General features: G+C 41.9%; 5 protein-coding genes across 6 annotated transcripts; 2 read left to right on the top strand and 3 right to left on the bottom strand.

Moving 5' to 3' along the window:
- Positions 1-13,544: 13,544 nt before the first annotated feature.
- LOC121297768 (endothelin-3-like) lies at positions 13,545-25,977 on the bottom strand. Its single transcript, XM_041224263.1, has 5 exons — positions 25,545-25,977; positions 24,196-24,457; positions 16,528-16,686; positions 15,115-15,219; positions 13,545-14,685 (listed from the first exon to the last, which is right to left on the bottom strand). The coding sequence occupies exons 1-5, from the start codon at positions 25,606-25,608 to the stop codon at positions 14,646-14,648; spliced, it is 630 nt and encodes a 209-aa protein (XP_041080197.1). The 5' UTR covers positions 25,609-25,977; the 3' UTR covers positions 13,545-14,645.
- A 12,030-nt stretch (positions 25,978-38,007) lies between these two features.
- Positions 38,008-40,280, bottom strand: LOC121297936. Its single transcript, XM_041224572.1, has 2 exons — positions 40,080-40,280; positions 38,008-39,082 (listed from the first exon to the last, which is right to left on the bottom strand). The coding sequence occupies exons 1-2, from the start codon at positions 40,278-40,280 to the stop codon at positions 38,342-38,344; spliced, it is 942 nt and encodes a 313-aa protein (XP_041080506.1). The 3' UTR covers positions 38,008-38,341.
- znf831 (zinc finger protein 831) lies at positions 40,272-54,907 on the bottom strand. Its single transcript, XM_041224094.1, has 2 exons — positions 49,403-54,907; positions 40,272-41,520 (listed from the first exon to the last, which is right to left on the bottom strand). Exons 1-2 carry the CDS (start codon positions 54,876-54,878, stop codon positions 41,429-41,431), a joined length of 5,568 nt encoding a protein of 1,855 aa, XP_041080028.1. The 5' UTR covers positions 54,879-54,907; the 3' UTR covers positions 40,272-41,428.
- Positions 54,908-59,728: 4,821 nt separating this feature from the next.
- Positions 59,729-62,901, top strand: adtrp1 (androgen dependent TFPI regulating protein 1). The gene is made up of 6 exons (XM_041225005.1): positions 59,729-59,979; positions 60,575-60,721; positions 60,849-60,950; positions 61,195-61,310; positions 61,512-61,663; positions 62,050-62,901. The coding sequence occupies exons 1-6, from the start codon at positions 59,812-59,814 to the stop codon at positions 62,076-62,078; spliced, it is 714 nt and encodes a 237-aa protein (XP_041080939.1). The 5' UTR covers positions 59,729-59,811; the 3' UTR covers positions 62,079-62,901.
- Positions 62,902-63,203: 302 nt separating this feature from the next.
- On the top strand, positions 63,204-67,406 carry LOC121298136 (cleavage stimulation factor subunit 1). 2 transcript variants are annotated; one of them, XM_041225004.1, is made up of 6 exons: positions 63,204-63,316; positions 64,645-64,837; positions 65,153-65,430; positions 65,833-66,030; positions 66,323-66,713; positions 66,824-67,406. In XM_041225004.1, exons 2-6 carry the CDS (start codon positions 64,669-64,671, stop codon positions 67,081-67,083), a joined length of 1,296 nt encoding a protein of 431 aa, XP_041080938.1. In that variant the 5' UTR covers positions 63,204-63,316; positions 64,645-64,668; the 3' UTR covers positions 67,084-67,406. The 2 variants fall into 2 exon arrangements, with proteins under 2 accessions (XP_041080938.1, XP_041080937.1); XM_041225003.1 differs by lacking the exon at positions 63,204-63,316 and adding an exon at positions 63,608-63,685.
- The last annotated feature ends 3,492 nt before the right edge of the window (positions 67,407-70,898 follow it).

The following is a 70,898-nucleotide window of genomic DNA, read 5'->3' as shown; positions in this document are numbered from 1 at the left end:
CATGATACAGATCACTGTAGCCAGGCACCACACTCCCTATGCGGCAGGTACAGCCTAGCGTTAGGATAGCACCTGAAACCCTGTTTAATTGCATGTACTGTGGTTCTTAAGTGTCAGGTGAGTTTTTATTCTAGAGGTAAGGAAGCCTACAGTAGGTCATGCCTCTTTAAGTTCTTGCTGCTCTCACAGCCAATGCCCTGCTTGTGCTCTCTGTTCCAGGGGTTCCTGCTCCACTGCAGGCCCCAGGACCTGTCCTACAAGCAGTGTCTGAAGGCCTGGTTTACAGTGCACTTGACATGGAGCGGAGAGGCTTGCGAGAGGTACCAACAGGCACTGATGGTGGAGCTCTTCTGGGATGTCACACCATTGACGGTGAGTCGATGCACATTTAGAGGGTCTTCATTTTAAATATTTGAAAGTGTGAAATCTAGAGTTTATCAGATTCTAGTCAAATGCAAAGCATCTATCACAAGCTAGACCACGTAGAGTGTGTCAAACAGGTGGAGAGACGAACACGAATTGCACATGAAGGCCTCCTGGGCGCTAAAATGCCTCGTTAAGGCTCAGCCAGGGTGGTATAGTGGTTACAAATGAGGGCTAATAAAAGCGATAATAAAAAAGGACTTCTTGGAAAAAAGAAGAGTGAATCATTTCCATAAATATTCCCTGAGGTTTTTTTTTTGTTTTGTTTTGAAGAAACCCCAAAGTTCCCTGTGTTTTTGATTAAATCTTCCCATAAAGAGTAACTATTTCTGTCTGTGCACTTGGATAAAGTATTCCTGTCATTATCCCAGCAGGACGGAGAACAGAGCAGTGCATCCAGGTCTGCGGTTGCCGGCCATCTTGTCTCTGTTAGCAGAAGATAAACAGGCTGCTGTCACGACATGGCCACAGGACTCGCACTCAGCGCTGCTGAGGCTTCTGGGTCTCCACGACACAGACCAGGCCAGCTCCCAGCTAAACGGAGCAGTGGACTGTGGGCTGGCTGTGCCCATGACCGTGCATTGCTGTCTTACAGATAAGGAGCCCCATTCACTAAATGTTAAGGATTTTTTTTGTTATGGGCCTCCTTTTTGTCCTTGTGTTTTTCAATGCCCCTTTTAACTTTGTAAAAGATAGTTTGTTATTTCTTTTTTCAAAGCACCGTTAAGGATAAGAGAATGGTTAATAAGCACTGTTCAAAAAGCAGTCCTTTAACAGTCCTGAAAGCTTTGTGACCAGTGTGCCGGATAACCTCTGTTCTCCACTCTCCCTCACTGTCACCACTGCCCCTACTCCCTATTCCAGCTTGTTATTACCCTGCACAGAACTGATAGTTCCTTAAAACTTTATGAGCTCGCCAGCATTTCTTAATGAGTGATTTTTTTGGCTCTTTGTACCTCAGAGTTTTGACAGCCTATAAAAATCCCTGAGGCTAGTGTGAGTAACCTCTGTTGTCTCTCTCTGGTTACTAATTTCTGGGAAGTGGAGGTGTGAATTTGAGTCTGTTTTGTGGTCCCCTTTTTGAGAAAGTGTTAAAACTGAGAAAAAAAGCCTCAGAGCGGCTGCAGGTTGCAGACTGAGCCTTTGAAATACCGGCATGCTTTCAGGTTTTATCCTGCCAGATTGGCAGCGAGAGACAGGGGCACACTCTTTATATCTGTCAGGGATTACAGATATTTACAGGTATTTGGCTTGAAGAGCAAATATCTTAATCAAAGCCACAAACTTCAACTTGAGTGAGGAAGAGGTTTCAGCCTGTTTAACACACATTTTTTGCTTAATTATTTGATTACCATACTTTTTATTTTATTAACTCAAATTATTATTATTGATCTAATTTCACCAGTTGATCAGGAATTTGCTTTTACAGATGTCTCATACTGAAACAGACAAGTGTGAAATTCTAAAAGGACACGGATGTGCTTATTTAGAGAGACCCATGTTCACATATACAAGGGATCATGATAAACATGCTAAAACTGGATATTTTAGTAACACTTTAAAATAACAGTTGCAAATTCATAATGAGAAGGGTTAATTCATGCAGGAAAGCATGAATTATACACATGATCAACATAATTTTTTACAAAGGAATGTGGAATGAATGTGGGTAATTAACTCCACATGAACTGAAAGGTTTTATCCAAAATAAAAACCTCCGGGGCACAGGATATTCGGGTGTTGTTACTGTGGTATTTAGCTGGAATTTTTTTTATGAAATATAGCTAGCAGCCTCCCTCGCTCTCCCTCTGTAGACTGAACGTGTCGATGGCAGCGTTGTCAGAAATCCACCTCGAAGTGTCTCATTAATCATAAAGTGTGTTAGGACAGGGAGGGCCGGGGGCAGGTGAGCAACAGCCCAGGACAGACCACAGATACAACAAAACAGAACTAGTCAGGGCAGATAGACCCGGTTTAATTCTGAACGAGCAAGTAAACTGAAAGCAAATGGGGTAAAGAATGTTGGATTCTTGGTTTAGACTATATGATGCAATGTCTTTATTCTGTTGATAGTGGTGGGTGAGGTGGTTAGATGTCTTTGTTCTGTGGATAGTGGTGGGTGAGATGGTTAGATGTCATTGTTCTGTGGATAGTGGTGGGTGAGGTGGTTAGATGTCATTGTTCTGTGGATAGTGGTGGGTGAGGTGGTTAGATGTCTTTGTTCTGTGGATAGTGGTGGGTGAGGTGGTTAGATGTCATTGTTCTGTGGATAGTGGTGGGTGAGATGGTTAGATGTCTTTGTTCTGTGGATAGTGGTGGGTGAGATGGTTAGATGTCATTGTTCTGTGGATAGTGGTGGGTGAGATGGTTAGATGTCTTTGTTCTGTGGATAGTGGTGGGTGAGATGGTTAGATGTCATTGTTCTGTGGATAGTGGTGGGTGAGATGGTTAGATGTCTTTGTTCTGTGGATAGTGGTGGGTGAGATGGTTAGATGTCATTGTTCTGTGGATAGTGGTGGGTGAGATGGTTAGATGTCATTGTTCTGTGGATAGTGGTGGGTGAGATGGTTAGATGTCTTTGTTCTGTGGATAGTGGTGGGTGAGATGGTTAGATGTCATTGTTCTGTGGATAGTGGTGGGTGAGATGGTTAGATGTAATTGCTTGGTCAGAGCAGGAAGAGTTCTGTGAGACTGGGTTCCTGACTGCCTGCCTGCCTCTGACTTCCTGAGCTGTGTCTTTGGGCTTCTCTGGACGTCTTGCCTTTTGAACGGAGCACTAAATATGCATACGGATAATCCCTGCGGTGATTTGCAGTTTTTAAAATGCCTGTCTTACATGTTGTTGTCTTAAAGGTCGGGGTTAGTAAAATTGTTTAAATCATCTTTGGTTACAATATTTAGTGAGTAATCAATCCAAGAAGTGCAGCGGTACCCCAGATGATCAGAATAATACATTGAAGTCTAAAACAAAATGAGATACTTGGTGTTTTTCCCAGTGGTGTTTGAGTTTGTATTTTTTGTGGATCTGTGGCCGTTTTTAAAAAGCAATCAGTTTAACTAAAAAATGACAAACAAGACTACAACTAATAATAATAATAATAATAATAATAATAATAATAATAATAATAATAATAATAATAATAATTATAATAATAAAAAGGCCATTTTCAGCATGAGAGAAAGGCTGAGATGTTTGTGGCAACCCAGCTAACTCCTGCTGTGGTGGAGTTTGATGAATGCGGTTGCATGCAAGAGCTTCAAACCCCAGGGTCCTCTCAACTTCCACCACAAACACTTTGACTTTCACTGTGGCTGCAGCTCCCCATGGTGGTGAGTTCCTCTCCCTGGCAAAAAAATCCAAAACACTCCCCTCAACTGGTGCCAAACCATTTGTTACTGTGCAGTCTTCATCCTTAACACATCCGTCGCATCCTCGAGTGTCAAATTCCAAAAATGTGGATTATTGTTCTTACATACCGACAAAGAAATCAAATATGGATTTGTTTATCGTTTGTTGTGATGAAGTTTCACGCCCCCAGCGAAAGGCCCGTATCTATAGGAGTGTTGAAGAATCAGATTAACCCCGTCCTCCCCTCTCTTACACTTGCAATGATTTGGTGGCTTGCTGTCTCCCTGCTCTCCTTCAGGACAGGTGGTTTGGCAGTTTCCTGCTGGAGTGGCTGGTTTGGTGATGTTCAGTGCCGGGTGAATTTCTCTGCTGGAGTCCCCTGAAAACCAGCTGGAAAGCCACAGACAGATGCTTCTGTTTAGGATCCATAAAGCAGCAGAGACCCTTTAAAAAGGGCTCTTCTCAGCATGTCTTTAAACCTGACCTCTGTAAAACGTTCCTCCATGCTGCCACAAGGTGACGCACTGGATCCCCTATAAGGGAGGTCCTTAAATGTTGTGCCTGTGAGCCTCATAATCTTGGAACATCACAATACTGGTGTAGTACTAGAGAGATTAATGCTGTGTGCCATTGGATACTGCACGTTTGTAGTTAACATCATTTCATTGTGTATTTACCATGCCCTCAAGCTTGCACAAACTGCATGTGCATGTGGCCAAACACTTTAAGGTCCACTACTCTCTACTGTAGGTTAACCATAGTAAGGGATATTTACAGTATGTACACAATATCAGTTCAGAAAGTGAACTGAAGGTTAGAGATGAGCTGCATATTTCCTCCAACAATATGTAGCGTACAGAAAGCCACCAGAGCAGAGCAAGTAGTTGCAGTGCTACAAATGTCATGGGGGAGGGGGAAGCTAGTTCACTTGTACATACAGCTTATTAAAGTGCTGAATGTTTTTGAATTTCCTTCTTTCAGGATCTTGATTGCTTTGTGTTTTAATTAGATGATGGAGCGTGTTTCTGAAGTCCCTCCCGCAGCTGGAAACCTTGCTCACTTCTTGATACCCTCGAACCCAGATCTGGGCAGCCCTGTCGACAGTGCTTGTTTGACAGCATTGTCGAACATCCAGAGACAATCCAGCAAAAGTCGTCCGTCCTGCCTGAGAGTCCAGGAAGCTCTGACAAATGGATAAGGACTGATTGAGGATTTCCTGGGGAAGTGTGAGTGGCTGGGATGCCTGCTAATACAGCTGGTCGCAGTCCATTCGCAGTGCATTCCCTGGGATTGTCGGGAATCGGCTGTGCCAGCAGTGGCTGATGGATGAGAGTAATATAGAACAGCAACACGAAGCAGTTCAGATCTGGGCGATCTTGGAGGACGGGGTCAAAGGTTGACATGATGCTGCCAATCGCTTTGCATCTGAATCCAGGAAGACAGGTCAGAAGCCATGCTGGAGTCAAACTGGGATGAAAGGCCAGGCTTTTGAAACTAAATGAGCTGTGTCTGGGATAGGTTCAGATGGTGGAGTATTTCATTGCCGTTGCAACCATCAGAGCCACTGTTTGTATCCAAGTACATCGCCCTGCTAAAATGTAGCGGTTTGCATGTGTCTGCTTTGCCTTTGTTTTAGGAGGGAACTTTTATTTGGACCAGCACTCACCAAAAAGGCTTCAAGGGATGATCTGATGGCAAATGAAACTACAGGCTGCAATCTGCTGGGCTTTATTTCCCAGCTGACTTTATGATCCTGGAACCAATACTGCTGTGATTATGTTGAAAAGGATATTGCAGTAATACGGGCAACATAGGAGGCTGCAGCTGTAAGTACAGTAGTGTTTGTGAAATGCAACACAAGCCTTTGGTACAGACATGGTTAAACCCCCTGTCTCCCAACAATTAGGACAGCCCCACGTCAATTATACAGTTTGTAGTTTTGTCACATTCTGTTACTGTTTTTATAACTGCTAAAGCATCTCATCAAAGTTCAGATTTAGCAAATGTAAGAAAATCATTGCTTCAAAGGTCGACTCAGGTTAAGAAAAAAGTCAATTGTTTTTGCTATTTCAGCAAAGCTATGTGAGATACACCTGATTCTGGAAGTCTGTAGCCAGTTGTGGATTATGGCGAAGCAGTACAATATGATGTCATAAAACAGTACAAAATCCATTGATATGTACTCGAGTTATGGCGAGCAACACATACATGTGCATGAGCAAGCATGTCTGTAGAAGTGTTTATTTTGTTTATATGCATGAATGAGCAGTTGCCTGTTTATTTGCCTGTAGACCAGGTCGGTGCTAGTGAAAGACTGATACTTTGTGTCTGGTTAAAGGGAGAACGATGCACTGTTATTGTAGCCTAGCCTTTGCCTTCAAGACCCCTTAGACTGTGTGTATGGGAATGGATATCTCCTGGAGTATAACAACCAAACAAAGGCATATCTAGCTAAAGGGATCATGACTATCAAGTAACACTAAGTATGAAGGGTCAGAATTTAAGGCTCTCGTTGGCTCTGTTCTGCATGCACTTGATGATCAACTTAATGCAGCGATTTTTAAAAAAACTTCTTAACTGAACCATGCAAACAATTTTTAAATTTCTGTTAAAAAAAAGTTATCATGAACATACGTTCTTCTGCACCTCCCTGGTGTGAAATCTTGCACTAGTACAGTTCTGTTTTGACATGTATTCAATTCATACAAAAAAATGACATTTCATTCTGGAATGTGCTGGAAGATAACAGATATCATTCACAGCACTAGCCACCTGTTCCCGATCAGTTAGCGCAATGGAGAGTACTTATGTCAGTATTTCTGGGCCATGGTTAGTGTGTTGGTTGTTAAAAATAAAAAGTTTCCATTATGGATCCAGTGTGATAATTTAAGGGTGGTAAGGTAAATAAATCTGTCATCACGACTCCAAATAAAGTCCAGGCTGATGGATGTGACAGCGGACTGATAAACTGCAGTCCTGCCTCTCTTCTCTTCCTGGTAAATTAGAAACAAACAATGCCAGTTCTGTCAGCAGTCCGCACAGGAAGTGACCCCAAACTATTGTATAATTAACCAGCTGAACTATAGGCAGAGACTGGAATGAGACCAGAGACTGTCCCAGGCTTTCTGCAGTGCCGCACTGAGATACACTGCTTATGTATAATGTGTCAGGGGGGAGGCGGGCTGTTTGTTTATGTGTTTATGTAATTAACTCTTGAGTAAACTGAAAGAAGCCATTTGGAATGTAAAAAGACACATGGCAAAACGGAACCTTTGGAACTAATTGTTAAAGCATCATTGATTCATACCAGCTATCGTTGGCATTTATTCATCAGTCAAAAACCATATAGTGGACTGCAACCAGCTGCAGTATATAGTGCTTTTCATTATCACTATGCACGCCTCTATCATGATACGATATAACCGTGTAAATGGAATCTCACAATATTTAGAAAAGCCCAATATATGGTTACAAATAAAATATGATCATTTGGTTTGGTTCTTGAAATATAGAACTCAGCCTGCTAAGGGACCATATGCTGCTCACACAGGAGTCCTGTCAGTGTCAGCGCTCTTGTATAATGCTACGTCCTCCAGCTCAACCCCACACCGTGCGAGGTAGGAAACTGTCCCTGTTGTTTAAAGTGAGCAGCGGCTTTCTCCTCAAGATCGATCTCCTGGAATCTGTTCCCTCAGAGCTAGCGCTTGGACGGCTGTGAGATACAAGGACATTTCTACATTGCACTGGGCAGGAAAACTACAGAACAGCAAGAAAAAGGAACTCTTATAAAAAAACACAAAGCACACACCTTCTTCACATGCGTCACACCTTTTTTGTTTGCTTTGCAATAAATTTGGGGAGCTCTAATTACCGTTGGCTGTATTATCACTGAAAACAATTCCAAGCCCCACAAGGTTTAAGAATAGGCCAGGGGGTAATGGACTTCAAGATTAGATTTAAACATCTGCCCCCTAATTATCAGACCTATATCTTTGAGGAGAGGGTGGCGGGGTACTGTTAGAAAGCAGCTAAACCACAGGTCAAGTGACTCACTGGGCTGTGTTCAGCTTAAGGCACAGAGCAGTTAGCTGTTAGTGAAATGGTTATTTAACAATTAAACTTGGCATGATTCCTTCCTCACCTTGAAACCAGTCTGAAACTCATACAAGGGGGACCTCCTTTATCAAACTGCTCTTGAAAAAATAATGTGACTTGATCTGAAGAAAACTGACTCAGCAGGCATTGCCAACTTGATGTCTGTTTACAGCAGCAGGAAATTCTTATAAAAGCACAGATTTGTTACCTTGATGGTGATAACCGTGGTGTTATTAGTCAGCAAATCGCTCCCAATCACGCATAGGATCTATTACCAAGTATCTATGGTTCAGCTTTGAGTTGCCTTCAATTCAGTCTCTTTCATACAGTCCAGTGGCTCGGAGGCAAAGGGTGTGAAGATTGTACTGTAGTTACACAACATCACACCCTTTTTTAATGCGCAGCCTACTGTACCGGAGTACAAGGGCAGGGGCACCTACTAAAGAGTGTGATCCTGAGTACAGCCCCATGCCATTGCCAAGATCCCATCATGTGGGATTAAGATGGAAAAGTTTTTTTTTTTTTTTTTTTTTTTACTTGATCGCCCACGCATTCCCCAAACTGTCACTGTTAAAACATATCAAACTGGTGTTCAAAATCCAGACTCCAGCGCATTATAAAGCAGCATGTCTTGAGATTACTTGAAGAATGCAGTAAAAGCTGATGATAGATGCCACTGTGCTGTGCAAATGATTGATGTCAAGCTGCCCCTGTTATTGAGCTGGAATGTTTATAACGAAGTTCTTCACACAGAGAAAGCGAGTAATGGCTTTCTGAAACCCGACCTTAGGGCCTGGGGCTGCAGTGATAAAGGAATGAAGAATGCATCTTGTTGAGTGATTAAAGAACGATGTGGCAATGGAACCTACTCTAGCCTCTGAATATGTATGCATGTTCCCATTGAGGCTTTGTACTGCCAGCCATGGGGAAAATACATTTCCTTGAGCCTTTTATGATTGAAAGATGTAGAGTTTTGACCAGTAAGGAAAAGGAGATTGAAATCACTTTTACAATGGAAATTCGCCTGGTTGAAGCGAGATGCTGCGCCTCTAATTGTGTGCGTCATTTCTAAATAATTCCAGCATGTTGATTTTCGTGCGTTTGCCATACTGCTTAATTCTGAAGCGTTCCAGGTCCTGGCTAGTTAATATCATGTACACATTGGGTTCTGTTTAGGTAAACTGGTCTAATGGCTCTCAGTACTCCAGATGTGAGACTTCTGTCTGGAATGTAAGAAGTGTATTTTATAACTCTGCAGTCTTTAGTTCTGTCTGATGGCTGACAGCAAACCTGGCATTTATTTCTAGTTTGTGTGGTCTGGTGTTCCTAAAGCAAATAATTTTGGCTGCCCCTTCCAGAAATGTCAACTCTGATGAGCACTGTAGACCACATTATTTTTCTTTCTTTCTTTTACCAAATGTGTAGCTGTAGGACATTTTCCCTGACCCCTTTAATTGGTTGCAGATCATAAGATCATAGCTATCTGTATGCGTTCGAGGTATACAAAGTTAGTTGAATTCTCTCTTAAATGTAATTGTTTAGTGTATTCCTTATTTTGCTCTTATTTCTATTTGATCTTACTGTCTACTGATTTTACTGTACTTAACCAGGAACCTGGCAATGCAGACTACATCACCCAAGATGAGGCTTCAATCTTCCCACTCTCCACACAACAGGCAGCTTTCTACTCGATTGCTACCTCCGGAGACTGAGGAAGCCTTTACTGTACCTACCCTTTTCTAAGCTTCAGTAGCACTTTCACTGCCCCCCTTATCATTGTGCTTTCCTGTTCAGCTACAAGTCTCCTTAACCTATTCTCTGCCAAGCTACATACATTAGAATGCTACCATGCCTGCTGTGCCATTTTAAAAACGGAGATTTTACATCGCTCTAACAAAATATTTTTTTTGTTTTTTTTTAAGCATTGATTCATACCTTTTATAATCGAAATGCAAAAAAAAAATATAGAAAAAATAGAAAAAAAAACCTGGGACATTAACCATTGCCAGGAGGTAAAGGTAATTTAATTTACCAAGTGCGTGTGATTCCCAATACTTGCGTGATTGCTGGGCTCATCAGGTGCAACGGTCTGTCCCACCTTGTGTGTTGGTACGGCCCAGTGTTCCCAACTTTTCAGCAGTGCCTGACCCACAGACTGGCTGTTCATTATCAGGGAAATCATATGAGGGACTTGGTGGAAATTTTAGTTCTAATTTTGGAACCACTCATCTAATTAGACTGTGGTTGACATTCCATGGAACTCAATTTTGGTGGTGTTGGAATCCATTTATACATTGTGCTGCTTACATGGACAGTCTAATCTCCCTGTTTGAGGAATGATTCTAAAATCATCTGTACCTCTCGCGTGTAAAAACCTCTCAAGCTGGAATCGGATTGGGGATTTTAACCTGTTTTGAAGAGGGGCAAGGGTCTATTAATAATGGCTTTGTTTTAGATGGAAAATCTCCACAGTCGTAGCTGCTAAGGTGTGCTGCACGTGAGTAACAATGTGCTGACTGTGCTTGACTGCAGGCAGTGACGTCGACAGTGAGCCGTGTCATGGTCCAGCCTCTGGAGCTGGTGGCCCAGGGGTTTGGGCACAGTCTTCGCATGATCATGCAGGAGATCCCTTCACTCTGGCAGCCCTTCCCCATCCCAATCCCAATCCTCTGCTTCCTCTGTGGGCTGCTCAGTAATATCTTCCTCCAGGGAGGAGGAGGCACGCAGACACCCGGAAAGCCCTCCGCTGGAGGTGATGCATGCAAACACTACCCCTTTTTGAAATGGACAAAATAGATGCTTTTTGTATACATCTGTTTTTTAATTCTAGCTTTTGGAAATAGCAGAGTGTACCGTTTGCTGTTTGATTGATGGTTTGTTTTTGTTTTTGCTACTGTAGATTCCTGTTAATAAATCAGTCCATTTGCCTTACAGCTATGTATTTTCTTAAAAGACGAAAATGGCAGTTTTGAACTTGTTACCAACGAATGAGGTGTCGCCATAGGAAGAATCAGGATATAACTTAATAGAGTCTGTCAACACAAGTCTTAAATCAAGTATATTGCTTTTTTAAAGATAAAAGTACTACTATTTTGAAGCAATAAACATCCGTTTTCCAGGGCAGTTACTAACAAAACAATTCCTGTAAATATATATATATATATATATATATATATATATATATATATATATATATATATATATGCTGTAATTTGTTGGTCTTGGGTCTTCCTAGATCCTGTAAAAAACGCACATTACGGTAACGGAAAATATATATATATTTTTTTAATGGTAATTTATTTGAAGCTGTTGGAGAAGGATATTGTAACCAGAGAGCCCTGCTCTCTATATACTGCACTGTGGAAATAACGAGTTGTGTATCTTTCTCTAATTCTGTGTTGATGCCTGCTTGTTGCGTAATGCAGGGGAGGCTGGATAGCTGTAGTGCTGCCGGGAGGAGCGTCTCTACAAAAAGTGCGTTTGTTTTGTCTGACACAAGTAGTCTGGTTTTAATACAAATAAAAAATCTATTAAAAAAAAAAAAAAAAAAAAAAAACCTTAAAACTGGAAACAGGAACAAATTACAAACAGCAAAATGTGTTTTGCCGTGTGTGCTGGGTGCAGTGAGCTGGATTTCTTCTCATTTTTGTCACGTTGCAGCTAAAGTTTTTTTTTTTTTTTAAACTCCATACGCTATTATAGAAGCCTCTCGCCCTTGACAAAGATCTCTCTCTGAAGCATTGCTCAAATTTTAATATCGCCTTTCTCAGTTACACTTTAAAGACAGCGGTGGCCAAAGCTGCGGCTTCCACTCCTGGTCTTTGTTCCAGCCTATTCGAAATGTTTTAATTAACCCTATTAAACCTCCCTACAGACCCTGAAGCAGTTCATTATATCGGTGTACCTGTTAAACCTGGGGTGGAATCGCCCTCTAGGACCGTGATTTGACAGCCCTTTAAAGCAGTGGCTGCAAATTCAGATGCAGTGCAATGAATTCCTACAGTGTTCCACTTGAATTTATTATGAATCAGTGGCTGTCTGAAGAACTGGAGATTCATTAGACAAGAATTAGAAAATGTATTATTTATACTGTATCCATTCCAATGGCATTCTGTTTGAAAGTGTTTTAATTTGCAGTCATTATTTTAAAGGGTTACTGCCTAACTTTCTATTAGTATCGCTGAACCACATGAGATGTAGTTCAGTGTGCCGGCATTTGTTGATAAAATGTTGATAACCCTGTTCTTGCTTTCTTTAACTGGAAGGAAAGTTCAGTGCGTTGATTCCATCCAAACCAAGCCTTTACAAATGTGATTTCTTCCAACAGAGATTTGGCTTTTCAGGGATGTTTTACCTACAGTATTTATAGTGTGTGTGGTTGTATAGATTTTAATGAAATAATCTGGTCCTGCTTCTATCATTCACTGTGTGCATCACCGGAATTTTACCTTGCAGCTTTTTCTATGTTTCTGCTCCGTCATTGACTGCTTACTTACAGTAACAACCGGCTATTCTGCGTGAAGGCAGCCTGCAAATAGCAAACAGCCAAATGGAAACCAGGCATACGTTAACCCACATCAACCCACATCAACCTGTCCTCACACATTATTACTGCAGGCCACTGATGAGAAACAATGCATCTACAATTAACAACAATTAATTACATTTTAAAAAGAAACACAATTACAAGTGCCTTTTTTATATACAAAACATTTATTATAATTATATTAGTAATAGGATAATAGGATACAGAAAGGGCAGGCGTCTGCAGGCTTGTTTACCAGCAAGGTAAACCAGTCTTGGGCACAAGTTGGGAGTGAGTAAGGGAATCCCAAAGAAGTGTAGAGAAGTGTGTGGCACATTTATTCAGAACAAAGTTTACACAGAAGCAAGATTCGGAAGATTCTTGAGCAATTTGACACGATTAGCGTGTTCAGCTGTTTTATTTGTGCTTTTAGAATCCCTGCACAGGTTGTAAATCACACTAATCTGGCCCCTGGCTGGACATTCTTCAGTGGCTCGTCACTTTGCAATCTTGGTCTTTATCTCTGTTAATCTGCCTACTCTGTCAGATCTCTTTACAGTACTTTGAGCAAAGCTTAACTTGCGAGTTACTTAAAGAATGTCTTTTTTTTGTTGTTGTTGTTTTATAAATAAAATATCTGTATGAGGAATATATTCCTGAATATCAAACAATATTTCATAATTCACAAGCTTGAATAGGGAGAGTTCCGCCTTTCGACAAGTTTTAAAACAGAAACGCATTCTGTTTCCTCAGGATCTCCTAGATCGAGACATTACATCCAACCATGGCAGGTTAGTTTGCCTCCAGTCATAGCTGTTCTTTACAACACCCCCAAGCATTGCATCTACAGTAGCCTTTGGTGGTGCGCTGGACTGCGACACAGAAGAAAGTGTGGTCTAGAGCTCCGAGGTGAAGGTGCAGGGTTACAGAATAGAAGGCAGCGTGTAAGAGTCCATTAACTTATCTGCAATTACCTAGTCTTTGAATTTCGGGTAGATAATGGACGCTATAGTCACAAAACTTATGGACTGCATTTTTGTAGGTCTATAAAACAGGTGCTGTTATAAAGGAAAATAAACTCTCTATAAAACAGGTGTGAAAAATATTTCACAAACTTCAAACTTGATTTAATTGATAGCAAATTGGCTTGGGTAAAAAACTAAAAAAAAAAAAAAACCAATAATTTGTAATTAACAAAACTTTTCTTACAGTAGTCCATTTTGTGAATCAAGACCCAAAATGAAACAATGTTTTACAGAGCTGTCTTTTTTGTCTTAACTGTTTGTCAGAGCAGGAAACTACCAATATAAATGTTGTTGGCGTTTGTGTGTTAAGGAAGGTGAATAATAATAATAATAATAATAATCATAATAACTAATAATAATAGTTTCATAGATTGCACATATACTGTATTGCAGACTAATCTGAGAAACAGCACAATAGGAAAGAACACTGCCCATTTTGCATCTTGTTGTTTTCAGTACATACATAAAACACCAGGAACAACAAATAAGGAAATAAAAAGGCGCTGTATTCCAGACGTAATCTGGATCCCACAGGTTATATGCTGTGTCCATGCCCATATACTTGTTAATATGAACATCTGTAAGATATATTTCTAGTTATATATTTCATGTTGATATACTCTTATAAGGCAGGCAGCACTCAAAGGCTCAATATATTGAGCTGAAACACCCTGACAGTGAAGAGGAGGTGATGCACACTCCATCACACCGATGATCATGAACAGTAACAGTGCGTGTGAATGCATGTGTTGTGATGCTAGTGTTCTGCAGCACACACAGCTAGCATTCTGGTCAGGTAGGTCAAAGGCTTCAAAAGCCGGGGATCTGTTGCGGTTCACGAGTTATAAACTGCGCCCCATTATACAATCCCTGCAGTGAATAACTAGTGCTCATTTTGAGTCCTGAGTAATCCTGCTCCCAGAGGTTGCTTGCCATACCTCAAAGTGACGTCAGTGTGACCACAATGCAGCCCTATCCAGAGAGGGTGCTGGGAAAGATTATCAGCGAGTTCCTTTGTCTCCATCAGCCTGGTGCCTTTTGAAACCATTTTTGGTTGATGCCCGTTTGAGCCGTTCCGGTGCATTCAGAAATATACAGTCTCTTACGTTCCAAACTTTCGTCCTTTTTCTGGCCAGTTAGCTGAGCTCAGAGGAAGAGACGGAGTGACGCTTTGAAGAGCGCGTGTGTGTGGAGTGCTGGGCTGGCTGGACTCTGGGGAGGGCGTGCCCTACTGAACGAAGGGAGCCCTCTGCCCCCACTTCAGATGCCTGTTGCAAAGAAAAATGTATACAATAAGAATAGCGTCAATCTTCAAAACGCAGACGCTTCTTACGTTCCTGAAGATGGGAATAGTACAGGAATCCCAGCTTTGCTTCTCCGGTATGCTGTATTTAGTTTTCCATCAAGAAGTCTCAGAGATAATCAATACTGAACCTTGATTGACCTTGCAATGGCAACCTTCCCAGCATACAGTTTGTAAGTCACAACCACGGCTTGTTTTAGCTGCACAAGTCATCTTTGTCAGAGTCAACATTATAATGTGAGTTACTATATAAACTGAAATGGTATGGCTCGAATAACATGTGGTCCAAGTTGGAAAGCATTCCAATCCAGTCACCATCATCTACCATGAGCAATTTCCTCACAAATATTTTAGATGCGTGGGTTAAGTTCTGTTTCACAGCCTGTGTAATTACCTGTGTGGCGCAGTGAAGAGGCCTGTCCGGCTGTCTGTGGGCAGAAAGCTCTCCCCTCCGAGTCTCTTCTGCGGCAGCTGCTTCTGTGCTGAGTCTCCTTTATACCTGAAAAAAAGAAATGTACAAATTTGTGTTAATCTGCATTACCGTATAAAGTGGAAGTGAAGCGGGAATACAATAGAACTGTAAAGAAGTTTGCTAAATGTTTAACCAAAAATGTACTTTTATTAATATTTTACACTGTAACATATATGATCTTACATTGAAAACCACTGTATTGTTATAAAATCAAGTAAAACAGACTACTGCCTTCATCAACGTAATTATTTAGTCATGACCGCTATACAGAGCTTAAACGCTGTATCGGAAAATGAATTTAACATAAACTGAAGGCCAAGAATAAATCATCAAATCTTATATTGACACACAGAGCTTCAGCCTTGGTAGTGATGTCTCATTGCTATGGTTACGCTACATCGCACTTAAGCAGCAACTACTACTGAAAACAGTTTACTGCAGCCCTTCACTGCCATCACAGGATCAAGTGTACCCCCTACCCGTGTGAACTGGGGTGCTGAGAGAGATGAAGTTGATTGCCTACTAAAGAACAAACAGATTGAGAAGGCACTGTTGACAGCAGCACTGGGCAGTCTAAGGGTGCTGATGAATGAGGTCCCAGGTGAAAGGCCTAACTCTTCTCCTGTGTAACGGGTCGCTTATCAGGAGATCTGAGCTGTGTGTCCAAGCTGTTTACCTTCAGGGGGAAAAAAATGCACCAGAACCAGGAATGACTGATAATTGTATAGGCTGCAAATTGTCAGCCTCCGTGTGTAGAAAGAGTTTGCCATGGTAAATTTGGTAATGGCAGTTACTAGTGTCCCATGGTTTCCCCATGGTTTGAATATGCTTTATCACAGTGGTGGGACCATGCATGATGTAAATGCATTTCAGAAGCAACAGACAGAGTACAGTACTTTTAATCCTTTATAGAATCTGTTGTTTCCATCCCAGGCCACATGCACAGGGACAAACACCCTGTGTTTTTGGACTGCAATGCGCTTTATAATGCAGGACACAGTAACATCTCTTCCAAGTTCGGTGTCTCGTTTTGCAGCTGTGTCTTTTCTTTTCAAGGTGTTGGTTTGCTTCTGAATTCCAGTGCAATTTAAGCCCTGATCTTATGCATCATATTTACTTTTTCAATATATAGGTTTTGTTTTTTAGACATAACCCCATAACCCTGCACCCTTTCTGTTTGGTATTCTGTAGAAGCTATTCAAACCCTCTTTATCAAATATACTGATATGTATATTTAGTTTAGTTTATCAGTAACACACAAAGAGATCAGTGGAGTGGAAGACCACAGCAGGTGGCTGTTAGACAGTGATTGATGAGAAGAGGGGGGTCCCTTACCTTTCCCTGCAGAAGCTTTCACACTGGGGGTCCCCCCCCTCCACACAGGAACACCGGGGGGAGCCTGCCCCAGCTCGCCCCTCACTCCGCACATGCTCCACGGAGCGTTTCATCCTCTGCGAGCCCCGGTAACTGGAGAGGCCGTAGGGGACCGTGCGTCTGGAGAGAAAGGTAAGAGCAGAAGGAGGCCCTTTCTTATACTGTACACACTCTGATACTTTTTACTGTTAACTTTTGTTTACTAATCCCTTCTGTTAGGCTTCTGTTCTTAACCCTATGTGGAAAACTTTCAGCATTTCAGCATTTCGGCATGTCAGCCTGTCCATTGCAGTTAGTGATTCAATGATCAGAGACCGAGGCCAAAGGAAAATAAATAACAGATCGATTACAGACTGCTGATAGGTTAGATGGGGACTGAGATAACACTGAACTGTGACTGACACTTCCACCAACTGCTTTCCTTCAAACCTTCAGTTCAGCCATTAGGAAAGCGAAACCCAACTTAATCCACTGGGAATCCCACAATCTGGCAACAGTAAAAGCGCACTGAATGAGTTCACGAGTTCTAGGATAGTTTACCTTGCATTGTGGACACACACACACACACACACACACACACACACACACACACACACACACACACACACACACACACACACACACACACACACACACACACACACACACACACACACACACACACACACACACACACACACACACACACACACACACACACACGAGTTCTAGAGCTGTCTGCAGCAGGGCTGGGGGTCAATTCCTTGTTTTCAATTCCAATTCTATTTCCAATTCCTTTCAAAAATTAATTTCCAATTTCCAAGTTCCGGTTCCAGTTCCAGTTCCGGTTCTGGTTCCGGTTCCAGTTCCTGGTCTGCTGTTTTGCCTGCAGTTATCTTTCCTACAGTAAAGTACTGGAACAATCTGCAGTGGCAGCATTTTCTACATTTCCTGATAGGCTCACAAGTTTCATTAGCGAGTTCCCAGCACCCAGCACTCACAAACCACACTGAACATACTGTAGCAGCGCATTGTAACTTGAACTTAGCAAGACATTTCTAAGATCCTAACTGTACATAATTTCTGTTCTTTTGGTAAATGTATCCAGCGATGAGAGCACAGTCTATTTAACTAGTTATTTATTTTACAAATTAAAAAAATTAAAAAATAAAATAAAATGGTGCACAACTCGATAGTTCCGACTATGGAAGCCTAATGAATGTAATATAATATCCCTACACTCAGATCTGCAGAGCTGATTCAAATGCACACACTTGATTGTTTAAACCCTGGATAGGGTCACCCTCAGCACTCATGATCAGCACAGGAACCTGCTCCACTCAAACCTCTAAGCAGCTATAGAGCAAAGCCATGGAGTTAGCAAACTAGCTCTGGTGTTACGGTATGCATTATTACAGCTAAATAAACCTCCTCTTTACTTGTTTGGTCCACTAATCCTAAAGGTTAAGCTTGCTGCATGCCAAGTCTGCAGTATGGGCTGTTTCAGTGCTTGTGGATGTCAAGAGTCAGAAATACGAGAGCATCTGTGTGCCTTCATGCATGGACAGCAGCTTTAAATCTCACAGCGACCCGTCTCAATCTGTGGAGGTCTAGTGCTCTGGCAGTCCGTTCTGCTCACTTCCTGAGGCCAGGGAGAGTGATAAGCATATGGGCTACCTTGTACTTCATCTCTCATATTTCTGGCTCTTCAGACCCTCCACTGAGAAAGCATGAACCTGAGGGATCTGCTGACAGTCTCTACGAGAGAGAGAGAAGTGGCTGCTTCAAGGCTCTTGTACCAGAACAAAATGAGATGCAGTGCAGACAGACAGAGTGGTCCTGTCAGAGTGAAACAGGGCTGGGCAGGGGCAGGGAGTACAGGTGGCTGAGACGGAGCGAGGACAGAGAGTGAACAGACTGCTGGGCTCGTCACGTCCTCCTGAAATTATTTCAAACTGAGCCCCGAGTCTCGTTAAACCATCATCCCCAAGAACTGTGCGTTGAAAGATTTAACACCTCATGCAAAGTCCAGCTCAGATAACATGCAAATTGCCCTATATGAGCCACAGAATATTCTCAACGTTCAACCGATTTTTGATCAGGTACTTACTAGGGGTGGGTTGATACTTGTGCTTCATTCATGGGTTGATTTCAAAACAGTAAAAGCTGTCCTTTCCTCACCTTTACAACCAAGTACCAATCAATGGCAATTAACATCACATTGAGTGTTTTAAAAGCCGATTGAAGAGAGATTCCCTCTCTCCTGTTGCTGACGTTTTTACTGCCTCACTGCCACACCGAGGCCAAAAACTGACATGAAAAGCCCCAAATATTTACACAAAATATGAATGGTTTTGGAAATAGGCCCAATGTTAGTTATTATAAATAAGGTCCAAGCTTAAGCTTAAAAAAAAAACAAAAAAAAAAAACATCTTTTTAAACCCAAAGCTCCGCCAACAACTATTTTATTAAAACACTTCAACATACAATAAGTCTACATCTCAGGACTGTCAACAAGGATGCTAACGTCCCAAGAAACTCTTCACCCCAGAGATGGCAGTTCCTTCTTTATTTTCTTTGCTCTGTAATCTTGTTACTCAGCACCTACAGTGACCCTTATTTTCCTTGTTTGTGTGCACATTTACACTGTCAACCAGACCCCAAAGTGGGTAATGGCTTTACAGTTTTATGTAGTAACTGGAATTATAAGGCATGTAACATATGTGCAATTTCAGAGAGAATAGTAGGGTGTAATTTAAGTCTCCAATCAATTTGAACCACCACATTTTTTTTTTTTAAAACTATTTTAACAAGTGCCTGTAAAACATACAATGATGTGCCTAGTTAGGAACATATGTGTAACTAGGTGACCACTAAAAGCTGAGCTTGCTCAATTCTTAATTTAGTAGTCATTACAATTGCTGCAGTTGCCAGGAATTTGAAATGCCATTAAGAAGAACATGCTGCAAGAGAGAGAAGTCAATTAACTCAAACACTGGTTATTAGGAGAAGCATTGTTGGCTGTGATCCACTGAATATCAGGTTACCTATGCACAGGGACAAAGCCTCTTAAGATTCCAGCCTGCACCAAAGAGACACACCCTGTAACATAACCAGGGGACAAGCATCGCCTTCCATTCAACATCTGTACTCTGCTTACTGGGTCCAGGAATACTTGAGACATTGCGCGTGGATAGTAGAAAATGCAGGCTACACTTCTAAGAGTCCACTCACAGACTGCTGCCAAACAGTTATGGCCTTCAACTGAATTTCTGTTGTTTCTTGGCTTGACACTTGCTCTTGGATGTCAGAAAAAAAACAAAGAGAAAAAGAAAAAGTCAGCTGTGCCAGATCAGCTGTAAAGCCTTTCAAAAACAGATGTAGAAGTAAGACTTAATAAAAAATCACCACTCCATCACACATGCACCAACTTCAGAGACTGCTGCAGAAGAATAGACTCTTCAATAAAAACTAGTCACAGTTTGCATTAAATCAACATCTCCAAAAGCCACCAGTATCCTTCTCAGCCCCTTTATTATTGAAAAGGTCTATTGAAAATGAATACCACACTGTGCAGACATAGTATCAGAAATGAAGGGCGCACACACACTGACACACACACACACACACACACACACACACACACACACACACACACACACACACACACACACACACACACACACACACACACACACACACACACACACACACACACACACACACACTGACACACACACACTGACACACACACACACACACACACACACACACACACTGACACACACACACCAGGTATGGAAATAAGACCCCCGATCGATATGGGTTTGAGTTGGTTTAGATGGGCGGAGAATCAGGTTTAAATTAAAACCACACTGATAAGAAATGATAAGATCTGTTTACATTCTTGCATGGTGATACTAAATGTTGGATTTAATGTGAAAAGATAATGTAATCCATTCCATGCCAGAGATGATATTCATTGCAGCTGGATACTCTAGAAACTACACTTCCAAAGTGCATATTTATTTGGCCAGAGCTCCAACTCCTGCTGTTACCCAGCAACTGAGGTGAAAGTACTTCTTTGTTTGTTTTGTTTTGCATTAAGTGCACTATAGGGTTAAACTGTGCTGCAGCTAGGTACTAAACCTTTATGAAGAACTGCTAACTGCTCGAAAGATAATTGAAATCTCTCTCCCATCACCAAAATGCCATTGACTTCCATCAATAAATGACATTACGTGCATTTATACAAGAAAACAAAGTGACAACTTGAGCTCCCCACAGCTCTTTGGTTAGCTACTGTGGGTGTGATAAAAATAACAGAGCTCTACAGAATGGCATTCCATTTCCCTTAATAGAGACTCATTCTGTCTGGACTGCAGCAGTACAGCAGATAGCACACACCAGCCTTCACTGGATCTGTGCCCCCCCTAATGGCAGGCATGGGTAATTCCCAGAAGCCACAGAGCGATTCTCTTGGCACACACCGGGCTGGCTATACATTGTTTAATTGAGACACCCCGTCACCAGAGCTCAGATTCTCCATGAACACACATTACAAAAGTAATCAGCATTATACTTTTGAGATCCCCTTTGCTATTTGTGTATGGCCAGTGTATATTCTAATATTGTATGTGTTTTAGACGTTGACAAGGGCATTGTCTGAAATTTAGCAGCCTCACAAAAAAATATAAAAACTGTACGGTGATTTGCTTAAAATGTAAAATCCAATGGCCAGAAGCTTACTGCTTCGCAGATACACTGCTAGTAAATGTGTGGGTATACAAGGAGGTTTTTTTCTGTAACACAAACACAATTTAAAAGCAGCGTTTTGCACAGTTTCTTTAAGTGGGATGAATGGTTTACATGTTGAGAGCTGCAGCTGAGAACAGCAGCTTCAGTAATCTTTATTGCAGTGAATAAAGTGGGGGGGGGGGGGGTTAATAAATAAATAAAGTTATTTATTTGTCTTTCTGCTCAGTCAAAACTGTTATTAACCCAAAAACTCATTTTTTTATAATATTAGGACATGGCTGTAATCCAAGTTCAACCAATTGGAAAATGCAAATGGAAGAGCTATGATAGTTATTGGTGGTTAGGTACCGTACCCATCAAGAACAAATTCAACGTGTTCCTCCAGAACACACTGGAGACTTGACTGCCCATGGACAAATAGGTCATCTCCGTTCATTGCTTGCAGCAGTGGGAGGTTACGTGGCATGTGAAAAAACATTTTTTTAAATAGGGTGACTACGCCTTTAGAACAGGGCATTTCAATGGCATGTGTTTCTGCTTTGTTATGCTGTAAACTGACACCAGTAACAGCAGGTGTAGACTTTACAACAAAACAGTGCTATTCTGGAGCACTGCTTGACTGTTCACACAAGAAAGGCGGCACGACTTATGTGGCTAAAACATTCCCGAAGCCGACGCCACAGCTGAAGAGTAAAAGACCTCAGCGGTGCATATGAGACATGAAATACAACAGAGAAACACTGAGGGACCTCTATGGGTTCTAGTATACAAAACCACGACTACTCCGAGAAGCAGATAATACTAACACTGACTGCAGGAAGCTGCACTGTCACTGTGTCCTGTGTCTGCAGTTACAGTGCAATGCATGTTACTACTAGGCTGGCAAATGAACCAGAGAAACCCAGGTACCCAATTGCACTGGTTTACCCTTCAAGGCTATCAGAAGGCAGCTTATCCCCGTGGGTATCTCAGTGGGTACCCCAATACCCAGGTATGTGTCCTAACTGGTACTCCCCTTCTACCAGTTACCAACAGTTGTAGTGCAGATAAGCTTCATTCCCACTAGCTGGATAGCAACAACAGCTCTGCAGTTTATTTCCCAGCCTCTAAAACCTTGCAGTGCAGCGAGCGATTCTCAGGGAAATGAAAGCAGGTGTTGGCTACAGTCCCAGGAACTACACCAATTCGAACTTGGATATTTTACAGCTTTGGGTATCTTTGTTCTCATATTAAGTATGGGAATGGTTCTTAAGGGACTTGATATAGGTAGTTACTGGACTGTATTTGATTAACATATTTACTGCTTTCACCTTCATATTAGTTATTTGTGTCTGAAGCCAACAAACAATGTGTTTTTTTTCATCTCATTCTGAACTGTCTATTTCCAGCAACTATCTTACCTGGAAAGTGCAGCAACAGTAAGAAACTTCTGCCTGTAAAACTACAGTTTAGCCACAGATAAGCAGCTAGCACTGTAAAACACACTTTGGGTGACAAAACTGCTCAGCTGACTAATTTGCAGACCTCTAGCCAAACTGTGCAAGAAACGACACGATTATACCACACCACAGTCAGCTGTACTCACTAACTTACACAATGATGGGTAACTGCACTGGAAATGTTAATTGCAGCGTGGGGTGGGGTGGAAATTTTTTGCAGCGTTGGTTAATATAATTCTCGAAGCAATCCAGTTCAAATGTTACCTTTTCTTATTTGACTAACTGTAACACACATAGCTTCAGACTGTAGCTTTCAAGATCTCTTTCGTCTCTTCTTCACAAGAGATCTTACTTATTAAATCATTGCAATTTAAACATCAGCAGCTGTTTCTTTTAACTTTCACCTGAAGAATCCTGCCATGAAGTTAGTCTGTTAATAGCACCAGCTTCTGAGGTCATGTTTAGTTACAGAGAAGTCAAGTTGCAGTTGCACTGTAAAACAGAAGCTTGTATGGCAATTGATAAAGAATCACATCACAGGTGTGATTTTTTAAATTTATGAATTGGTGTTCAGTGAGTCAATACAACACGAAAAGGATGTATTTCAGGCACTTTTAACTGCAACTTAACCCAGCTGCATCAATATTGTGCAACTATGGGGTTGCACAAGAGGCAATACAGTGTAAGTAACGAAGACATTGTTACAGGCTATTCCCCAAACTGAATTCTTTCAACATTACAATTCAGGTACAATGGCGAAATCATTTACAGGAAACAAACTGAGTGGTGTTGGATTAATAGTAATAAAACCAGGAATGGATCAAACTGCAATGCAATGGGAGTCTTATTTTGTAGCTCACAGCTCACAGCTCACAGCTATACTGTAGCTCACAGCTAAAATGCAACTGAACAACAGTAGTCCCTGTCAATCCACAGTTTTCCCCACACATACCCTGATTAGCACTAATCTTGAACTAGCTAATGTTATTTTAGGTTATTGCTGATCAGGGTTTGTGAAACCAGTCGATAGACTTTCTTTTGGGGAACGTTGAAAACGACATGTGTAATTTCAAGATTAAAAAGACTGGCACAACACTCGTAAACATGTCACTTCAGGGCATGTCAGTAAAGATTCGGACAAGCAAACTCATTATTGCAGAACACCCAGCAATCACAACCCGGTGCTATGTCCTTTAGTTACACAGCACCCATAAAGCTGCTGTGTAAATGTCAAATATAAAGAAATAAGAAGGCAATAAACAGGAACTAATAGCCAACGTATTATGCTTACTAAAATTCCAATTATTATTATGTTTTCCTTTAAACTGTTAAAAACCCCGGTTACAGTTTGGCGAGGCAAGCAACCTTGCACACCTGAATATAAAGGGATGCTCTCCTCTATGATTTTCAGTGAAACAAACAAACACACCCGTGAAATGAATTTTTAACTCACTCTGGTGTGTTGATCCAGATTATGTCTAGGTGACAGTAATAAACGCATTCTTTGTCTTTGTAAGTGTAACAGGTACAGCGTTTGGATCTCCTGCGAGGTGCTGTGAACTCTCTGCCCGTGCTCGGAATCATCTCGCCCGGATTACTCCCCGGCGATGACCCGCTGTCCACACAGCGACCCAGAGCCGAGCTGCCGTCCACTGCTTTCACTGCCTGCTGTGTGAAGCTGGGTTCGAGGGATCCGGAACTCGGAGCTGGAGAACCTGTAACAAGATACATGTGAGATGAGAAATAAACAAGCACACCGAAATAATGTCTTTGCGTGCAGGGGAGGTGTACATGTTATAATTTCAGAGAAGTTGAAATCAGTTAGAATCTTTTAACATTATTAAAATACCTACTGTAGACTGTAACACATTGATATTCACCATCGGGACTGATCAACATACAGAATTACCGGGCAGTTCAATCGCTTGCGTGTTTATTTTAGACCTGTCTGCAGGATACAAGGCGCTCAGTTTTGTACCGCCTAACAAGACTGTCACTCACAACTATCTGCATTACACGGTGTTTAAATATCGTTTTACTTTCTATTCAAATATCTGCACACGATTAATTCGTGAAGAATAAAACACGTATTTAATAAATCAATGACATGTTGATTATCCACCAAACCGCTCATTCCACACATTAGTATCAACGTTTATTAAATATGACACATGATTACAACTGATAATATTGTTATAATAACACCTTGGCTCATTGGTGTCTGTGATGGATACAACAAAATAATAATAATAATAATAATAAAATAATAATAATAATAATAATAATAATAATAATAATAATAATAATTTGAAAACATTTGTTCCAAAGTCCAGCACACAATATTAGTGAACAATATGATAAAGAAATAAAGGGATTCACCTTGTTTTCTGCCTGTGGCATGCTGCTGTAATTCCAAACAGCAGCGGTTGTAATCGCTCTTAAACTTAGCCTATGTTATTTACACAGTTCGAAATAGTCCTACTTATAATAAAACGAACGAACAGAGTTCCTAATTGTATAACAATTTTCTTTTTTAAGTATATTATACTGTTCATACCATTTATTTGCCTTAAATTAGTAAAGCAATCACAATAAGAAGAAGAAGAAGAATATTAATACAATTAAACACAACGTTTCACACCCAAAGCCCTGTTTTAGTATTGAAGACTACACACATTGTAAGGTGATTATAAATCTCTTTGTCAGTACAGTGCAGTTTGAAGTGTATGATTTAGCACGGAAAGTATGGGACCTGAACTTTAGGCGCAAGTTAATGCACTAGAATTATAATAGCAGTCTTACCTTTTGCAAACATAGCTGTTAGTCCTATTAGCACCATCAGATCCATTAAGAACACACTAGCCATGCCACAATCGCTCCAGGAGAGAAAATCAATTATGAAAACGAAATTACAACTACCCAACAGAAACGAAATATATAAGTGCCATGCAAAAGACAAAGGAAAAAACGAAAAGAAAAAAAAAATGGAGAAAACAAATCCGTATTGGTGTTTTCTTTTTCTTTTTCTTTCTCTCTTGGTAAGCAACAGCTTACATTAAACTCCAAATAGCAGATAGGTTCCAATTCAGTTAAGGTCTAATGCAAAAAAAAAAAAAAAAAAACCCGCACATTTTGCGTCTGTGCTGTGAGATCTCAGGTGTCCAGCATGCTTGCAGATCCAAGGGTCCCTTTGCCCGTCTCTTTTCGAAGCATTGAGAGTCGCCCCTAGCAGACATGCTCACAGTGACCTGTGGAGATGAAACCTCGGGACGCTTTTTATAGTAACGCTTAGGCGAGACACCACCCGCAGGATGGGAAAGTGATTGCAGCGCGGGTACCGCGCACAGAGCATGCGAGGCTGGTGCACTTGTTTCTGGATTTCAATGAACAGGAAGGGATACCGCACAGTGTACACAGGACCAAACGCGGGGGATTAAAATGTGATTGCTCTCCTGTAAACACCGTAACACCCGCCAGAGTAATGTACGGCAGACCGAGGGCAGTTGTAACACCTTGAATTTCTCCAATCAGAAGCAAGCTGGCGTGCCATCACCCACTGGCACACGATGCTCAGTTTAGATCTTGGTCTGCCCGTGTCTCTGCCAACGCCATGAGATTTTATCACCTAGGAGAGAAAATCCTTTCCCCAATTTTCTTTTTGTGTTATATACCTGTGTTGCCTAATTTAAGACTCTGCCACACCCTTTCAAACTGAAGCGATTCTTGTTTGTGTACCTTCTATAACTATTGCATTGCAGATATAAAGAGCACACCTTTAACACCTGAGCCAATAATTAAATATATTAATATTATGTCATAGAAATAGGAATCGCTTTGACTATTTAATAACTACAGTATGTAATAGTTAAATCCTGAATATAACGGCAAAATAATTCTGCATATGGACCCAACACAAGTATAGACAGCCCAATAAGAGTGCATTCTTTTCCAGTTTTTTTTTCTTCAATGATTCCATGCATGTATTTGCTTCAGGCCTGACACTTCTACACGCTTAAGCCGAGGGAACACACTTTTTCAGGAACAGCTGCTTGGAACCTGGTTCCAGGAGACCTGCAGACCTGGTTTGAGGCAACTTTGCTGTATCAAACATCAAGTCTCCCCTGGTGTGCCACACAGTGGCCTGAAACCTAGTTTCCTGAAACCAAGTTCCAAGCCGCACAATGCTCCATGTTCCCTCAGCTTAAGAAAATAAGTTTTCCGGGCATTCTAGAACCGCATGGTTCCATCAGTTCTTATACACATTATTGAAAAACAGAGGGTTCTATCAAGAATGGTGCAATATGAAACTGAATGGTTCTAAATAGGGGTTCCATAACCCAATGCAGTGAGTTAGGAATCCACTAATGACATCGCTATTGGTTTCAATTCAACATCAGTATAAATCATAGCATACTCAAGAGACAACACACAACCTTCAAAACTTCTATGCTTTTTTGCAGTGTCAAGCCAGGTCAGTCTAATAAACAAGCTACAGGTGTGTAGGGGCAGCGAGGCAGCCCCCTTGTGGACCTCAAGCAGAATTGCAGGAGAGAGAGGTTTTACCTAGAGCATACACTCTCTTTCTGCTGAGCGGGTGTCTTTCCAAGAGGCACAGAGAGAATGAAAAAGATTAAGATACTAATAAGGCATCAATACTAGGTTCGTTTTGAATAATGCAGATGGGTTTTCTCAGTCAATAATTACTTTATCTTGCACTCTTTGTGTGACAGACTGACAAAGCAAAGACTGCGTGAGAAATAGACTCTCAGCTTGATTAGAGCTAGCCACCAAACACTTGGAAACATACAGTGTGGTCTTTGAAACACCTGCATATACCACATACAAGCAAACAATCAAAAGATGTTGAACAGAGGAAAAGAGGGGTCGTTGAAAATATAGCTACAGCCATGGATTTGAATTGCTTGCTTAGCACTCCTGTAAGTGTGGTGCATGTGTTGTGGGGCTCAAGAAAGCACAGTTATTGAAGTCCAGACTGGAGGTGCACATCAGAATGGAAGCTTTGAAACCAGAGCAAGGAAACGGGACTCATTTCTAAAGTTTACAACATGGTTAGCACCTGGAGCTCAGACAACTGTCTCCTTTTTAAATACAGTCAAAGAGTGTGTGAGTAATGACTAGCATAAACATACAACACTGGCAGTGGAGCTCAGAGACAGCACACCTAGTGCTCAACACTGGCAGTGGAGCTCAGAGACAGCACACCTAGTGCTCAACACTGGCAGTGGAGCTCAGAGACAGCACACCTAGTGCTCAACACTGGCAGTGGAGCTCAGAGACAGCACACCTAGTGCTCAACACTGGGAGTGGAGCTCAGAGACAGCACACCTAGTGCTCAACACTGGGAGTGGAGCTCAGAGACAGCACACCTGGTGCTCAACACTGGTAGTGGAGCTCAGAGACAGCACATATGTGCTCAACACTGGCAGTGGAGCTCAGAGACAGCACACCTAGTGCTCAACACTGGGAGTGGAGCTCAGAGACAGCACACATAGTGCTCAACACTGGGAGTGGAGCTCAGAGACAGCACACCTAGTGCTCAACACTGGGAGTGGAGCTCAGAGACAGCACACCTAGTGCTCAACACTGGCAGTGGAGCTCAGAGACAGCACACCTAGTGCTCAACACTGGCAGTGGAGCTCAGAGACAGCACACCTAGTGCTCAACACTGGGAGTGGAGCTCAGAGACAGCACACCTAGTGCTCAACACTGGGAGTGGAGCTCAGAGACAGCACACCTAGTGCTCAACACTGGGAGTGGAGCTCAGAGACAGCACATATAGTGCTCAACACTGGGAGTGGAGCTCAGAGACAGCACACCTAGTGCTCAACACTGGGAGTGGAGCTCAGAGACAGCACACCTAGTGCTCAACACTGGCAGTGGAGCTCAGAGACAGCACACCTAGTGCTCAACACTGGGAGTGGAGCTCAGAGACAGCACACCTAGTGCTCAACACTGGGAGTGGAGCTCAGAGACAGCACATCTGTGCTCAACACTGGGAGTGGAGCTCAGAGACAGCACACCTAGTGCTCAACACTGGGAGTGGAGCTCAGAGACAGCACACCTAGTGCTCAACACTGGCAGTGGAGCTCAGAGACAGCACACCTAGTGCTCAACACTGGCAGTGGAGCTCAGAGACAGCACACCTAGTGCTCAACACTGGGAGTGGAGCTCAGAGACAGCACACCTAGTGCTCAACACTGGCAGGGGGGACTATATTGATATTACATCAGGAAATACCTGAGGGAAAACAGTGGTCTTCTCTCCCCACTAACATTTCCTGATCAAGACTGCTTGGACGAAACCTTGTTTTAACACCACTCTTTTGTAAAGTGTTATTTTATTACAGTACTTCATATCCTGCATTGAGTGAAACTGGAGAAGCATATTAAAAAAAAAAAAACTATGAAAGCCATGTTGTAACTTTACACAATGCTTTCCATAGATGGTCCCTGAACGGTTTATCTGAGTAAACAGTACAATTCATAAGGTTTTACGATCCCAATTTGGTACTGAATATGTTTTTTATGGAGGGAAATATTTTTAAAAATTGTAAATCTGCTTAATAAAGTTGAGGAGGAGCAATATTTATCTGGTGTCAAAAGCCAGCCTGGAAATAAACTCACAAGCATCCAAACAAGAAAACGTGTAAAACAGTAAGTGAGCGTCGATGAGGCAGATCAAAGTCATCTTCAACATTAGGACACATCAATACACATTCCTGTAAAAAAAACTCAGGACTTGACTGTAGAAATAATTGGATTGTGTTTGTTAAAGAGCAAGACTAAGGATACAGGTTTGCTTTTCTAGAGGGGGTGGGGGTGAAGGAGAGGATATTTCCTTCCTCTTATGTTTATTACACTTTCTCAATACACAAGAAATGCATTTTATCAGACAATTACTAATAACTACTTCTGAGATACATAACTGAACCCTTATGTACCACTAATTGAATCCTTGCACTGTTAACTTTATTCAGCCCTTTGCTAGGGATTTATTTTCTGTGAAGCTCAGAGACTGTTTGAAAATGGGTTTGCTATAATCAAGCCTGTCAGTCCTGGAGGTCCTGCTTTCAATTTCCACAACACAAAATACCAGAAATGGCTGGAGGAATGATCCCAGTAACAGCCTGTAATTTTCTCTGAAGCATCTGTTAAATAAGGGTCACATTGAGCTATAGCATTTTACAACACAGTGGGATTTAAAGAGATGGCGATAGTCAGAGATGACGCAGATTAAGAGCTGTCATTGTTTTTTTTTAATGCTGGTTTTCATTTTAATGCACTTAGGTTGTGAGTTTGTTTTTTTCATTAACCCTTGTATGCATGACATATTATTTTCAGATACCTGGAAAAAAATTGTTCTGGACACAATATTAAGATTTTTTTAAATGTATTGGCATTTTTTCCCCCGTTGCTTTATATGAGGGGAAATTGCACCCTCATATGAGGCTATCATGCATTTGCGTCTTCCATATGGCCCTACATCAAGACTAGAAGAGAGATTCTTTTTTTGAGTTTGAAAAGCCAGTCAATGTTCTCTGGGGTCACTGATGAATTCCATTTGTACCTCCTGTAAAAGCGTGTATGGCGATCGGTAATGTGGGGCTGGATTGCACTTCACCGCAGTCACATTTAGGGATGGTATTTGGCCTGTACTGAATTCTAGGATAAGAGCACAGCATAATATCTATAATGTATGAGCCAGCTGGTGTACTGTTTTGAAAGGAGTTCTCTTTCCTGGGCCTGGTCACTGGTCTGCAGTGTTAACCAGACACACCTGACAGCAGTTAGTCACTTCAAGCATTTATTTTGGAAGGCACAAGGAATTGCTCAAACTGCAGTGCAACTGGTTACTTCCCCGAAGATAGAAGCTCTTTGCATTCCGAGCAGCAGCCTCTATCTACCACCTCACTGACCCTTGCAGTTCTAATAATAGACTTTAATTACGTCTCTTGACAAGCCCTGCTGCAAAATCAAAGCTGTAACCTTGTAAAAAATTGAAATAGCTACTGGGTCTGGTAAGCACTCCAACCTGTCAGCAGAGACCAGTGAAAGAGGGGGTTAGGGATCTCGTGAAGCCCACTCAACGGATGTCAGACCGTCACTCCCACAGGTCTGTGCTGATGAGGAGGCTGCTTTGCAAGGTACATGGGAACACTTGTAATAACAAGGCTCTCTCTCTCCAGGGCTCGTCTCTTTGCAAGGCTATACTTTGAACTAAGTCAAGATGCTATGTGTTTGGGAATGCCCCTGCATCCCTGCCTTTCACTGTTCCAGCATGGACTGCACTTGCAGATCTTGGCAGCAAACACAGATTCTAAAATACAGAAGGAATCCTGCTTTCACCTCATTGTATGCCCATTTCTCCCCCATCTTTGCATAGCTGTTTAAACCTATCCAGTCACTGGCCTTCCATGTGTTTCCTTGTAGAGGGTCGTAGGTCATATCAACCAATACCTGTTCCAGTAGACCGTAGCGGCTGCTATTTTGGTATGATGGATAGTGCTTGGCTTGGGTTACCACCCTGCTTTCATTTCAAGGGATGCTTCACATTTTCACATGTCCCTTCGGCTTGTGTATAGTATCCATCCTGATTTGATCAATCTCATGCAAAACCCATCTGGTTTAAATCCAAACAAACAGAAATATATTCTACAGATTTATTTATTTTTTTTAATGTTAAGGAGATCATTTAAAAAACAACATGATGTAACAGTAGCTGGATGGGAAAACAGGAATGGAAAAACAAGCGATTGGCTGGGAAAAGTAAGAGAAAAATAAAAAAATAAAATAAAAAAAGCCTATCATCGAATTGAGACAAGCCTGGGGCAGGAAATAACCACAGATGAAGCAGATAAGATCAATAAAGACACCTCTCTCTCTCTCTCTCTCTCTCTCTCTCTCTCTCTCTCTCTCTCTCTCTCTCTCTCTCTCTCTCTCTCTCTCTCTCTCTGCAGATATTTCCTGTAAAAGGTTAATGAGAAGTCAGAAATACAGATATTGGAGCTCTTTTTAATTTACACCTCCTATTTCTCTAACCCTATTCTGTCTCGGACAATGGAGTGAAATTTCATTGGTTATTGACTCAGTCTGTGATCTTTCAACCCCTCGCTCTCTCTTCAGTGATAGATGGCTTGGGCACCGCGTTCACACAGAGTATGAAATATTTCTTTATTATTATTATTTCATGTATTTATTGTTATTGTTATTATTACTTCAGAAGCTTTAAGTTTCAGGAATGTTGTGGTCGTTGCTAGGTGTTGATTAGTTGTGCCCTTATTCACAACGATTTAGCCTGTTAATATTTAAGAGGGGGCCCATCCTCACAGCCAGCTCCGTTGTCATGCAGTAGAGCACAAGCTGTGACTGGCGGTCCTTATTAGATAAACAGTAACAATTTATTCTCTGCACATGACATGTAAAAATGATACAGCAATGGATGTGTCTTCAAATAACCATTTAAAGAAATTCCACACAATGGCATGCTATACTGTCTCCACAAACAGCTGGCTGAAGGCTATATACAGCAGTACTGTATATAACAAATGAAGAATGAATACCAAATACATTGCAATCTGCTGAATTTCAAATACAAACCTACCTGAGTAGTCAGGCACCATGAATGTCAAGCATACAGCTGCTCCAGGGCTGGTCCAAGGGCAGGCTGAGTAGAGCTCAGGGGTTCTCACACTGCTGCAGCCTGTGGGTTAGCGAGGGGGAGTGAATGGCAAGTCTCTCAGCTCATGTGGAACAATACCCCAGTGAAATACCCACCTCTACAGTGTCTCCTGTTAGTAGCTAGGGCATTCTCGCTAACACTTTACATTAAGTGTCAGTAATAATGTGTACTTACATAGTAAAATGCCATTATACATAGTTAGAATGTACTTAACATGTAAATCTTTTTGCGTGCTATATGTAAGTACACAATTGTATCAAAAAAGGGTTGGGTTTAGAGTTAGGGTTAGGGTTATATTGTGCAAAAAAATGCAATGCACTCCTTTATATATGTGGAATGCTGGCTCAACTGCCATGTGGTTTTCTTTACCGATTTGCTCATGTTTTTTTGTAGGAGCTGTTGCTGTATGTATTAAGAGGTTGCAACTGTTGTCTAACAGTTTATGCTTGTCTATGAGCTTCTGGTTAGCACATTGTGTGTGGTATGATACTAACCCAGTAGGAGTTGAGGCGCTTGTAATGCAGAGTATCTGCAACAACTTCACACAGTGAGAAGTCAATGGTTTGTACTCCTCACTCCTCGTGGGTCAGAAAGGGTCCAAGGAGCTGCCTCTTTTTACAGGAGAGAGGCCAGAAAGGGCTGAGGAGGGGGTAAGCTTCTGTGCTTGTACTAGTTGAAGTTGAAAGCACGTGAACACCGAATAGTAAACGATTAAAGAAAAGCATACATTTCTTATTTGTGTTAATCAAAGCTTTTCAGATTTATGTTTAAGGTTTTTTTTTTTTTTTTTAAGCTGCAGTAAACAACATGTGCTCGTAATTGTTCTGCGGTCCTGGTTTAAAAATAAAAAAATGCCGTTTTACTAATAAGAGCAGCCACCATGCTCGCCTGGTGAAATCAGTCTCCTGCAGTTCTGTGTAGTGAGAAAGTGGCACAGTAGCTGTGAGTTCCAATGTGAAACACCTTCACTAAAGTTTAAGCGCAGTTGTGAAGACAGAGAGTTGGTTAATGAGAAGTGGCAGGCAGGGTTGGCTCTGTATAGTCAATGTCTTGAGTGCTTAAGTGATCTGAAGGGCCTCCTGTGGATTTGGCAATCAAAGACAGTAAGTGATCCTTGAGTAAATGGCTGGTATAGGCCAGGTTGTGAAATGGACAAACATCCAGAGGTATGCAGGCTTGGCAGCTTCGACTGTGCACTTTACGTATTTCAGAGAATAAACTCTGGAGCGTCTTGGTAGAGACATGTGAACTTGTCAACCTCCCAAGGCAGAAATCAGATTGTGGTTTAGGTTTTGAAGAGGCTTATAAAGAATAATTAATAGCGACATCTAGGGGGTTTAAAATATTTGTGGTGGTGAAAATTGCAACCCACATAAACAAATACCATGAGAATTTTTAGCAGCAGCCAGAATGTTGTATATGATTTATTTACATCTCAAGCATACATCCGTACTGATGGCTTTAGCTGTACAATCATACACAACACTGAGACAGGCCAAGGGATTGACTTCATCAACCCACATCCTGCTGGGAAAAGGCTCAGTGGGATTTGGTTTTAGGGCATTACCAGGGAAACCATCTTGGTTACATCAACCTCTTATTTTTATGGGTAACCTCAGGATAATCACGGATAGGTGAGAGTTTAGCGCAACCAGGATTTGAATCAGTAAGCTCCTGATTGCCTGACTCACCCCACATGTCACACAGCGATGCCTTCATGACTGTGAGTGAGCTGCAGAATTAAACAATGTTGTTTCAGCCCCAGCGCTATCACCCCTGCACTAACTCGGGAGTGGTGAAGATGAACAGACGCTGTCCTCCGAAGCGTGTGCCATCAGCCGACCACTTTATTTCATGCAGCTGACACATCAGCTGATCACTAACTTATACAAAGGGAAGAACACTTCATTATGTCTATTTTTACTGTCATGATGGTCATGTGGTGTTGAGCTGGGGGATACATCTATTATATGATAATATGTATGATCAAGTCCCGCTGAACAGTTTCCAAATGTTGGCAAGTATGATTATATATATATATATATATATATATATATATATATATATATATATATATATATATATATATATATATATATATATATATATATATATATATATGCTAAAAATGTGAAATACTGTAGACCTTTTTAAACTGTGGGAATATTAAAGATATGTGGGTTGGAAATGCAAATAATAATAATTTGAACTTTGTTATCTTTTTATCAAATTCACAAGACTTTTCTAGCCTGTAGCAGAAATTGTTCTTTTTATTCAAGTCAATTTCTAAACAAAACACACTTGAATGGTTTAATTGCAACACAGATCTACAAAAAAAAAAAAAAATACAGTCACAGCAAATGCAAAATGTAAAACAAACCTTGTTATAGCAGGATGCTAGCTTTAAATCTGGGTTTTAATAATGTTGTTAATGGTGAAGAGAGAGAGGGCATGAAAAGCAGATAAAGATATTGGCACGCAGACTGCAAAAAGAACTTGGTTTATTTTACTTTTGAAACAGAGCTTATATCAACTGAACCACTAACAAATATTGATATTTTATTCCACAGAACTTGCCACTTTTCTTTGAAGTTAAGGTGGTGTGTTACCCTGGGCCCATCCTTGTGGGTTTAGGGAACACATCATTAACTGAGATACTTAAGAGACAGTGTTGACAAGGGCAGACAAGTTTAAATTAAGCAGTTAATGTTACAAAATGAGTGGCACTCTGTTCATTTAATGCTAATAACAGGAGCTAGACATGAGGATTTATATTGTCATTGGACAAATTAAAACAATATAGGTGTATTTGACAGGCCTGCTGGTTATTTGTCTCCAAGACGAAGGGTGCAGGATGGAGAGGAACCTGAGAGAGCAAGGTTGAGGCTGGATACATTAACCACAGATACAAACCAATCAAAGAGATGTGTAATCAAATCCGTTGGAATGATGAGAACAGATTTTAGATCTGTTTAGATCTGGATACTTGGCATGCAGCAAAAACCTCGAATGAGATTATACAAATAATTAATAATGTACACCATATGTATCTATTTTATAATGCAAATATGTTATTTTTTCAAATTTGGCAGGGCAACTTCTCGATCTTCACAGAGTTCACTTAAACCGTTTTAAAATTTAAAATAAAAACATAAAGATGCCCAAGTTTGAAGCATTAAATATGGACGCACTGGAATAATGGAAGTCAGTATAACGGGCAGTGATGTGTGCCACGCTGCAGTTAGGGATTGTGTCCTGTCCAGGCAGTGAGATGAGAGGAGGTGAAACGCTCTAGAACCATGGATGCAGTCGAGCCCGGCTCTTAGCACTGTGGCTAAGACCCTTGATTGCAGTGCGCGGGGTCATCAGTTCACGCTCAGCCTCTGCCCTGTTACATCAACAGAAATCACTGCCTCCATTTAAAAGTCACAGTGTGGTGTAAAAACTGCAATAACAATTCGCAATGAGTAGGAAACTAAATAAGAATCCTGCTTATTTCTGGTTTGGTAACGTAAAGCGCTTTCTGTGTGATTTAGATTCACAGCATCGAAACCTCTTTTAAATCACTCAGTAGCTGCTGGTAGTGAGCAAGATAACAGTAACAAACCCAAGCACCATACAGACCTTCTTTGCACATTTTTTGAGCTGCAACTTCTGAAGAGGCCGATGTGCTTTCAATTTGTCTTTTCACTTTTTGCTTTGCTTGCAAACGTAGCAGGCCTGAACTAAATATTTTTCTTGGCTTTCGACAGAAAGCATACATTTTGATTGTGTTAGAAATACAGCAACACAGCACAAAGCATATCAGTTCAGCAAAGGTTCTTAACAAACAACATGTTATTTTTCCTTGATTCTATAAGCCTCTAGTCTACAGTGTTAAAGGAAATGGAGGGGACTTCACTCATTCTCCATCTACTATTCTCATGCCAAAGATATTCCAAGCGTGCTTTTTTAATATAAACATATAGAGTTGTCTTATTCACTCACACTGTTGTGACACACGCCTTGAGGCAAGATATACCAAAGTGAATTATATGATTTATTAGATTACATTGCCACTCTCTTTATTGCTATTTCATAGTGCTGCTGAGGAGATGGCTGACTGCCACATAGTGTCCTCAAGGAAGAGATAAGGGAGATAGGGGAGGGTGGAGATGTTTGGGCAGGTGTGAAGTAAGTGTTTTTTTTGGCCATCTTTGAAGACACTGACAAATGATGGGAGCAGACAGAAAAATAACAGCACAGGAAAATACTAAATCTGAGACTTCATTCCTTAATGCAATACAGATACAGAGGTTAGAATGCCACAAAGAGAGAGGCTTTAAAAAAAGAATCTCCAGGGTAAGACTGCTGTTGAAGAGTTATGAGTAATATTATATAGTAATATTTAAAGCAAAAAGAAGGGTGTCTCCTACCAAAAGAAGGAGGCTTTCCAGGTCAGGTCACGCATGCTAGTGCTGGCATGCATGTGCACATGCTTCAGCCTTCGACACTGCATTTAATATATGCTTCTTTCCATCTGATCGGCAAAATCAAACCTTGATCCAGTTTCAATGTGTTCCCTGGAGTGGACAGCAATTGATCTAAATGTGTATCATTGCTGCAGAGCCAAGGTTAGGGAAACCCGCATCTATAACAGTGAAGTCTTACGAGTATTTCTCTCTTATAATAATATGTAAAAGAAAAACTAAACAGGTAGGGACCTGTTTTAATGATTTAAAAAGACATTTCAGAGGTAAAGTATTTTGACCCTTATAAATGTTTGCCACAGTAAAAGCACAGCAGAGTGTAATAAAAAACAGTGAATGCACAGTAAAGCAAGGATATGCGTTTTAAAGAATTGCGAGGTATGGTAAAGCATATTAACAAACATGACAAACCAGGTTAAACTGTACTATACAGAGTATAAGCATGGGAGAAACATGACAGAACTGCAAAAATACTGCGGTCAGCTTTTATAAGGGGAAGTCTGTCACCAACTGCTAGATTTCGTTTCTGTGTTGAATTTTCGAAAGCAGAAAAAGAGCAAAAAAAATCAGCTGTATGCACATTCGTGTGGTCATTTGATGCGCCACCATCAGCTTTATAAGGGGTGTGTGTGCAACTACTCAGCAACAGTCATGGCAAAGCAGAAAGATCTCAGTAACTGCACAGTGTGCATGGTAGCAGGAGAAACCGTCTCGTCCACCAAGGCAGTGTCTGCATTGGACAATGTGTCCACCGAGACGATTGGCTCTCGGGTATTTGTTGGTATGGCAATGTCTTCAGAAGACCATGACCAAGAGTCAGTGGCAAGCAACAGACATGCTACAGTGGTCCAAAAAACTTTCCTACTGAAGACGCATCTAATTCCACTCAAACAAGGTCCTGGCACCCATGGGGTCCTATAAGGTCAATCCCTATTTTTTGTAATATAAATAGAACCTGTTTATTTATCACTGTATCACAGGGAAGAACCAACAAGAGAGAAAGATGCAATGGGCCATGATATTAATGACAACAGAAAAAAAAAAACAGAATATCATAATATACTTTATTAAATATCATTTATTAAATAGCTGACGAAAAATGGCAAATACAATGGTCACTAATCCATCCTGATTAAGAGCTTCTTACCAACATCTGCAGCAACAGAAATAAAATCTGACATTACAAATATAATCTGAAGTAACACTGTCTGTTGTCAGTTCTACACATACAAAAATACAGAAACTAGGCCAGGGAGATGAGCATAAGTGTACATGTATCACATTCCTCCTCTCGAACCATTAGCTCATGCCTCATCTCAGTCCACTGTGGACCTTGTTTCCAAAGAGACATCAGTCTAGAGAGAGCCACACATATCTAACACTAACTCTCTCACAAGTCTTTATAAAAGTCTTGTTAAAGATATGCCCACTTCAGAGTTCAATGACAAGCTTTCCTTCGTCGTCACTGCTGCTTGTGTCCGCCTCCTCCAGGTTAGCCTGGGCAGCTCTGTGAAGAGCCTGCAAGGTCTTTGGAAGACCTGATTCGGCGCTGCTCACCTCCTCCTTGTTCAAGCAGGAATCTGCAGGAATCCAATTCAAACATTCCTCTCCATCTGCATTCACACTGGAATCTCCAAACAACAGATTCCCACTCAAACTGAAACCGGCTGGGTCCAGATCTCCTTTTGAAGACCACTGTGTAATGTTTTTATCCTCCACTCCAAAGACTTGGACAGGCGGGAGAGAGTCACCCTTTTCCTTGTTATTTATGTTTTGTGATGGACCCTCTCTGTACCCTACATTCCTGGTGGGTCGTTCCTCCTGCAGCGAGAGGCCTTGTGTTGTTTCCAAAGACCCGGAGTTGCTCTGTAGTTCAGCCTCCTCCTGACCCCTAGCAACACACTCGCTGTCCAATGAGAGGGTACCCCTGGGGAGTGGGTGGGCTTTGTGTGGCACAGCAGGGAATCTGACTATAGAGGGAGCAAGACAAGATCCCTCCCTCTGCCCTGCACGATGGGAGAAACCAGAGGCCAGACTCAAAGCCCTGTGGCCCCCCATGTGGGAGAGGGTACTGGGCAAGGAGCTGGTATGAGCTGGCAGCTGGGAGAGATGAAGAGGTGGAGGGTGAGGACTCTCCTCGCTCGCATTTGGTTTCTGGGATGCGTCCAGCTCCTGTGAGGAAACAAAATAGTAGACTATAGTAAGCCTCACAGTCCCCAGTCTTTACTTGGTACTTATTCTTCCTCTAGGGGAATTCAGACTGTATAAAATAATTGGATGGTCTATGTTTGCATGCCAGTGAGATGCGGTTAAAAGCTATATAACCGTTATTGCGTAGTTGGGATGCTTGCTTGCTTGCGGTGTGGATGGTCACAAGTCCTCTCCAAGCCTCTGCAGATGGGTAGCTGGTAGACAGAGATGATTGTTATCATTTATTATGATACCCATCTTAAGTTCATTTGCACGATGGTTTTAAAATATGAGCTGGCTGCATGTTTTTTGATATCTGCTCAGAAACGTGCTGAAAGGCTCCACTCCCTGCTGCCAGACTATGAACAGACATTGTAACGCGCTTCACAGCAAAGAAGTGCTCTTGGCATCCCCTCAGTCAAGAATGTATCCCCCTGGCATCTGAATAAAGGGTTTAGTGAAGTACATGGATTGAAACAGGCACTGTAAAACAAGAATGATGGCAGCCCAGTGTGGACAGATTAGAATTTTTCTTCAAATCAGAATTCATGAAAGGTTGGGGAGGTATAGAAATGCCAAGGAATTTTGAGGATCTATCAGAAGAAATGGCTGGCACATGTGAAGGGCACTGCTTTCCACCATACGCTAATTACACTGTAAGCAGAAAGCGAGATCAATACGATCCAATCTGAATGTCACAAGAGTTTAGAGTACCATTCATTTAATGGTGGTATACCGATATTGCCCCCCCCCCCCCCTTAACACTGAAAGCATAGTAAATTCATGAATGGGTGTATTTCACACCAATCAATGTTATTTTAAACACACCAAGCATTACCACTGAGTGGCATACATGCCTCAAGGTTTGTGCATGGATATAAAGCTGAGTTAGGATGTTGAATCTGCTACCCCCTGTTTAGCATCAGTGATTGCCCTGTGATATTGCTCTGAATCCTCTTTGGACTGAAGAGTCACTCACATCTGGTTCTGTGGTTACTAGTGCCTGCACAGCAGCTGCTGTCTGCAGTTCAGAGTCCAAGCACCTCTCTGCTGCCTTCCCCGGGCCCCTTCTGCAGGTGCTCTCTGCTGCCCCCTCTGGCTGGAATCTGGAAGTACCATCAGGAGACCGCTGCTTCTCTTTGTTACCTGTAGGGAAGAAACCCGGCCCCCCCAAAATCATGTGTTATTACCCTGTTAATCTTGCTCCCAAGAGACTGTCGTTGACTGCTGCCTCCTGCTCTGTGTCAAAACACACAACTGGCTTAAGGTCTAATTCAATTAGCTTTATAAAGCTGGGAAAAAGGATTTGGGGAAATTGGGCAATTCAATAAACTCGGCAGTATTTATACTGTTTGAACTGAATTGACATAGCGTTAGTGGGGAGGTAGCAGGTTAGAGTATATAAACTGAGTAAAAGTCAGTATTGTGCCACGCTACTGCTGTACATGTTGGTTCTGATTATATGCCATCATTCTAAAGAAATGTTGTTTAAATATATTTGAATGAAACTGTGTAAGCTGCTGTATTGATAACAGGCCAGTGCTGAAAATGGCATGCTTCATATCAGCCCTCTATGGAAGAGGCGACCGTGCCTCACATCTGATACATGCACCTGTAGTATTACAGCAATGCTCCATTTGATCAACAGTAACGGTCAGGCTTGTGCCTCATGTAAATGTGCATTTCTGTGTTAATGTGAAGTTTGGCCCCATCTACCAGACACTTGTACTGTAATCCAAGGCTCTAAATGATGGATCAATGTTAAAAAAATAAAAGAGAAAGAAAGAGCAAGCTATCACCAAAGAGCTAAAGCGAATACCCAATTAGAGTTCAATCACTTTGTTTCTGAAAAGAGGTCGTCTCAATAACACCCTGCCTGGTAAACAAAAGACACAGAATCTCTCGCTATGGAACCCTGATGACCCGTATTCTGTCACAGAATCTCTTGCTATGGAACCCTGATGACCCGTATTCTGTCACAGAATCTCTTGCTATGGAACCCTGATGACCCGTATTCTGTCACAGAATCTCTTGCTATGGAACCCTGATGACCCGTATTCTGTCATGGAATCTCTTGCTATGGAACCCTGATGACCCGTATTCTGTCACGGAATCTCTTGCTATGGAACCCTGATGACCCGTATTCTGTCACGGAATCTCTTGCTATGGAACCCTGATGACCCGTATTGTCACGGAATCTCTTGCTATGGAACCCTGATGACCCGTATTCTGTCACGGAATCTCTTGCTATGGATCCTTGCTAATGTTCAGCTTGGATTAGACTTGCCGTCTGACAGCCTGCCGTTGAGGACTCTGGAGCCTCCTTGTTTACAGGGAGAATAAACAGTCATTACCTCTGGCTTGTTTTGACTCTGGTTCCCCTCCAGGAAGCCGTCCCTGTGGCTCCAATGTGAGAATCTCTTTAAATGGGTACGAAAAAAGACAATTTGCATCCGACCGTGAAATTCGAGATGCTGTATCTGTTAACAAATCATTACTGGTAGGATTTAGCTCGCTATGAAGATACCCAAGTTTCAGGCTCTGTCAGGTCCTAGGGCAGTGGCATATAGTTACAACATGATACAAGTAAAGAAGGATGCCTTTTTCTTTCAATAAATGACCTGTCACTGTTGTAACTATCATGTGCAATACGGCTGTGTGTTATTGGATCTGTATTATAATGCAGGGTTAAGGAGTTGTTTTTCATGTGTTCTACTTGCATACCAGTATTTCTGCAATAGCAGCCTCAAGGGATGAAGCATGCCAGATGTTATATTCCTTTGCTCTGGAAATATTCCTTTGCTCTGGAAAGGGGATGCAGGTGATACAACAAGAGTTAGGTAAAGAAAGAAAATTGAGCAAAACACGGCTCTCAGCATGTTACCTGTTTATCTTGTGGGATTTTTTTGTACAAGTTAAGGCATGGAATGGTACAGGCAATAAGAACTTGGCAGATACAGACACCAACACCTTGTAGAAATATTTAAATATTTTCTGCTACGGGCAAAGCAGCCTTTCCCAGTTTGAGTCGAGCGGTTTCTCTATCTCTGTTTATCCTGTTTGTGCAGCAGCTTCCTTACTAAACATTTTCCAGTTAGTGAATGAATAAATCTGGGTGTTATATTATTAAACAGGCAGATTTATGGACCTTTTGTCTCCAGGAGTGTGAAGAATGCACTGAGCTCAGAGGTTGTCACACTAGACTACACACACAGACACACACACACACACACACAATAAATTAAATGACCTTTGCAATTGGTTAAAGTCAGAGAAAGAGGAGGTGGACCGTCTATACAGAAGGGTATTTAATGTCATGCAAACATTGTAATGAAGAGTATTCTGTTTGTCCTGTACCTGGGACCAGGCTCCCTGCATATTTCAATAAACCTAACAACTGATTGAAGGACTCTGCATTTTCTTGAATCTACTTAATCACCATCATCTATTTTGTTAAGTTACTTCATTGGCGAGCCACCTGTGGACTGTTTCCTGATACTTTTTTTTTCCAAATACCGGGGGGTTGATACTTGACTACGGAGAAACCTTTTTGCCATGCAGAGGACCAGGACAAAGCAGGCAGAAGGAGACTGTTTCTACTTTCAGCTCAGACGGTGTGGAGAATCTTTGAATCAGGACTTCAGATCGAACATATAACCACGTACATTGGTGAGTAGTTACTGGTTTTTTGTTTTATATGCAGTTTTTAGAATGTAGTGAGAATCAAGGGTAAAGTATGAAAGAGGACTTTTGACTACTTGATAATTCATGTACATTGAGGACACAATTAGTTAAGACTGCTTAACTAAAAGTGTATTGACTATTAGGACTTTATGTATGAAAGAGGACCTCTGGAATCCTAAAAAAAGTCAATCGAGTAAATCGTGTAGTGCTTTGACGTGCCAGGGAAGCTATGTACAGAACAGTAATGTACATGTTCATGTAACAGATCAGGAGTGTGTGTCTCGTAAGAAGAAAAAGACAAAGGCAATTCAAGACTGGTAGCCCACAAAAAACAAAACTGTAATGCTAAAGATTCTATATCAACTTTGAGGAATGCATGTTGTAAAAATTAAATTAAAAGGTCACATTAAAATGTAATTAAGAAGTTGTTTATTAATGATTGTTTGAGCAATTCTGATTTTGCTCAAGCGTGGAGATAAAGTAACTTCTTAGTAAAACTACGTACTAAGAACCAGCACGAATACTTATTGTCTTGCCCCGATCATAAGAGGGTTTGATAAGGGAAAGAGACCCAGGTTAATGGATGAATTGTTTGACTGCAAAAGAATGGCCAACCTTTGGACTGAAACAGTAACACAAATATACAAAGGAACAATGTAAAAGTTTGTGTTGGATTATATTGATATACACAGAGCTTTTTGTTTTTCTAAGGGTTAACTAGAAAAGAAAGTGCAGAGAGGGAGAGAGAGAGAGATAATGTAGAGATTGCTGCTACATTGACTGCTTGAAAAAACACTTAGGAAGAAAACAAATGTTTCTGGAGATCAATAAATCTGAAACTAATTAAGTAAATCAACCTTGAAATATTTTATTACAAATATTTTCATGAAGCAAAGTTAAGTGTTTGTCTGTTTGTTTGTGAATTTTATGAATCACCTATGAATACATATTTGAAACCACGGATCACATGAGAATGAAATAGGAATGTTGGCGCAAGGGATTTTACAGTGCAGTATAGGACTGTAGGCTTGGTGGATAGTGGTACTGGATAATCAGCAGTACTGATTATGGAAAGTGTTTAGAAACTTATTTTTCAAGAATTAACAGATTTATTTGTAAATTCTTGAAAATGCATGGCGTGATATTAATCAAACTGACACGTTTTTGAAAAGGGTTTTATAACTTGATTTAAAAAACAATAAAAACAGAGAAAGCAATCTGTTTGCTACAGGCACATAAACTAACACAGAGAGACTAAATAACTTACCTAATAGGCTACTGTTTTATCAGCTGCAAGAGGGTGGGTTATTGAATTGAAAATTGTTGGAAAACATGGATTGAGAATTGATTAGGGGTTTGCTACGCATGTGGACTAGCAGAGCTATACTGGTGTTCTTTTCTGAAAAGAGACTAATATTGCAGATAGCAGACTGTTTGGTTCAAATTGCATGTACTGCTAACCACTGATAGAGACGATGCGTCTACAAACTGCCCAACAATGACTGCAAGCTAACGAGATAATAATGCTGTGGACTAGAAGGGAACAGGCTCTAGACTTCAGAGAGATCAAAAGAGATAATCCCACTGGCATCAAAGGGGGTCGCAAGGAGATAACAAAAGGCAGATGTATGGACCTTTTGTCTCCAGGAGTGTGAAGAATGCACTGAGTTCAGAGGTTGTCACACTAGACCACACACACAGACACACACACATTAACACTCACACAATAAATTAAATTACCTTGACCATTGGTTAATGTCAGAGAAAGGGGAGGTGGACCATCTATACAGAAGGGTATTTAATGTCACGCAAGCATTGTAATTTTGAGTTCTGTATGTCCTGTACCTGGGACCAGACTCCCTGCATATTTCAATAAACCTGGCAACTGATTGAAGAAACGGACTCTGTGCATTTTCTTGAATCTACTTACTCACCATCTATTTTTTAAGTACTTCAAAAATTGAATAAGGAATATTACATATACAAGATATCACTGAGGGATAATGTATACTAAATGGACCAGCAACTAAGTGTAAAATCTTTGGTTGACATTAGGCTGTCTGTGTTAGTATACTATCACCCTACAGGGGTTTCTTTGTCAATTATAAGCACAAATCGAAGTAGTGCACAATTAGCATAGGACTAAGCCCCTACCTAAAGGGTTACAATTTCAAATTGGGGAACAAATGTTGGTTATGAAAAACAAAAAAACAAAAAAATGGGGGATGGCTAGGGTGCCAATTGGGAAAGTTCCATATGAAACTATGGACAAACTTGTGCAAATCAATAAAGATTGTATAAAAGATATTAACTTGAAGTTTTTTTCGATTCTGGGTGATGCGCTCAGAAATAGCTGTTTTGTGATAAGACAAAAATAAAAAGACTTTGCACTTAAACACCAGTAGAGATCTTGTAAATAAATAAGCTTACAAAGGCTTAAACAGATCACTGGATTTAAGAAGCGAGTATTATATTTCTCTGTTACAAACTGCTTTAATAGCCTATACATTCCCAGATGAAATAAAGAAAATTCAAGGAGAGAATAACCCCATTGAAGGTTTAAATGAAATCAGATGTTATCAAAAGAATTAATATTGCACTTGATTTTTCTAGCTTTGGAAAATAAATAATTCTGATGGAGATTCAAGCATTGGGACACAGGTGGAGACAACGGTGAAACAACTGATCGTACAGCAGGGGCTGTGAATGGGACGAGACCATTGAAAACTGCTGTGCTACTGAAGAATATTGTCAGCTATACTGGACATTCATTTTCAAAAGAACGTGACATTTGAATGATTCAGTGTTGTATATGTCTAAAATGAATGAAGGGAAATTCATGTTAACATTATTTGTAATAGGTTAGCAGTAGAAGTGCTGTGCAAAATTATTAAATTTGTGGGGGTATTGTATAGAGAATATCACGAGATATAATTAAGGTTTTTTATGACTGTATAAGAAACACTTACATACTAATGTGTTACTGTGACAGGGTCTTCCTCGAGTCACGCGTGTGGGTAGCCGCTGTTCAAGCATACAGAGAGACTGAGGTGGTGTTGAAACGCCGGCACAGGCGCGCAGGATTTATTAACAAAAACAGAAAACGAAAGTAAAATAAAGGCGGTCATGTGACGTTACCAGCGATGGTAACGCACAGAGGACAAATACAGTAAACCGTACAAAAAGTGCAAAATAAAACACAATACCCCAAACTATAACTCAAAAAGGTGCCGTGAAAACGGCAGGCCTTGCAGCAGCCCCGAGCAATCTCCCGCGGATGTTTTTAAACTGACGGACACTCGGTCGAGACCCGCCCACGTGCTGATTGAGGACCAGCACAGCCAATCACTTGCTGCCCTTCCCCTCAACCAAGCATAGGAGGCAGCAAGTCTCAATCGAGCGCCCGTCTGTAAACAATAATACAATCAAACTAAGCAAGTCCCAAAACGTCACAAAATAAACCCACTCCCACATATAAACCACACAAACACTAGTTTACCACTGTGCAGGGCAATCGCACTGCCACAGTTACATATAGATAGTTAAGCATTCACACGCTATTTTAGTACTTGTTCAATGTATAGTGATCATTTTTAAGTCATAGTTTTAGTTTGTAATCAATCTTACGTGCATTTTAAGATTGAGATGGTCGAGCTAGAATATTGGATTATAGAATGATGGAATTTGACATATGCAAGTTAAAAATAACAATGATTCACCTAAATTTGTAAGGTCAGAGCAACATACCAATATCCAGAATTGGCTTCAAAGGGAAATAGGTAGTACAATAAAAGATCACAAACAGCGAATAGCCGAACAAATGTATGAAGGTAATGAGAAACGTAGGAAGAGGGGGCTTTTTGATGAAATAGCAGGCTGGTTTGGTGCAGGAAATTCGGTTGCAAATAGCTGGGATATTTATCAAATGTCAAGAGGGCAAACTTGGATAGCAAGTACTGTTGGAGAAGGAATGGAAAGATTGGGGAATGGACAAATGTATGTAAATCAAGGGATTACACTCCAGGGTACAGCTATATATGAGCTAATAGATGAAACAGAGGGAGCCTTGCGCAATTTGACCAAAGCGATAGATTGTAGAATATTTGCGGGTGACCTTTTAAAAACAATGAAGGAAGAAATAATGGACATTAGGCTAGGAGTGGTACCTAGACATGCACAGGAGGAACTCAGGTTGAGGTTGGCAATGTTCCATCCTGATCAGACTGACCTCCTGGGAGCTAGTTTAGTGTGGCCAAAGGAGAACGGCAAGGAACCACCTGGTCATATAGGGTTCTATCTCTCAATACCATACATGGATCCTAATAACAAAGTTCAACGAGGGAACTGGAGTGGTGTGGTGCGTAAAGCATGCTGTTATGAAACAAACAGTCAAGTAGTTTGCCGGTGTCCTGCAATCACCGGAATCAACAGAAATATAAGCACTGAATTAGAGGTACATCCACTAGAGGGGTGGAAAAAAGCAGTGCAGGTTGGGAAATATCAATGGTGTGTGTTGAGTAACCATACCAATTTTAAGTATGGAGATTTAATTTGTCAGGCTTCTCCAGGATTTTGTTTTACTCCAACACATGCAGTTCAGATTGGAGATCTATATATACCTGAAACTGAAGCAGACGAGTTCCAAATTACAGCTTGGTGGGATGACACGTTTCTAGATTCATATTCGGTCATTTTTTCTCAAATGCACAAATTGGTTAAAATAGCCCAACAAAGAGCGGAAGAGAAGCTGCTCAAAGCTAAGGTCAAAGTTGATTTGGCACAATCAAAAGCCACTGTATTGAAACAATATGGATGGGTATGGCAGGCCTTAGGGAACACTTTTTGGGATTATATTGTTTTAACAATACTGTTATTAGTAATAGTATTGATCCTGTGGAATAGCATTCAGTGTTTCTGGTGGAAAAAACAACAGCGACAGTTACAAAGGACCATTGACAGATGGGAAACTGTAAACTTACTGGGAGCCACCATGAATAAGAAATAACACCTGTGTACAGTGATATTAACTGTATTTACTGTATTTTTCTATGTTTATTTTTCATTTTTTTGTATTATTTGTACGTATCTTTGTTTTGTTTTTGCTTATAGCAAACTTACCTATAGAAACAGCGAAAACAAGGTAGATACCTACACATAATGGAGAGACTTAGAATGAGAGGAACATGATTAACTATAATATATTATACAAACACATTACTTGATGTGACTACTCAGAACCAGCGAAGAGGACATCTGAGGGCTCGGGATCACGTGAGCAACTTGGTTGTAGCAGGTCACCCCCCTCCATCTTATATTCTAAAAGTAGGGTATGGTAGAAAAAATGGATTGAGAATTGATTAGCAGTTTGCTACGCATGTGGACTGGCAGAGCTATACTGGTGTTTTTTTCTGAAAAGAGACTAATATTGCAGATAGCAGACTGTTTGGTTCAAATTGCATGTACTGCTAACAATTGATAGAGACGTTGAGTCTACAAGCTTCTTGCCCAACACTGACTGCAAGCTAACAAGATAACAAAAGGCAGATTTATGGACCTTTTGTCTCCAGGAGTGTGAAGAATGCACTGAGTTCAGAGGCTGGCGCACTAGACTACACACACAGACACACACACACACTAACTTAACAGAATAATGTGTTGTACTTGACAATTGGTAATGTAAGAGAAAGGGGATGTGGACCATCTATACAGAAGGGTATTCAATGTCATGCAAACATTGTAATGATGAATATTCTATTTGTCCTGTACCTGGGACCAGACTCCCTGCATATTTCAATAAACACAATAAATTAAATGACCTTTGCAATTGGTTAAGTGTCAGAGAAAGAGGAGGTGGACCATCTATACAGAAGGGTATTTAATGTCATGCAAACATTGTAATGATGAGTATTCTGTTTGTCCTGTACCTGGGACCAGACTCCCTGCATATTTCAATAAACCTGGCAACTGATTGAAGAAGGAAGGACTCTGTGCATTTTCTTGAGTCTACTTAATCACCATCATTTCACTGAAACCGCAACACATAATCCTCCTCTACCTTATTAAAGTGAATTGACCCTGGCGTTGAGAGGTTAAGATCTCTGTCTTTTCCTCCAATTCCTGGCGCTGTATTCTTAGCAATAACCTTTAACACTGCTGGAAAAGAGGGAAAATAACCCAGATAACTCTGAAGCTTGTCTACCCTGGCATGAGACTGTAACAAAAGCACGGCTCTGTTTGGTTCACCAGCCACTGTGTTCTTTGTGAAAAACTAACCAAATACCTTTCAGATAAGAACTGCCTGTTAACCTGCTTCCACATTCAATGGGAGACACTTAACCCCAACGCCATAATAAAATGCCAGCCTTAACTTAATGACAAAGGGAAACATAGGTATCTACCACCTTCATTCATCCATATAATCATAAGTCATTTAAGTTATAAGTTATGTTGGCAGGTGTAATATGGTCATATTCCTCCCCCTTGTGGGTATATATAGTGCATCAAATACATGTGTTTCCTCTATGACTTACTGTGATATTAGTCTACAAATCCCCTGCATAGAAATAATAACAGTGCTTTAATGAGAACATTACCTTCTCCTCTTGAACAGTAACTTACCCGAGGTTAGTGTTTGGAGAAGTGCCCTGACCGGTTCATGTTTTCTGGTTGGTTCCTTTTCATCTGCTATCTGGGTACTGCGACACAGGGGGGATTGCAGAGCTTCCCAAAGAGGGGATTTTTGCAAAATTGTTTCCTGCAAAGCCAGTTTTGCCTGCGGACCCCACTTCATTGCACATGAAAGCAAGCCCGAGTCATCCTTACCCTGTGCTAGGGAGAGCAACGGGCCCTGAGTCAAACTCCGGTCCAGTTGGGGTCCACCCACCCCTTCTTGAAGATCAGTATTGGCATGGGAGCCCCACTGACTGATTCTTTGGAAGGGTTCAGATGAGGTGGAAGCTTCCAGCAATACAGCCCTTGCTGTGTTTTCCAGCTGTGGCACAGGGGATTGGGGACTGTGATATTCAGTGTGAGGCAAGTGTTCCTGTAACGTGCATTCAGCAGCATTGCCCTTCTGGGAGACGCAAGGTGGGGCCACCTGTTTGAATCCTGGCATGGTCCGTGGTGTAGAAAGGGGCAGGTGCAGAGTTTGATTGAATCCCTCGAAAAGTTTATTTTGGCAAAAATCTTTGGGGTTCAACTCATTTCCGGGGTTGTTTTCCAGTTCTGTGGTGCTGGTTGACAGCCTGTTATTTACGACTTTGTATTGGCTAAGAGCATCTTGTACAATACATCCTGGATTGCTTGCTCTTGGTTCTGTATCAGACAAATGCGCACGGCTGACTGCCTGGATGAGTTTGTGTTGGGCCGAAGGCTCCTGCAAAACATTATCAGTGTGGCTGTCTGCATTAGCTACAGAGGGAGATGTCTCACTGAGCTCCTGACAAGATTTGTGTCTTCCAGTTGAAGCCTCCAGTAAAACAGAGTCTGTATTACTGTCCTGTTCTCCTGTGCTTATAAGGAGAGGATTAGTCATGATTGAGGCTTTCTGTGGAACAATGTCAGCATGGGAATACTGTGGGGATTTACAGGATGAGAGAGTTTGACTGTTTGTGAGCGTTAGGAAGCTGAACACTTGACAGGAAACAGGCTCGGCATCGTATTCTGGGCAATTTGTTCGAGCTGTAGCTTCTGAACTTGATTCCTCAAATGGCGTGTGTTGGGAAGAAGTATCTTCTGAAATAGCATCATCAGCATGGTTGTTGTTACCTAAATATTGACGTGAAACATCTTCCGTATGTCTGTGCTGTGGGTTTGTATCAGATGAAGAAGTCTGTTTCAGTTCCTTGAAAGATTTGTTGCTGCTGGTGGAGTCTGGTGAGACAGGTGTATCACTGGCATAGAGTTGGTCTGTGTTAGGTGCACCATGGTCATTTTTCTGTTCAGTAAAATCCTCACGTGAAACAATGTTTTTATGAGGGTCTGGCTGAGCCTCACAAATTAGCTTTTTACAACAGTCCCCCGCTTCAGCTTGCTTAAAGCTGTCTTGTTTCAGGCATTTTAATATTTCTTTGTGATTAGAAGTTTGTCCCAGGAGTTGTTGAGAATGGTCCTTGTTTACATGAATATTATAGAGAAAGGATTCCTGGGTTTGTATTTGGAGTGGCTCATTTGGTTTACCAATCGATTGCTCTGTAAGTTGGGTTTGGGTACAACTTTCTTGTGTAAAATGTTCTGCTAGTTGGTATTCAAAACAGGCAAAAGTTTGATTTGAAGACTGAATGAGAAGGTTTTGAATGGAAGTTTCTAGGCAAGCAGTTTTTGATTCACTTCCTGGTTGACTCAGACCCTGAAATGGTTCACATTGCCCAGGAGCTTCCAGTAACTGCATTTCTTCAGTGTGGCTGACCTTTTGCATTGTAGAGATTGACACTTTCTCAGTGTGCTCATCCTGTTGGACTGCATGTAACATTTCATTCTGCCCTTGGAATAGAGTGCTCCGGCTATCTGTATTGCAATCCCTTTGTGCTGTGCAGGACAGAAGAGTCTTACTCAGCCACTCTGTGTGTTTGTGATGTGTGGAATCCTTTTGTGTAAAGCATTCTCCCTTGCCCTCGTGTTGGTTTCTGGGTGGAGAGAGCACCTGAAATTGTGAAGGTTGGAGTTGACTTGCTGATTGCTGTAATGCGGTTTCTGCGTGGGCTGTCGAGTGGGAGGGAGTTTGACCGAGTATCTCTGCAGGCTGCTGCTGTTCCAGAGCATCCTGCAATGAAGACCCTGCACAGGATTCCAGTGAATGAGCAAGAGTTAGTGGAGCATTGCAGATAAAGGGAGTCGCCTCCTTCTGATAAAAACATTTCTGTAAACCATACCCTGTATGGCTGTCTTCATGGATTCTACTGGCCCATTGGGGTTTGTCTGATAAAGCTGCCTGATGGAAACCTTTTACGGACTTACCAGGACTGTCCTGTGACACAGATCCTGCTTCTCCTGACTGAGTGCTGTCTGGCAGTTTTGCCCCCTGCTCTGCCTCAGCAACATGGGCAGGCATGCTTAGCCCTTTCACACAAACACTGGGAAGCGTACCACACAATAAAGAGTCTTCTTTTTCTTGTTTTGTGTGGTTATCCCATCTACTTTTGTTAGGAACCAAGTTGCTGAAAGATGTTCCGGGAAGATTCAAACAGGCTGTAGTGGCTGTGAGGGCAAGGCACTGTAACGTGTCTTCTGTGGATCTAGGGAAAGCATTTGAATGTGTTCTTTGACTGCCCTCTTGAGGCAGTTTGAGTTGATACATTGGGAGAAAGCTAGGCTTCTTAGTTTGGAAAGGTACAGATGCTTCTATCTTCATCACAGTGTCTTGTGCAGGACTGGTCTCCTTGTGTTGAGCTGAACCTGGGTGAAAATGATGGCCAATGAGGTCCTGATAGTGTGTTGGTTCATTTTCTACCCCCTCCATGGACACTCCCTCATTCTTTGTATCACATGGTGTTCCTAAGGAGTGCAGTATTTTATTTTGTCTACTTTCTGTCTTGCTGTTCAGCCACTTCAGACTAGAGCAGCTCTGTGTCTCATCCCTACTGCCACTCACTTCTGCCGGAAGACCTCCAGTGGTAATTATCCCATCTGTCTTCTTCTTCTTTCTGTCTGATGGAAGGTGACTCAAAGACTGACAAAACGTATTCTTCCTGCTTTGGTCCACCTCTTTAACGGTGCAAATGTCTTTAGGTGCCCATGAGCCCTTGATATTACTGAGCTCTGGGAGCAGAAGGCTGCATTGCCTGACTAGACGTTGGTGCTGTGAGTTTGCAACCCACTTCTGCTGTGGTTTCTGGAAACATACAATGGACTTGCCACTTCCTGTGTCTCGAACAGAAAACACTTCATTGCTTGGGAGAGCAGATTTTTCTCTTTCACTTTGATTGCATGGTGCTGCTGATGTTTTATAGCGACACAAAGGCACTTCAGAATCTGTTCCGTGCAGGGTAGGCAATCCTTGTTTAGTTTCAAAGCCAGACATTTTAGCTGGTAGGCTAGGTGGCTGGTATAAAAGGTTTTCTTGATGTGTTGATGCTCTGTTGACTCCCCCTGAAATAGCCGGTCCTTGACCTGCGTGGGTCTCCATGCTCTTATTTTCTTCTAAACTGTTACTGGCTTCTGCTCTACCTGAGCTTTTTCTCACCCTGCAGCCACCACCAGAGAGCTCAGCATTCCTCCCCTTCTCCATCTGGTATAGTTTCCTGAAAGTCCCGTCTCCATACATATACCACTTGCTGTAGGAGAACTTTGGGGTTTTCTTGCGGCGACCCTTGCCCCCACTTGACTCGTTGGTTAAGCCTGCAGGCTCCCCTTCAGATCCAAGGCTGCTCTGACTGGCTTCTTCTAGGGGGGCGGGAGGACAGGTAACCTCGGCCGCTGGTACGCAGTCCACAGCCACCTGCCTCACTAGTGACCTTGGGTGCGAGGCTTGCAAATCAACAGACCTTGCAGCAAAGTCTCCGGCATGTAAATGACCAGAGTTGCCCTTTCCTCCTGAACAACCCTCCTGGTGATACAAGCTTTGCACGGTGGCTCCTTCCAAACCCAAGCAGCTCCCACTGAAGGGCAGGGAGCTGCTCCTCGTAATGGGCAGACGGTCCAGGCTGGTGGAGCATTGTGTGGGCACAGAGCTGAAGAGCCCCGGCTTGGGTCTGCTCGTGGGCCTGTTCCAGCTTCCGCAAGTGTTGGTCACCTTGCTGGCTTTCATGTCAAAGTGAAAGGAGTCCTTGTAGGTATAAGGCATGGGGAGGTCGATGCTGCCTTGCTTGGAGAGCACCGTCTTTCTGGGCCGCACGTTCGCCAGACGTTTGTCGTCCACAACCGCGTCATTGTCAGAGATGAGCTTCGAGATGCGCTCTTCTATTTGCTTCTTCTCCAGCGCCGATGGTTTGTTACTGGAAGTGTAGGGTGCAGCCTCGGCACTGCAGTTCATAGCAGCAGAGGGCGCTATTTCTGCCTGGGACTCCATGGCGGTCTCTGGCAGGGACTCCATGCTGTGTTCACGCACGCAGCTGTTAGAGCAGGAGCCCCAGGATTGCTGCTCAGTGCTTTCTGAATGGGACAGGTACCCGGAGTCTGTACTGTCGTGGCTTTGCGATTTCCCACTACAGGCTCTTGGGTCCCACTGTTTTGAAAAAAACGTGGCTTCCTGCCTCTGGAGCGGAATGTGGCGGTTTGGCATTTGGGTAGACTGTCCTTCTCTCTCTGCCCTGGAGTCGATTGTGGTGCCTAGCATACTCTGTTTTCCGGGCAGTTGTCCACACGCCTGATCTGTGTTCTCCTGGTTTCTGTTAACAGGAGCGAGTATGACTCCAACCAGGGCACTCTGTTCAGACAACTCAAGTTGGGTTGAAGTTGTGGAGATGGGCGCCACATCACAAATAGTAGTTTCTTTCTTAAGGCTCCCAGAGCCTTTGCTATTCCCTCCATCGTAACTTCCAGCAAAAGGACTTTCTAAACTTGTCTCCTTTGAGCTCTGAGCGCTGTCTCTGCTGCCGCCTTGTGGTTCGGAGCAGAGACGGGCGTGCGCTTGAGTGCGCTTGTGCTTGTACAGGTTGCTCTGGGTCTTGAAGGCAATACCGCAGGTGGCACAGGGATAGGGCCGTTCACCTGTGTGGCATCGGAGATGCTTCTCCAAAACACTGGGCTTCAGGCAGTCCCGGCCACAGTGTTTGCAGACGTGCTTCCCTGTCGACTTGGGCTTCCCCGAAGTTATGCTTAACAACCCTTGACTATGCACAACCGGAAGCCCATTGACTAGCCTCAGGGTCAGGGTCGGCAGTAGCTGTTTGTGCTCTGCTTGACCCATCCTTTCAGGCAGCTGGGGGACTGAGAGGTGGATGGATAGGGTCTCCTGGCTGCATGCAGGCTGAAACTGCTGGTACAAGGGCAGGCTGATGGTGTTCAGGTAGACTGTTTCCAGGGGCTTCTGTTTACTCTGCATTCCGTCTTCAGCCAGAGCGGTCGATGAGCTGCTGCCAGGCTGAGACAGGCAATCCTGCACAGAAGGCTCGCTGGAGGCTGGAGTACATAAACGATTCTGCTTACTTGTCTCCATGGTAACCAGTTCCTCGTGATGTTATTAGACCAGAGCACTAATTATCTGTGGAAGAAGCACACTTCTGTTAATTAGGATCTGTTGGACTATTCTTTTGCATGAACGGTTCATATAATTAGTTACAACTCCCCAGCATATTGTTATCCCATATTCATATTGTAAATTATTTATGTACATTTGTTTTTGACTGATGTATTATATGTAATAAGGCTGGAAGGCTTGGTGGTCAGACTGCACGGACCGGGGGGCAGGGGCAGATCCATGTACTGCAGTTTCTACGTGTACCTGGCATGACTTTGCTACTGTACCTGCTGCATGAAACACAAGGGCACATCGGTTCGAACTGGGCAATGCTGTTTACATCTCTGGTACAAAACATTACTGAGTAGGATGCTTTTCAAATCTACATGAAAGGAGCTGCAGAAAAGAGCAAGCTCATTGCTTCTGCTGGAGTGGTCCCCACCCCGAAGCCCATACTATGGTAACTGAGATGATATCGGCACACCCATCTGTTCTGTGGTTAGGCAGTGCTCACTGCTGTGAGTAAGCAGAGAGATCGGAGACCAAAGTCCTGTTAGAGATAGCAAACCCACGTCATGTATTTTCTAGTTAGAATCTAGATCCCCTCACAAAGGAACAATGGTTCAGATTTAATAAGCTGTCCAGTGCAAAGTCTGCACCATTTTCTAACTGGATAGTGTTACATACACTAGGAAACAGCTGTACTGTTATTATTATTATTATTATTATTATTATTATTATTATTATTAATAATAATAATAATAATAATAATAATAATAATAATAATAATAATAATAATAATAATAAAAATGAATGTCTGATATAATTCTTTTGGTGAACAAATAAAATAGGGCTAAATGAATTGTGTTACTGTGAAATGCACTAAAACTCTGAAGCAACATCCCCACAGTTCAGAATAACAATCACCAGCAACATCATCCTGTACCGAAGCCACATAACAAGCTACATGAAAGAGACTGCAGAATATTAGCAAAGTGCAGATTAACTGTAAGTGCTCTGTAAACTCTTTCTGCATTGTAACCACATTACAGTGAAGCTCTGTAATATAGCTACATGCTTCGTACACTGACATGTATGAATAATGTATAGCTTATGTATGACTGAACAAGTACAGTAAACGAGTGCAAACAACTTTACTGCTGTTTATTATCTCCTGCAAGCGTGCATCACACGGGTGACCTACTTTCTGAAATATATAAACGAGAGAAACTTGTCTGCAGTCTTAATGATATTCTTCCATGCAAGTTGTTGAGAGTGTCAGAATTTGCACACTGTAAATATTCATGATGAAAGATATTTCCAATGTGATCAGGCAGAGAGGGGATTATCAAACGAGTCCCTGTTGCAAAGATGTGATCCCTCATTGTGTTCCAGCTCTTCAACAATATCTCTAATAACCACCTAACGGCTGCACAGGACAATGTTGCCAGCCATCAAAGATAGGAGCTTTCTTGGGCATGACAAAAGAATAGCAATCAGCAGAATTTTAAATGAACAAAGCTTCCAATCTCTCTGATCAGAGCACCTACTTAAAAAAGCCACCTTACCATGATCCCTTGGCTAATCCCATACCGTTTACAAAGAAATCTCCTAAAACCTATATAAAAAAGGCACTCCTTGAAAATGAAAATGATATATGTATATATATATATATATATATATATATATATATTATATATATATATAATAATTACTGATAAAAAAAAGTCAAGTGGACAAAAGGCTTTTTGCCTCGTGCCTTCATCAGTTCATCAGAGAGATGTATACAAATACCAGATCAAACTTTCATCAGTGTTCAGGATAGGGTTTGTTATCACAGTAACAGATGAAGTTGAATGAAGTTCTCCAAGACTATTTATAAAAAAAATCCTATACTCACCCCTGCAAGAAGTTCAGCAAGGTTCTCCCACAGCATCCTTACATCCAGGCTCTCCCTGTCCATTTCTGCCCCAGTGATCCATCAGAGACACAGGGTGCCGCAGACAAAACTCCAGCAAGCAGCCGCCTCAAAGCGTAACTGCAAGCAGCAGCAGCAGAGAGCTAAGTTTTGTTTGCCGTCTCTTTCTTGTTTAAGGGAACTGTTGCTGATCTGAGAAGAACATTGTCACATCCTCTATGCAAATCAAAGAAAGCAAGAGAGAGAGAGAGAGAGAGAGAGAGAGAGAGAGAGAGAGAGAGAGAGAGAGAGAGAGAGAGACTGTGTGAGAGTTACCTTAACACAAAAGCATTTAGGCAAGTTGCTTTTACAGAGAGAAAAGCAGAAGGGAAACAAGTGTGACCACAGCACAAAACAGAAAGGGGAAGAAGCAGAGAGGCAGGCATACCTTTAATTGCACAGCCCATGCTAGCAAGCAAGCACCTTATGCATCTAACATGTGAATCAGTGCCTGGTTCCTCGCTACAGGGGTGCATGTGTGTGTGCATGCGTGGGTGTGTATATTTCAGAGGTTTTTTTTTTTTTTTTTTTTTTTACAATTAAAATGTTAAACCTCTGAATTCAGAAGGAGGGAAAGTGGGTTGAACATTGCGATGGTTTTTAACCTGCCGTGCACTTGAAGCAGGCTTCATAAACAAGATGGAATGGGCCAGCCGCTGCTCAGTCCAGGAGGGGGGGAGTCCTGCTGGTTCTTTGACCGCCTCTGCCCATGGTTTCAGGGACAGGAGTGGGCTGACAGGGGGGCGGCCATGGCCTGTGGCAGTGTGGGAAGTGATTTAGCGACAGAGGGAAAAAAATAATGTGTTTTTTTTTTTGTTTTTTTTTTTTTTTTTAATTACATTTGATTTTCCTACTCGGTGACTGCTTCAATGCGTAGGAGTTCAGAAGTGATGAGTTTAGGACTGTACAGCGAGACCCAGGGGGAAAAAAAAAAAAAAAAAAAAAAAAAAAAAAAAAAAAAAAAAGCATTAAAAAATGTATATCTTGGCTGTCATGCCGATAAAAACATTATTTTTTTTTTTTATTTGGTTATTACACTCTTTATCGGTAAAAATAACAACAACAACAACAAACCCATAATTAACAAAAGTAGATTTATTATATTCACTCCCCTTCTTTAATAAATCTTCACTCTGCCCCATACCTGCACAGTGAAAGTCTGGATTCTACAGTGCTCTAATCATATACCCCTGCAACTGCTAATGCTCCTCCATTGTTTTCAAAGTGTATCTCCAATAAATCTTGCTCCAGCTAGCACTGCTGAGTGTCGATGTATGATTTGTTGAAGCACTGCATGTATCGTTTAACTGGGTCGGTCTGTGTTTGGCAGGATGGCCTTGGAAATGAGGTCTTGTTCTCAAAGGAAATGACCTGGGTAAATAATGAAACAATTGCATTAAAAACAAATCCACATTTCCCTCAGGACCAATGGCTAGATAGAACTAATCTTTTGTCCCGGAGGATCCTTCATGATGCTTTTCATTCACGCCAGTTAGACAATCTTTTAGAATGGAATACAGTTGCCAACCCATAAAAACTCAACTGTTTCCTTGTTACATTATATAGAGGATTTAATTAACTTTTTAATTAAAGGATATAGGTCCTGTTGCTTTCTCATACCTCCAAAACTCTATAGGCTGAACAACATGTAGAAAAATAATATACTACATATACACAGTGCATGCATATCAAGTAACATATCAGAAATTATTCTGTTCATTAGATAATACTGTCAGTAAACAAATTGTACTAATATGATTTTAGCTGCTGCACTGCTAAGCGCCCTGGTTGCCAAGGCAACCGAAGGCTTTTACTCTTCACTAGTTAAATGACAAGGCTTGTATTGTGCTGCCATAGCAACTAGAAACTCAGATTCTCAGCTGTTTTTTTGGTTTTTTTTGTTGTTGCTGGACTAAGTTCCTGCTTGCCAATGCCTGTGTGACTATCTGTGAAGCAGCAAGCATGTAGGCTCACTTAGATTGAAACCACAAATCTACAATATAGACCAGGCTTTAAAATCGATTTCCTTTACATTTAGTTCCTGTACGGGAAGTGATTTGAAACCAGGAAGCATCTGTGTCTTTTAACCTATACGGTTCTATTTGAAATATCTGACATATTGAAAATTATATTACGCATGAAAAGACTCGATCCTGTGCAAATAAACGACCCAGAATGGGGTAGTGCTGATATAAGAGGTTAGATTGCAAGAGGATTTAAGTGTCTTGTTATAGCTCTTTTAAAGGGGGTGACATGATGTTAGCAGATGTTTAGTCTGGTCATTCTTTGGAGATTCCACCTGTAGGGTGATGCCCTGTTTGAGACTAAACGAGAAAGAACATAATGAGTTCAACTCATGGCAGCGTCCTCGGATTCAAAAATCATTTGAATTCAAACTGCATTCTGTAATGAATCCAAATGTTTTCATTTGTTATTCATAATGCATTCTAGAGACGCGAAATATACACGCAAAAAAAAAAAAAAAAAAAAAACTATTCTGAATAATTAAAAAAAAAAAATCAATGAATTTGCAAATACAGTTTAAGCCATATGCAAAATATCTAGCATGAAGCACAAGGGCTTGCCCTGTCAAGGGCAATAAAACAACCACACTAGCTGCATGACAGCCTTTACTTCATGACTTTAACTTGAGTTCAGCAGTAAACACACATCTGATCTGAACTTTGCCTAGTGCCTTTAAACGTCACCTTGGAACAAGGAACATTCTCAGAAAAATAGGGGAGTTCGTGGCAATTAAAAGTTTATTTTTTTTTTAAAAGCAACACTCATCTCCAAGCAATCTCGCTACTTGGTTTATAACACGTTCTGTTCAGATTGAAACCTACCGTAGTTCTCGGTTTTTTTTTGTTTTTTTTTTTTGTTTGCATTTCTTCCTTTGTTAAAAACAAATAGATACTGTAAAGGTATTGGTATATCCGATCTGACAGAGGAAAGATGGCGGCTGCGAGTTTGGGGTGTAGGATCACGGGCGTCATTCATTTTGTAATATTTTCTTGGTATATTTTCACGGTGTGGCACAACCTTTCGATCACAGCCTCGGGGAGGCATCCTGGGACGCAGTCATACGGCGGTAGATGGAAGTATCTCACGTTTCTTGATCTGGTTGGTGATAGTATATGATTTGGGTGCTTGGATGTCATAGAGTTTACAGTCTGTTCTGAGGGTCTGTACAGGTTAGAGAGTGAATCGAGGAGTTATTGATGAACTTCCTTCGAAATACTTGTCCTAAGAAAAAGTTTAGTGTCCCTGGCTCAATTGTACTCTTTCTTTCTTGCTAGTGAAATCGATATTACTGCAGAAATGTTAATATGTGTATCCCCCTTGTGTGAATTAATCTGCTAGATCTCCACTGGCGTATTCAGGGTTTTGTTTGTTTGGTTTTTTTTTGCTCACTTTTATATCCCATTTTGGCCAGTCGAAAAAACTGCCCCCTGGGTTTATTCGTGCTCATTCTGACCATTATCAAAGTGTAGCAATTGACCATTCTTCTCTGTACAGTCTAGTCTCCTCATGTTGAACCAGTCAGGGGACTTTGATTTCTCATAGAATGGACTAAAATAGAAGGTAAAATACAGTAAGACTTCCAAGCGCTTTTTCTTTTGTTCCTGGTGTCAAAATGGCTCGTCATTATTAACGGGTACTATTCTGGTTAAATATATATATATGTGCATATGTTGCTCTCTGCTGCCCCCTACAGCTCCTGCAAACAGTGTTCTTTGGTCTCTGCTTCCTGACTGATGTGACTCGTCTCTTCTTTCCAAAATTGGGCTGCGGGGGGCCCTCGTCTTTCCTCACCGATTTGCGGGACACCATCCTGGCAGTGCTGGCATTCCCAGTGGGATCTGTGAGTATTAGCTAACCCGTTCACTGCGCCAGTGAGTGTGTTAGTAATAAAAAAAAAAAAAAAAAAAAAAATGCGAAGAGCCCATTTACAAGCTTCTGACATGTTGTTGCTGTGTTCTGGTTGGCAGTTTGTGGTCCTGTCCTTCTGGCTGCTCTACGTGTATGACCGGGAGCTGGTCTATCCCAAACTCCTTGACGACATCATCCCGCAGTGGCTAAATCATGCCATGGTAAGTAGAACTGTAGTGCCCGAACATGCGCTTCAACTACCAGCAATGTGCTCGGCAAAACCTTCCAGTCACAAATGAAGGGAGGTGTTCACCCGTCGATCTGCTTTAAAATGTCTTCTCAGGAGTGTAGAAGGCATATTAAACACAGCTTGAACAGGCTTTGTTGATTACACTGATTGTTTTAGGAGCAGTGAATGGGTCAGGAAATAAAGACTGTCTCTCTGTCTCTCTCCCTCTCCTCCAGCACACTGTAATCCTGCCCTTGCTCCTTGTAGAGCTCTGTATCATACCTCATCGCTTCCCTAGCCGGAGGAAAGGCATTGTGGGACTGACCTTGTTTACTGGACTCTATCTGGCCTGGTATTCATTTGCTTTTACTCTATTTAAGTTGTTTCTCCCGCAGGGCTAGTGTTTTGTGTTGCAAAATCATTACTCCAATAAAAAAGACCCCCTGAAGAAATATGAAGACGTTGTATCTGAGGCCATATGTTTGTAACCCAACCTCCCCCTGTCTCTCTCTCTCTCTCTCTCTCTCTCTCTCGCTCTCTCTCATTCCTGCAGGGTATTTTGGATTCACCACGTCTCTGGAGTCTGGGTGTATCCCATCCTCGGATTCCTAAGCCCATTGGGACTGGCTGTCTTCCTGGCAGCCGCCTCCCTAAGCATGGTTCCCCTGTACTTCCTGGGAGAGAAACTCAACAGGCTGCTATGGGGTAGGTGAACGCTAGTCTGGGATGGCAATAAGACTCCTACTGCATAGCCGCTTCACCCATTCCAGGTTTTACAACAAGCTTGATTAGCCACAGTGTATAGGGAGCAAGCTCAGGTGTGTCTTATTAAACTCTTGGTGAAAGCAGCAATGCGATGGGAGTCTTATTTCCAGCCTAGCTAGTGACGGTTCTCCACTTGGAGCAGGTTGCTCAGATCAGCTGGTATTGTATTTGTGTATATCACTAATAATTAAAGCAGGACAATGATGTTCTGTGCACCTTTCATTTATGTGTACACACAGTGCATCACCTTGTTCAGGTCTAATTGTGAACTTGCTGCCATGGCTGGGGATGAATGTCACTGACATGGCTTGTTGTTCTGCCTATAGGAGAGCTGAAGAAGAAGAAAAAGAAGTAAGGCTGTTTCTTTGTCCCAGAGAGCTGCTGGTTTCAGAAGAATGACTTCAAGCTGCACTGATCCTGTGCCGGGAACTGAAGCTCACTGGCTAACAATCGTTGCATGAACTGAGGAAGAGAACATGGATTCTAACTGTCGGCACAACTGCAATTAATAACAGAACGACCACCACCTGATGAATAGGGTGCGTTCAAAACACTTTTTACAACAAGTTCAAAACCCTAAAAATGATTGGTTTTAATTATTGTTAATCAAGCAATCTTTATTTTATATAGCACCTTTCATAGTGGACCTCCATCACAAAGCGCTTTTCAAGATGCAGTAAAAACAAGCAAATCCATAATACTTCATATACAGAAAAATGTATCATACATGATGTAGCGGCAGCTAATAGCAGATATCAGGCTTAGAGCATGGAAAGCAAGAGAGAAAGATGGGACCATTTTAATATCAGCTAGATTTATTTCAGGCCCAGTGGGATGTATTGCATTGTGATATGAAGGGATTTATGTGGGGGGAGCACCTTCCAGCAGATGCAAAAGCACACGTTTGTTTTATTTTATTGTTTTACCTTGGGTAGGGTAGTCCTGGATTAGTGCTAATCAGGGTCTGTGACGTCAGTCCCTGCCTATCCCTCTTTTCTTGAATTGTCTACCACTTGTGTATATCGAAAGGAAAAAGAATGAGATTCTTGGTCATTGTCACTTGTTTTGCATGTGTTCTACCCTCCCAGGTTGTGATCTAGACATCTGTAAAGTGCCCTGCATATGAAATATAATTGAAGAATAATGTAATTTAAAATAAAACACTGTGATATTGTTTACTAACCTGAATCTCTGTGTTTTCTGTTCATAAAGACCCTGTCGTTCTATAAGAGTTTAATAATAGACAACTGCTGGTTCTTTCAGTGTTGTACCTGTCTATGTGATGCACCAAAAATAATTCAAAATTCATATTTAACCAGTCGCATCTTGGGATTGACAGTGTTTACGATAACCCTAATGCTATGTGGGTGTTTTCAAAACTTTTCAAGTGTACAATAATAAATAAAAATGAAAATGGGGATTGTGTGCTGTGTTTCAGTGCCATCTTGTGTTCGTAATATGACATAACTCCATGGCCATGTAATCCTCTATCAAATTTTAAAAAGCGCCCAGCCTCAAATTCTGAACACAATGTGAATCCATGTTAAACACGGGAAGGTGGCACCAGCAATTTTACACCAAGTTCATTCAAAGGTACGTCTTTTTATTTGGCTAATACGGTAACATGCATTTTATGGGGGACGGATTAACCGTATAATTGCCAGCTGTCGCTGCTATGTACTTATTGCCCCAAGATAAGATGGCGCGGATATCCCAAAAGGTTTACTAGCAATATACACATTATATTAGATTCATACAAACGCAGATGTTAATAATGCACCATGGCTATTGACCAAACAATATTATTCTCCACGGCGCATTTAAATTAATACTAGCTAATGAAAATAAGGGGATACGCAAGCTGTGGAAGTAGCAGGCTGCGTGTGCGTGCATGCGTACGTACGCTCGCTGGTGAAGGACGTCTGGCGAGTGGAGAGGAGTTTCGGGGATTTCAACGATTGGGTTTGTGGTGTTTTTGTTATATCGTGTTTTTGGTTGTTTCTAAACATGTGTTACTTGTTTGTACTAGTGAAGACAAACAGCGTGCGGAAACTGTGGATGTAGGGGTCGAGTTGCAGAGTTGTGTATGCATATTATTCAGCTTAGAGAACGGAAAGTATGGATACAAAAAAACGAAGACACAAGACAACACACACCTGCTTGGCTTTTTAAGTTCTGGATTGGATAGGCAATCCAGATCAGTTTGAATAACTCCACAGTAGATCTGAATTATATCCACGTTGTGCGTTAACTGTGTACAGTTAGCATTGGTTGTTAATGTTTACAACACATTTTTCTAACAGCCAGTTATCAGTAGAGAAACACTACTAATACTAGCCCACAACGATGTGTAGACTAACTCGGTCTAACTTAAACGTGTAAGGAAATATATTCTGAATATTAAAATGCTTGCAAAGTGAAGCTGTTTTATTATTGTTCACCTGGTTGTGAACTCAGCAGGGTTCGTGCACAGGTCCATTTCACAAGCGCTGTTGCCCCTATGATGATAATGTGGGGGACCTGCTTACACTTGTGTGCGTTAATTTAATAGATGCTTTCCTATTTGAATCAATTTACCCGTGGGAGAGTGTGGGCTGTCTAACACATTGTGATTGCTTGCAGGAGTTTCTTGACAAATGCACAAAAGTGCATTGATTCAAACGACATATTTTTTCCATGAGGCTGCTACCAATGCAGCATGTTAGAAACACCTGAGTATCAGAATTTCAGAGATCGACGGTTTGAAAAGACTAGCAATTACAGTACAAGCACCACTGTTTTACTGTGGTGTTCCATGTGATAATAAAGTATAATACAGTTCAATAACTGGTGGCATTTTGTTTTGTACATTTTGTGACATGTCTTTTAGAACAAACCGTACTAGAATGATCCATTTTAAGATTAAGTATTTATTTTCAGAGAGAGTGACACAGTGCTTGGGAGCCATGTACCGCCCGAAGGCCACACTCAGAGACAGGCAGCATCTCTACAGACTCATAATCAGCCAGCTGCTCTACGATGGCTACACCAACATTGCCAACTGCCTATTCGGAGAGGTGAAGCCCCAGACTGTGGTCTCGCCATCTGAGCAGCTGCTGCAACTCGCCAAACTGGGTATGCAGGGCACAGACACTGCTCGAGACCTCCACTCGCTTCCTTCACTCGCTTTGATCAATTTCCAGAGTGGCACTAGTCCTGGGCTAAATGTTAAGCTAGTTTAGGGGTACAGGACAGTAAGCCAACCCACCGGCTGAAGCAGCCTGTTTCTGTTCTGTAACTTTTTCTACATTATTCCAAAATACATTGTATACAAGCAAAGTTTTAAAATCAGGAACACGCACTTTTTTTGTGTGTTCATGTCAGTTACTCAGTTTTGCGATGCCTGCAGTGAAAGTTTATGTATGCTGTAATCGTCCTGTGTGTTTTCAGGGATGGAAAACGACGACACCGCGGTGCAGTATGCAATCGGTCGCTCGGACACAGTGGCTCCCGGTACTGGGATTGACCTGGAGTATGATGCCGATATGCAGACCATGTCCCCTGAAGCCTCGGAGTATGAGACCTGCTACGTCACCTCCCACAAGGGGCCCTGCCGCGTGGCGACCTACAGCCGAGACGGGCAGCTCATTGCCACCGGCTCAGCAGACGCCTCCATCAAAATCCTGGACACGGAACGCATGCTGGCCAAGAGTGCCATGCCCATTGAGGTAAGGCTCTGTCTTAGGAGAAGGAAAGGGTTGAAATGAGTGGGTTCCTAAATGAGGATATTTAAAGCAGTGGGACGGTATAGTAACAGGCTTGTCAGTGATGTAGATCACACTTCACTGCTATCACATTGAAGCTTTCGGTAGCAAAAATAACTAATATGAATAAAGATATCGAATCCCAGCTGCTTGACATCCAGTTCTGCAAGTAAAATGACACTAGCCATGTGTTTAGAACTGAAGACTGAGCAAAGAGATTCCAGGTTCAAACCTCAGCTTTGCCACATGACCCCTAGAGGAGGGACTGTACACCCCCAGAAAAGTTGTGACTATGATTAAGGTAGATCCCTGGTGTGAATGATGTTTGTGTTGCACCTTGTCTGATTTTTCTAAATGCTCGATCAGGTGATGATGAATGAGACTGCCCAGCAGAACATGGAGAACCACCCTGTCATCCGTACGCTGTACGATCACGTGGACGAGGTCACCTGCCTGGCTTTCCACCCCACTGAGCAGATCCTGGCATCTGGGTCCCGCGACTACACACTCAAACTCTTCGACTACTCCAAGCCCTCTGCCAAGAGAGCCTTTAAATACGTACAGGTACCCCTCTGATCCCATTTCCAGTGTTTCCAACTACCGCATCAATCCTCTCCAGAACATCCTGTTACTCATTCCAGGTTTTGAGCCATTCTGGGTTTCCTGTGATTGTCATTATCATGTTACCTGCATGTGATTGACTCCTTCCAAAATGATACCAAAATTAAACCACCTGCAGTTTTTATACAGCAGATTGATGAAGGCACTTGATGAAACGTTTGTTTTTCTTGACTTGGATTCTCTCTCTTGGATTTTAAGAATGTAAAATTTTCATTTAACTCTTGCTTCCCTGCAGGAAGCAGAAATGCTGCGTTCCATCTCCTTCCACCCCTCGGGGGACTTCTTGCTGGTGGGCACGCAGCATCCGACCCTTCGCCTGTACGACGTCAACACCTTCCAGTGCTTCGTGTCCTGCAACCCTCGCGACCAGCACACCGATACCATCTCGGGCGTCAGCTACAACCCCAGCGCCAACAGCTACGTCACCTGCAGCAAGGACGGCAGCATCAAGCTGTGGGATGGCGTGTCGAACCGCTGCGTGGTCACCTTTGACAAGGCGCATGACGGGGCAGAGGTCTGCTCCGCCATCTTCTCCAAGAACTCCAAGTACATCCTGTCCAGCGGCAAGGACTCCGTGGCCAAGCTGTGGGAGATCTCCACTGGTCGCCCTCTCGTCAAGTACACGGGTGAGGATCCGTTCCTCTCAGCAACAGCAAGCTGGGGGTTCTGATGTGCTTTCAAGATCACCTGCAGTTTGATAACCAGCTATGTGTATTATTCTCTCCTCCCTTTGCAGGCGCTGGTTTGAGCGGTCGGCAGATGCACCGCACCCAGGCGGTGTTTAACCACACTGAGGATTACGTGCTGCTGCCAGACGAGAGGACCATCAGTCTTTGCTGCTGGGAGTCTCGCTCGGCCGAGAGGAAGAACCTGCTCTCGCTGGGACACAACAACATTGTGCGCTGCATCGTCCACTCACCCACCAACCCCGGCTTCATGACCTGCAGTGACGACTTCCGCGCGCGCTTCTGGTACCGCAGGACCACCACGGACTGAAGGGCAAGGGGGTGGATGGACTTGGCGGGGTTGGGTATGGCACAGGGTCCAGGGGAGGAGTAGTGAGTCTGAACCAAGGATGAAAGAGGAATCCACGTTCCCTCTACCCAGCAGCTCACCTTTTAACTTTCACACGATTCAGTTAGTTTATCAAAATCAATTGTTCCGACACATTTAATTTTGACCTGGAAGGGGTAATGTTGTTGTTTTTTTTTTTTTTTTTTTTTTTTAATCCTTGGTTATTACCCCAAGCATCTGTGTCAGTTTATTGCTTCAGTGTACTGTGTAAATTCTTTTTTTATTAAAGAATTCACTTTTTACAACATAGCTGGTACGTCATTGTTAGTTTAGGGGGAACAAATTTGTCATGGCTCTACTTTTGTTGTGATAGAATGACAGGTACGACGACTGTGGGAGTAGAAGAATGGTAAGCCTGGTGAAGTGGATGTAAATTTTAAAAAAATATTTACTTTTAATTTACAGTAGTAAATAATTACAATGTCCAGAGCCTTATGGCAAACACCTGTAAATAATAATGTTGGAGTGATACAGCGGCGTGTATCTTAGTGACAGTGAATAAGTGCTAGTGCTGTAATACAGTTCTCTGAAAATGAAGGGTTGAAAGTGATGTCTGGCTTGTGCTGCAGCTCTGGATCATCTTACTGGTAGTTAAGACAGACAACAGTTACAACAAACACTAACAAACACAAGACAAACACTCACAGTTTTCAGCAAATAACACTGTCTCCTTTTAGGTTGTATCTAACCATTTATAAAGGAACAGATTACTTTGCTACGGCCCTATTTTATACCCTCCCTCTCTGAAGAACCCTTTGGTTAAACCGCGCATCTGCTTCTCCAATCTGCAGATGCCACGCCGTTTCCTGTCCGGGTCATTGAGTTTGGGTACCGTAGCTCCGCCTCTTTTCTAGCCGGCTGACTTCCACCTACCCACAGGAATAAAGTGTCATGCCTTTTAGTCCAGGGTACTCTGTTCCCTAGCGCCCTCTCATGTCGGGAGGGAGATTTAACAGCACGCATCATAGCCACACAGAAAGTTCTCATGCACAGCTCTCAAACAGACATGTTTTAAGTTTTATTTTCGACCAGGGAGAATACCTCGAATGGTTTGATCATTAAAGATGTATCGTGCAATGCATTAAAATGCATTTCAAGTACAGAAAAAAAAAAATGATTGATGGCGAAACAAGTTATACTGTTTTGGGGCAAACGAGAAGTGTAATCTGAGTTTGCAGATAAAACTCCCTTATCTTGTCACTGCATTCTTTCTGGGTCTTCAGGCCTGTGGTTACTTTGTCTTCCGCAGTGTAGTTATTTTTAATGCGATCTCTCTCGGTATGAGAGAGCGTGGGGCTGCAGGGGGAAGTTGATGCTTTTTCATGGCGTGTGTTATATATATATATATATATATATATATATATATATATATATATATATATATATTATATATATGTGTGTGTGTGTGTATATATATATATATATATATATATATATATATATATATATATATATGTGTGTGTGTGTGGTGTGTGTGTGTGTATGTATATATAATATATATATATATATATATATATAATATATATATATATGTACATACACATGGTTACTTAAAGCACCAGACTCAGATGTACCCAGAACCCTGTAATGGAGCAGTTGTCCTCAGGCCTGTCCAGTCCTTGGATGCTGACTGTCATGTCCAGTTCAGAATTGCATGGTGTGTTTTTGATCAGCACCATTGCCCACTAAAAAGGCAGTAACATTTCCTCAATGCACATAAGCTTTTTTTTTTAACTTCAATGAAAGCAGAACTCCAAGCACACAGTTGACCAGAAATCCGGTTTGATATTTCCTCTTTCAAGAGAATGTTTTTGAGTAGATATAACCTCATTGTTCCTGATAGTTTTTCTCTGGTCGGAAAGGCAGTATTCATGGGAAGAGCTTGGTTGGGTTTTTTTCTCCTTTAATTAAAATGAAAATTAAAGTGAAATGGTATAATGATGGTCCTCTAGTTATTCCAGTAGCCTCGCAGAAGTGCTTGCTTATGGGTAGTGTATCTGTAAAGAATTCTAGGAAATGATTCCAAAACAGGAGTAGAAGATTCTGCTGAGAATGCTTTGGTGCATCGACTCTGACAGCATCCTTCAAGTCAGGATTCAATTATGTTACAAGTTACCTTGTATAAGTTAGTTACTTATCATACCTGAAGTATCTTCCGATCAGTAGTGATGGTACCAAAAACTTTTGCAATAACAGTTCATCAGAAACTTGACTTGTTTTTACCAAGTACTTGCGCAGGAGGGTAACTTCCAGATTGACAAGATATCTGAGGCTCAGCTCTTTTAAATGAAAGGGAACTTCTTGTTACTTGCTTTCTCGCACGCCACAGACAGAGGTTAGCAATAGGCCAGGCTTTCTTATGAACTGTGATGCTTACATGATGTTTTAAAGCAAGTGTGTTAGGGTAGTGTCACAGCCAAGGCTGGTACTAGCAGGAAGGAGACCCAGAGATAGAAGCTACAAGTTTAAACATGCTTTTGCACTCTTTAATAATAAACAAAACAATTAGGCACAAGGGCCAAAACAAAACAGGTTAACACAAATGATGCATGTATTTTTAAACTCTGCAGTGTTAGACCGAGCCGCCCCTCTCAACATAAGCACAAAAACCTCTCCTAAACACCAACGAGAAGTCTTTATATATAGATTTAAGCATCACAGCGCAGCACAGCACACAAACCTTCACCAACACAGACATTAATTCACACCATGAAATGTAAAAAATGATCACCTGTGAGCACTCTTATTCTACACCTATGGCTCCAGCCGCAGTCCCACGTGTTTTCTTCCTGTACTCACACAAACACTTTATACAGGCAGGCCTCCCCAGCACTGATGAAAAAGTTGCTGAGTGTAATCCAGGGGCATATGGAGGCAGTCTATCCATCTCTTAGACCAGAGATCTCCAACCCTGGTCCTAGAGAGCCCCAGTCCAGCTGGTTTTATAGATGTCTTTACATCACCACTGGCTAAAGATCTGGAACACATCTTCACTAATTAAGCCAATAATTGGTGCAATTAAGTAACTGAGAACTTGGTTGAAACAAAAACCAGCAGCCCCAGTAGCTTTCAGGACTGGGGTTGGAGACTGCTGTTTGGAGGGCGGGGGGGGGGGGGGGGGGGGGTTATTACCGCCATTTATAATGGAATATGATAGCACAGGAAAGTATAAATTAGAATCTCTTCGAGGCACCTGTCTTCACTTGGCAGTTTCAGATAAAAAGATATTACATTATAAGGCTGGACTCATAAGGCATGGCATCTCAGCTGTGGCTCCTCACTCTCTCATTATAAATGCATTGCCGTTCGATCCTGATTGTGGAGTACAATACCAGTCACTACATTGTATTTTCAATTAAAAAAAATGTTAATATTTAAATGTTAGAGCTCTGTTATGTAATGCAATTTGTAGCAGCTGTGTGCTCCAAGGGCTGAGAACAGGGGTGTCAAACTGGAAGGGGCCGCAGTGTTCCTTCCTCCCGAGCTCGCAGGTCTAATTATTTGATTAATTGGACAATTGAACAAATAATGAGATCAATGAAGTTAAATGAGAGCTTAAGTTGGAATGAAAACCAGGAGACCCCGTGGAGTCTGACACCCCTGGATTAGAGAGTTGTCTATTAAAAGCTCCCTCTGGGGGAAGGGTGCTGAGGAGCTGTCAGTAATGGCGTGATGCTCTGTTGTTGATAATGGAGAGAGTCAGGCCTGCTGCACTGATAGCAGTGGATAGCTCATTG

Source organism: Polyodon spathula, chromosome 23, assembly GCF_017654505.1.
Source record: "Polyodon spathula isolate WHYD16114869_AA chromosome 23, ASM1765450v1, whole genome shotgun sequence".
Classification (NCBI taxonomy): Eukaryota; Metazoa; Chordata; class Actinopteri; order Acipenseriformes; family Polyodontidae; genus Polyodon; species Polyodon spathula.
The sequence above is the reverse complement of the archived record's forward strand: the minus strand, read 5'-3'. Positions and strand labels throughout refer to the sequence as shown.

What these genes read in the sequence shown, in the direction of transcription:
- LOC121297768 (XM_041224263.1), bottom strand. Translation starts at nt 25,608, where the DNA reads ATGGCTAGTGTGTTCTTAATGGATCTGATGGTGCTAATAGGACTAACA. An exon ending in AACAGCTATGTTTGCAAAAG is followed by an intron (nt 24,458 to 25,544) that starts GTAAGACTGCTA and finishes ATCTTGTTACAG; the next exon opens with GTTCTCCAGCTCCGAGTTCC. An exon ending in CTCTTCACTGCGCCACACAG is followed by an intron (nt 14,686 to 15,114) that starts GTAATTACACAG and finishes TCTTTGCAACAG; the next exon opens with GCATCTGAAGTGGGGGCAGA.
- LOC121297936 (XM_041224572.1), bottom strand. Translation starts at nt 40,280, where the DNA reads ATGATTTTGGGGGGGCCGGGTTTCTTCCCTACAGGTAACAAAGAGAAG. An exon ending in TAGTAACCACAGAACCAGAT is followed by an intron (nt 39,083 to 40,079) that starts GTGAGTGACTCT and finishes GTTTCCTCACAG; the next exon opens with GAGCTGGACGCATCCCAGAA.
- znf831 (XM_041224094.1), bottom strand. Translation starts at nt 54,878, where the DNA reads ATGGAGACAAGTAAGCAGAATCGTTTATGTACTCCAGCCTCCAGCGAG. An exon ending in TCTCCAAACACTAACCTCGG is followed by an intron (nt 41,521 to 49,402) that starts GTAAGTTACTGT and finishes ACCCATTTAAAG; the next exon opens with AGATTCTCACATTGGAGCCA.
- adtrp1 (XM_041225005.1), top strand. Translation starts at nt 59,812, where the DNA reads ATGGCGGCTGCGAGTTTGGGGTGTAGGATCACGGGCGTCATTCATTTT. An exon ending in TGGCATTCCCAGTGGGATCT is followed by an intron (nt 60,722 to 60,848) that starts GTGAGTATTAGC and finishes TCTGGTTGGCAG; the next exon opens with TTTGTGGTCCTGTCCTTCTG. An exon ending in ACTCAACAGGCTGCTATGGG is followed by an intron (nt 61,664 to 62,049) that starts GTAGGTGAACGC and finishes TTCTGCCTATAG; the next exon opens with GAGAGCTGAAGAAGAAGAAA.
- LOC121298136 (XM_041225004.1), top strand. Translation starts at nt 64,669, where the DNA reads ATGTACCGCCCGAAGGCCACACTCAGAGACAGGCAGCATCTCTACAGA. An exon ending in GAGCCTTTAAATACGTACAG is followed by an intron (nt 66,031 to 66,322) that starts GTACCCCTCTGA and finishes GCTTCCCTGCAG; the next exon opens with GAAGCAGAAATGCTGCGTTC. An exon ending in CCCTCTCGTCAAGTACACGG is followed by an intron (nt 66,714 to 66,823) that starts GTGAGGATCCGT and finishes CTCCCTTTGCAG; the next exon opens with GCGCTGGTTTGAGCGGTCGG.